The following is a 72,089-nucleotide window of genomic DNA, read 5'->3' on the forward strand; positions in this document are numbered from 1 at the left end:
TTTTTATGGCTTCTTTTAAGCTAGCCTTCCTTCTTCACCAAGCATTTCAGTACTTGAATGAAGAATAAGCACTCTACAGACTAGAAATTGCTATTTTTAGTGACAAATAGCACTAACAAAATAGGAAATCAGCTCATATGTCTATGAGTGGACACGAATATATTTAGGTAGTTACAATATATTTTTTGAGAACGTAAGTGTTGAGAATTATAACTCTAATTCTATCCTACCAAGATAAATCAATTTATAGAAAGAAAATAAGCAATCAAGAACATGTAATTATAAAGGTTCGCCCCCAATGTGAAATTACATCTTTTTTGCATTTTTTCTATCAGCAGTATACGATATCGTAATAAGTAATATAATAAACCTTTCAATCCAAATTATCATTCCATGAGGACTGTAATACTTTAATTTTTATTTCTAACTTCTATTTGACAAATGAAAATAAATATTTTTTTATTGTTGGATCTAAATATTATTAATAACTAGAATGTATCTAAATAGAACAAAATTTGAATTATGGTTTCAAATATAGAATGCATATTAGGGCTCACATTTTCATCAATTGATTACCTTTAATTCTTAAATCATGATTCATTAATCTAATTTAGTGTTCGATCAAATTCTCCTCTCATATTTAATTTACCCCTTTTGAGTTCTCATTGAATCTATTTAACTAATTCAATTCCATATTTCTATATGAATTAGGTTTAGTTAAATGCAATTATGAGTTAAGAATCCATTACCCCAATAATTAGCAAAAGTATATTTACGTTTTATATTACTTAATTATACTATGTAGTCTAAATCTAAAACTCGCATCTCATTTCATAATAGATTCCCGATATCTTTGAATTATTTTTCAAAGTAATTAAAGCTTTAAAATCGTGTATAAAATCAACACAGTTGCTTTGAATGACCTAAATTCTTGAACAAAAGAAATAAAAGGGATTCAAATAGATTAATTATTTACCCGAATAAAGGATGTTAGCTACTCATAATATGGAACGAAAAACAAAAAAATATTCATTGAGTACACCACTAAATTTGGAGTAAAGATGACGATAATTGGGTGAATCTTGCTCCAAGATGATCTTCTTGCCCCAGTCAATCTTCAAAACCTTGATTTGTTGATTTTTTCCTCCTTTGATTTGCTCTCCTAATTGTCGAGTTGTGTCGCTTGTTTCTTAATATGTGGAACCTCTTTCAAGTCTCTTTCCTCTTGTATTTATATTTTCTCCAATATTTTTCCGAGTTTAGAATCTTCCTAGGCTATTAACGGGCCAAAAATTCGCACCTCAGATGATAGCAAGCGGTGCCTAGGCTCCACAACATTGTGAAGGCATCATGGGCAGCACCTCGGCACCCAAGGGATGGTACCTTTTAGTTAAAATTTTGGCCCTTTTGGTAGATTTGCAGCGCTTGGGCACCACCGCCTCTCGGGAAAAATTCAACACTACACGTCCTTTAGTATTTTTATCATAAATTTCACTCCTGATACCCAATTGAGATGATTAAAATTGAGTTGTAGAGATAATTTAAAGGACTACAATTTTTACTTGAAATAGTTGTTTTCCAATTCGAATGTTTAATAGGTCAAAAATGATTCTCAATTCGGCTAAAAATCTTAAACAAGTGTTTAAAATTGATTTTTTAAACCTTTTTGAATTCTAATTGCATCCAATGGACCCTTACCATTCTCAAATCTTCATCGCGAAGTCTGAAAAAGCTTTTAAGTATCAACAATTTAGTTCTTAAACTTTAGATCTTTTCATTTTCGCTAATTTTCACGTCTTTCTTTCAATTCCACTTTCATTCAATGAGTTTCACCTAATAAAGAAAATATACAATAAATTAGATTATAATTGGCCAAAATAACTATTAAATATCTATATTTTTTAGGATAAAATAAGTATATAAAATATACTTATCAGTCATCTCCCATTGTTGTAGTAATTCACTATGATGAAAAAAGATTTACAAGAGAAAATATCAATCATATTTCCTTTGACCTCTCTTTCTCTATATTTGATGATAATATATAAAACATAATGGCTGCTCCGTGTTTATGAGATAAATTAGGGGAAAATCGAATTCTATAATGAATCCTATTCCTTTATTGAATTTTCTATGAATACAAATTTCTAAATAGTCATTAACTAAAATTTTTGTTTAGAAGGCTCTGCTCCCTCCCGACCCTCATAAAGTGGCAATAATTAGGCTTTATAACTTAACTATTTTCCACTTGGAGACTAATTTGCCATCAATAACTCTTCGATAGCAACAACCCATTCCTTAAAATAGAAGTCTCACTAAAGTTGCACATAACTTCAGTTTTTCAGTCAAAATAGTGTTCATCAACATGTGAACTGGGTTGTGACTACCTTGAATCTTATCAAGTGTTAAGATTCCCTCATCGAAAGTCAATGTGCTGAAATTATTACAAACTTGTATATGCTTTGTCCTTGCATGATAAAAAGGATTCTTTTCTAAGTGAATAAAGCTATACCTATAACTTGCAACACACTCTTCTCATACTTATGATCCAATTCCTCCAAAAAAAACTACAACAATATCGTGTCGTTGGTATCCTCAGTTACAATAACTTAGTCTCAATAGTAGAAAGATCAACTATCTTCTGCAATTTGGATACCCAACTAACTGGTATACCTCCCAAAGTGTATATATATCCAATAATGCTCTTCTGTCATCTATATCTCCTGCTATGTTACCATCTGCATAGCCCTGTTATCCCAAACTTGATTTTTTGAAACACAAGGCTGAACTTAGAGTATCTTTCAAGTATTTGAGAATCCACTTTATTGCTTCTCATTGATGTTTAACTGGAATGCTCATATATCTATTCACAACTCCCACTGCATGGCTACATCTAATCTTGTACACACCATGGCATACATAAGACTGTCAATAGCATGGGCATAAGGTACCTTGGCCATGTAGGCACGCTTGTGCTCTACAAAAATGGTTACTCATTTGATAGCCTAAAGTGACTAGACAAAGGAGTACTAACTATTTTGTATCATTTATACTAAACCTACTTAGCACCTTATTCATATGCTCTTCATATGATACTTTCAAGAAATCATTGTCTCTAACAATTCTCATCCCAAGGATTTGTTTTGTAATACTCAAATCCTTTAGTGCAAACTCCATAGATAACTCATTTTTTTAACTTACAAAGTTCTTGCTTGCAAACACCTATAATCACCATGTCATATGTAAGTGTTATGCCCTAAGACCAATCAATTTTGGTCATAAATATTTTTAATATATAGTGATGCATTTAAATTATGATAGATCTATTATTTAATTTAATTAATATTCTAAAAAATTAAATAATAGAATCCTTAGATTCAAGTTTTGGTAATTTATTAATCACGAGGAATTGTGATAGTGAAATACAAATTACATATGATTGAATTTTAAATCACTATGATCGTAAGTAATAGCAATATACTGATATCGTTATTATGGATAGACCATCACGCTTGACATTTCTTGTGAAGTAATTAGCTAATTTCACAAGTTAAAGTGTAGTGACACATAAATGAACACTTTGATATTTAGTTATAAAACAAAACATTGGAGACCCACAGGGGAGATTCTATATAGATAACTATCTAAGTATCAATGGTTAATCTCAAACGTTTGATAGTGAAATTGGTTCTTTGACTTGAGATCATCATAGTGCCTCATATGAGGACTGTTATACTTTGCTGATGTTAGATGTTATCCTGTCAATGGTCACTGATACGGCATCATTTAGGTATGTTAAGAATCATATGAAGGTTGTGAATAATCAATAGAGGATTCATCGCTCTTAGATAGTAAGAGATTATGATCTACATTTCACTCTGCTAATTTGATAATGAAATCCTTGGGCAAAGTATATCATAAGTCGAAAGGAGCTTTCTGACATATATTGACTTAATAGTGAGATGAAATATATAACTGATAATTGAGATTGATACATATTCGTATATCATAATTGATGTGATCATATTGACGAAAGGATTATAATTTGACTGTAAATGAATAAGTTTGATTTTGTCATACCATGAAATATTTTTCATCACATATCATAGCCAGACACATTACTAGATGTTAATATGGAACGACGGATGTGAATTGGTGATAAATTAAAAAAGGGACATTTTAATTTATCAATTTTGATTATATCAAAATAATAACTCACGTCGACCGACATCGTGATTTGGTACATGATGGGTAACACACAAAATGTGAACTAGAAGAATGAGATTTTAAAATTATTTAATTGACAAGTGTTGAAAAATTAATTGGGTTGCCTATTAATAGGCTCGAATTAATTAATTGGAATAATTAATTCATAGACTAAATTTAATTAATTGGATTAATTAAATATTGAATCAGGTTAACTTTAAGAGATGAGCCAAGTCCACTTGGACTTATATTAATAGGTTGCTAGGGTTTTGAAAAATCAGTAAAGAATATAATTTTAGATTCTTGCGAGCACAAGAAAGGAGAAACCTTAATTCTATTATTCTTGCTTCCTATGTGAATTTTCATTGAAGGTTGAATAATTGAATAGCTGTGGATTATAGATCATGATTGCTCATGTTCTGAGATCAACAAAGGAGTTTGCAGAATTTATCAAAAGTATTATTCTACCGCAATTTCTAGATAAACACAAAGAAGATTATTGGTAGGAATTGAAGTCTGTTTTGTTTTCCACTGTGCATGATTAAGTAAATTTCCAACAATGGTATTAAAGCCTACTTTGTGTTTGTTAGAAACTATTTTGTATGATAAAACTATTTTTCATGAATTGAGCAATTAAGAAAATTAAATTTCATTGTCGAAAATCTGTTTTTTAAAGGAAAATAATTTTTCGGTTGAAAACTGGATCGAACTAGCCACTGTAGCTAAAGTTGCCACGGCACTGACGTGCTTGCAGTAGGGAGCTGCCTAACACATTACTACGCATCTAGCGGTAGGGATAGATGTGGCAGCTATGCCACTGCTCAGATGGAAGAAGCAGCGTCGCAAATCTTCATGGTTTTAGGTGTTTCTATTTTTGAATTGTAGACAGGACCTCATATGTAATTTTTGAAATTTTAGGCCCTCAATTGCAATTATCATTTAGGGGGTTAGATTGCAATTTTAAAAGAGGGACTATTTCACAATTTGTGAAAGTGGGAGGCTCTATTTGTAGTTTTAGACCATGGGTCAATTTGCAATTTTCGAAAACAATTTTGAATTTAAAATTTTAAAATGGTTTTAAACTTGATTTTCAAATGATTTTGACCTAAAATTCAAACTTGACACAATTGAAACTTTATTTAAAATTGACGAGTTTTTATATTTTCGTTAAAATTAGATTTTAACTTAAATGTAAACTTTGACCGTAAATTGAATTTTATTTTGTTTAGCAGTTTTATGCTAAATTAAAATGTTAGTTCAATTAAATAAGAGTTGGACTCTAATTTATCATTTAATTAGATTTTGATTTAAAGTAAATTGTCTCGTCCTAAAACTTCAGAATTGGAGCTAGACGCTAATTTCATATTTAATTAAAATTTTATTTTAATTAAATAAGTTCTCCCTAATATCTTGGAATTAGAGCTGAGCTCTAATTTTGCTATTTAATTAAAATTTTAATTAAATTCAATAGCTTTAATTTTTGAAATTAGAGTTGGACTCTAATTTGATATTTAATTAAAATTTGATTTTAATTAAATGTACCCTCCAATTAAATAAATGATTAATATGATTAATTAATTATTTAATTGTTCTAATTCATTTTGTCTCAATTAGTTTAGATAATCTTAATTACTAAAAACTTGAAATATATATGCATAGAATATTAGATATTATATAGGAAGCATTTATATGATGAATTTTTTTTATTAGTGGATGATTATAGACTCGATCATGTGGATATATTGAATGATTAAGTTTATTTTGTTGTTTTATAGATCTACGAGCTCTTATTTATTTTGGACTTGTGAGTCTGTTGTAATTTTATGGATTGCATGTCTAATTATCTCAGCATGTGTGTCAACTAATATAAGATACAAGTTACAGCTGGACTAATTAAAGAAACAAGAAGAGCAGGAGCCATGGAGATGGAGTATTGTATGAGTCAATGCAATACCCCATAGGAACTGACCAACTAATCTTTCTTATGTCTCGAGAAGACTAGATGCGTGTTAAGCTAACATATAAGATTTGTGGAGACAAAAGAGTTGTCATCTTAATTATCTTGGAGTTGTATTGATATACAATTTGTTAGACATTATGTTGTCAAACGACCTCCCGGGCGATGATGAGAACCAATTTTATCAGTCGACATGAATGACTGAACGATAATTCAACATCGAATAATGGATGAACTGACCAAACGTTGCTTTACCTATTGGACGGCTAATACTCTTTGTGACTTGTTGATTCTTTCCATTGGAAGTTAACCCTAGTCGAGCCTACTTACCATATCCTTACTTACCTTATGTTGGCCACTTGACTTGCTATATATATATTGGTGTTTTCTCCCTAGTTAAACCTGTCCATTAGTTGAAGCCGTCCAATGAACCCGTGAGCTCCAAGAGAGACTGCCATGTTCTTCTGCCTTCATCTTCTTCGTGATTTCTTCTCCATGACAATTGCTTGAACCTTTGTGACTCTTACCTGTGTGGTATCCATCCTAAGTGTGTGGATTGAATCAACAAAGCAAGAGAGGAAAGCAACCATAGGAGAGGAGGCGCCGGCGAGTTGGTGACTTCGGTTTTGGTGTTGAATTCGATGTTTAATGGTTAACTGAGCCTGGAAATCACTTTGAGCAGCTTAAGGAAGATCCTAACATCTGGTATCAGAGCTTGGGTAGCAAAAAAGGCTCAAAATCGACTGATTTTCGCATCTTCAACCTAGAACCCGAATCTGAAAATCTGCAATTACTCACAAACCAAAGCTCGATTGGACAAACGGAGGCCATACCCATCATCAGCAGGTCGAGGGTGTAGTTGGTAGGAAGTTGTTGACTAGAAGTAGGTAGTAAGCTTTTGTAATATATATATAATGGCATCAGGTCATGGGGCTTAATGTACTGATATTTTTCCCAGAAAATTTTGTCTTTCTCTTCCTCTTTGCTTTACAAAACCATCAGCTCCATTCTGTTTCTAGCTAGTGTTCCTAAGAATGCTTGCTTCAGTTGCGGTTCCCAGCTGTTGTGCCATAGGCCTGTCCATCCAGTATTAAGTGGAAACTTTGGAACTTTAGTGTGGAGGTTGCCTTTTCACTTTCGTCTATGGTATATATTGAGATAGATGATGTATATGATCTCTTTACCATTATACTTCTCTACTATAGGACAAATAAAGTTGTTTGGAATTAGCACCTCCTTGATTTCCTTGGAAAACGATATGCACTCATCATCATCATCTATTTTATATGATCTATCCATATGATCTTCATACTCCTTCATTGGAAGAGTACTATAAGAAGTCTCATCATAATTTTTAGCTCTTTGATTTCCTTGATGATAATGTTGAGTCGATCTTCTATCACTTAATTCATCCATAAACTTTCTTCTTTATTCAATTACCACACATTTCTCTTAGTTTCTATCATATCATCATCAATTCTCGAAACCTGCAAACTGCTGCTTTTCTCGCAGAAGAAGCTAGAAGCATACTTTTCTCCATTCCTACCAGAATCACTCTGCCAATTTTCTCTCAAATTCTCAACTTTTACTCGCAAATACGCATTTTCCGTGGATAACACCTTTAGACTTTCAGCCATTTCCTGTATTTTTTTAGCAATGGATGCTTTTTTCCTCAAGCTGTAATGCTGAGCAGGAGAAATGTTAGTTTACAATTTTGCCAGTGTCCACTCCTGCTGTCATTTCGGGTTAGCATCAATATCCAAAGGCTCATCGCTACTATATAGTTTGATTTTGACCTTTGGTGATAACTTTCTTTTGGATTTTCCAAAGTCTGACTCATAAATTTAGATCTCAAGAATTTTAAACTTTTTCAGATATAATAAAATTTTACGGTCTACTTTGTTCAAGTTTTCCTGCCAATGGTGCCAGTAAGTTGACAATTGAAATCTAATCAATAAATTCTACTCACCTAACTATAATTTTCACTTCATAAATTCACTAGTTTGGATGACCAAACTGGAGTAAGAAGGGAAATAGCTATTTGACAGGGAGATTTGAATTGCATTCGCTTCTCTTCAAATGAGGAGGTATTTATAGATTTTCCTCCAAGTCTTGAGGCAATCTGGTCATCTTAGAAGAATGACAGATGGCGGCTCAATTTACTAGTAACTAATTCTGTTGCAACCGTCACGCTTTATGTGCATATTGACAGCTTGTGGCCTGCTGGGACGATGAACCAGTTTGCATTTACTTTACGCAAACCTTCCATGCCTCTATTACCTTTGCATATTCCTACATGCTTTGCAGGGATTCCCATAAGGTTCGTAGAGCGCGTTTTTTGAGATAACACATAGTCGAGTGTATCTTATTACTAAAGGAAGGTTTAGTGAGGTCTGTGCCCATTCTTTATAGGATTTTGAAACATCTATTCCCGGCAATTGAAATTGAAGGACAGATTTGAGTTCATGAGTGCCTTTAAGGACAGAATAGTGGAATAGCTACATACAAAAAAGTTCGACTTTCCTCAGAAGTATCGTCTTTAAAGGATTACTTTTCTATATATGTTGATCACAAGGTTTTGTTATTTGATAGATTTCATAAAGTTTGATTTACAATATCAGATAAATAAACACTCAAAACCAGATGAGTCATTACAATTTATTGCCCCCAAGAATCTGCATTATCTATTGGTGCAACGCTTATCGCAGTTTGATAACTATCCTTCAAAATCCAGGTGGAGGTCCATTATAGATCTGCTTGATTTTACAGGACCAGCTACACCTTTCAACTGAGGAGATCTTTCTGAAGAACCAACAGCATTTCGAATCCAACTTCTGCTTGTCTGCTCACTATTGATCGATGATATGGGAGAGAGCCTGTGCTTATATGGAGAATTAATCTCAGAACAAACATCTACATTTATTGGTCTTAATCTTGGAGAGCTCATTGATCTGACTTTTGCTTTGGCAGATTCAGTGGCTGCCATGTATGTAGGAGTGGCAGGAGAACCTGGAAACTCAATGCTTTCCCCAACTGATCGTTGTTTTCTGTGATAAAATGACTTTCTTGGCATAGAATCCTGATGTTCTGATTGATATTGTTTTTGCATATTTCTTAATTTGAGAAGTCTGTTCCCAAGTTCATCTCTGTTGTTTCTTGAATTAGTCGTGTCCAAGTTTACGAGATCATCTCTTTTAGCCAGTTGGGCATCTACCCATTGTTCTAACCAGTATCTTCGTCTTCCAGATACCTTGTCCCGTTCTGATTCTGCTGATCTCTGCAAATAATTTTTTTTCCTGTTATGGTAATAATTCATCGTTAGAAATGTTTTACGTTCAAGAAACTAACCCGATGGTGCAAGTAGTATTCCTTTATCCTTTCTCTCTTAATGGCCGCCTCTTTCTTGCTTAAGATCTGGACTTTTGCTTCTTCCTTTGTTAATGTACTGTCATCCCACCTTTTCTGGCTATTTGAATCTATCTGTAGTTTTGTAGACAATTTGTTAAATGAGGTAATTATGTGGACAAACAATGAGATAAATGCTTAAAAATTACATTTTATATTCTATATATACATTGGAAGCATTTTGTGTAAACTGGACTCGATGAGACTGGACAAGATTAACGAAGAGAGATATCAGATATGCAACAAATTTAGTCAGCTGACCTGTCGAATCCCGTCTAATCCAATAATAAACATGTTATAGAAGATGGAAGACTTATATATAATCTTGAGAATTTGAAACGAGTCTGCAACAAAGGATGTAGTTGATATTGAGGTGAAAAAAATTCACATTTGACAAATGATTAACTTATAGGATTCTATTACCATATAGTTAAATGTTGTTTCTTGAATTCACTGAACAATTTTTTTATCCAAATCAGAAAAGTAGCTTTCAAGCTTACTTTTATGTCCTTTTCTCCCAAATCTTGTGGCTTATATTCTTGAAAATGCTGGGTGCCTTTAACTCTTTCACACCTTTTTGCACAAACTTCTGACTGGATATTTACAATTGTCTGCAGACACTTGAGGGTGTTAATAGCTTGCTGCCGCACCCCCCACCCTCGAATCAGAGCTTGAAGTTTGACTACTCCTTTAAGTGCTCGTAGTGCTTTCCTTGCCTGCATAGCCCAGTATAAGAATATTTTTTTAACTTTTAAACCACTTCGTATAAAAGTTTAAGCTCAAAAATCGAGAATGTAATTATTTATTTAAATTTAAGCTTTAACATTTCTCTCATGTGTAGAGCGCATTATTTCTCAATATCAAGGGGTGACTAAAACCGAGGTTATTCATTCTCCAAAAAATAGATCTTACCAGGTAACCGCGGAAAACAGCTTGAATCTTGGTGGCAGCGAGATCTTGAACTCTACTGTCATACTGATTAGAAACTTGAAAAGAGATCGCATTAACGTTGATTTCAGATGATTTGTCAGTATCCTCCTGTTGATCAGCAGATTGAATGATGCTAATAGAATGATCAGTTTCTGCAACATTGGTGTTTACATCATAATGAATGCTCTGCTCTTCTGCTTCCTCAGGTGTACTTTCCCTTTGAGCTGAAACTAGTTTTTTCCTCTTAACAAAGAACGCCCATCTCTTACTTTTATCCTTCTGATAAACATTCGACGAAATTAAGTTTTATAATTTTCGAACAACATTAATTCTAAACAAAATATAAGCAAATTTGCTTACCTTTCCGAATCTCGAATACGTTTCCGAGATGAAAAATCTCTTAAATGCACTGAACCAGCTCTTCTTTGTTGCCATCAATGAACAAGAAAAGTGCAGAGCTCAAAGAAAACGTATACACAATGCATGTACAAAACTTCTAAAGTTCATATCAATGGGTTTATTTTTCTGTGTTTTAGGACTCAATAACTTAGATTTGTATGATGAGAGTCATGTGCTGGGAACATGGGCCTTGAGCACAAAGTGGGTGAAAAATAAGAGGGTCCTTCATATTTGTGGGGGAAAGATTTTATATCTCTTAAGTATTAAAGAATTAATAGCAATAGAACTCTAAATATTCAGTGCTTATGGGGCCTCTGGTGTGTCCCTGCCTACACTTTTTCTTTATAAATTATGGGGCGCATGTTCATGATCAGTAGGTGGATTATAAATTCGGAGACCACACTTGATCAGTTTGCCATTTATCCAACACATGCATGGTACCTATTATGATTTAAAAGTCACAAGAATTTGGTACCTTAGATTGAACTAATCTAGATGAGTTAATTAGAGAAGGGACCTTCTTTTTTTGCTAAATTAATATTTTAATCACTCACTTTCTTGCACAATTTCAATATTTGTTTTAATTAAAAGGCTTGACATTGTACATGAATTTTGATAGATATGTGACGATGATGGCAAGACTCTTGCTTTCTTTGATACCCATATACCAACCATTTCTAGGTGATCAGTTTGCCATTTACCCGACAGCATGCATGGACCATGGTAATCTATCACATACAATAGAAAATTTTATGAATAAATTGATATCTTCTTTTACCCTCGATTCTTCTCTTTCTTTACACCCCTTTCTCTTCTTAATCTTCAAATGTTCGTTCTCAAATATACGTTCATACGTCATTTACAAGTCTGAACTTTTTTACGTTTTCATTTTTATTTAAAGCTTGAAACATGCTTTAGTGCCACATGGACCCATTTACAATAATATTAATAAATTTTGCCTCATGTCTATGTTGCTTCTAATCCATTCAAGTTTATAATAGTCCAACCTGTCAAATATATCCTTAAGATCCTCTTTGTTATAAGGTTGATAATACAATGAATATATTTACTGCCCAGATGAAATTTTACTCTCTAAGAAGCTCAAAGTAAAGTTTGGATCTCGAAGGTTTGGAGAGCAATTTGAAAAAGAGAAAGTCACGAAGATGATAGGCTTGCCAGTCAAGGCACAGCTTGAGGCTAATTCGGTAAAATAAAATCTTACACGTAAAATTTCAAAGTAGCCGAGTATATAATACTACATAGCTAATTGACGAATTGAATGAAATTAATTTCAAATATTAAAATTTACTCAAAAAAGGAGTTCAATAAGTATATTGATGGACTATGATTGTACTGTATTTTGTACTGACAGCTCCACATCCTAAATCTTGCCTTTTAATAGAGTCCATATATTATTTGCTTACTTTACTCAGAAGGAATACAAATAGTTTAATGATCCAAGAGAGAGAGAATTCTATTATTGAAGGGAGGTGGGGAAGTCCCAATGTGCAATCAATAAGAGAATGTAAGAAAGTGTACAAAGCAGCCATTGGTGGTATCCAGGAGGACAGCCATTGAGAGGACCCTCAAGAATTGTCATCATTTGCAAAATCCAAACAAATTATAAAATAATAGATGGAAATTGGCTGAATATTTGAGTGAAAATGTTGGAGACAATTTGAAAGAGTTGTTATTTATGTTAGGTTTATGATTTGTGATCTCTTGTACATAGGCTAAAGTAAGCCCCTGTTCGGTAAAAATTAAAATATAGATTTTAATTTACGTCAAAATTAAAAATTAATTTTAATAATCTATTTTGTTGTATTAGTAACTTTTCAATCATATGTTTCATCAACTTTTATCAAAATATGCTAAAATTTTGATTTTAATTTCCACAAACAGGGCTTAATATAATGTTAAAAAAAAAAAAAAAAGGTTGAACCCCAACCTTAGGGGCCCCCACCGACCCTGCCCTGGGCCATCGTGGAGGAGGTAAATCGCAGGATGTGCCTCCCAGGAGCCAGGGTGGAGAGCACATGGATAGGCCAAGGCTGTTAACCCATATGGTAACTCTCGCTTGCAACAGAGCCAATTCCACCTTGCGGGGAATCGAACTCTGCACACTGCCGCGCTGAACCCTATCCGCCCTCCCCTTTATAATGTTGCTTTGTTAAGAAGCGGTTGTAGTTGATATTCGTTGGTAAATTTAGGAAATGTTTGATATCCGGCGATAAGAAACATGATAGAGATAAGATTTTTAAATTTTTTTTCATCATTTTTCTCTAATATTGTAGCATAGCGTACACATCATTGTTGTTTAATTTATACTAGTTTGTAGTTTTTACACTTTCACACAAAGTATCAAATATTAGTATAGGTGAAAGATGTGCTATGTCTCCACATGACAACAGCTTTAAGACTAATGTTATGGACATGTCTAGTACTTTGTGTTGGGTTTGAATCTAAGAGTGTGTTTGATTGGCATAAAAAATATTAACTAGAAAAGAAAATATTTTTCATCTTTTGTGGAAAATAAAAACCACATCTACCCAAGGAAAATGTTTTCCTTAAAAATAAGGAAAATTAGGCATATTTTCAAAAGTTGGAAAATGTTTTTCATAGAAAAAAAATAACAATCAAACACTCTAAGTATGAATTTGGGTGGAAAACTAATATTTTCCGTGGAAAATAAATGTAATCAAACACACCTTAAAAGTATCCTATGATATATGGAATAAAATAATAATAATAATAAATTTGATTGAACTTTGGGTCAAACTAAACTTATCATAAGAGTTGACAACAGTATTTTACATACTTATTTGTGTTCATAGACTTTTATATATATTGTGAATTGATCGAATTTCTACTTAATTTAGTCTAATATCATTGTAGGTAAAATTCGGACTTGGTTACTTGGAACAAAAAGATATTTGAGCTTGAATGAAATTGGCTCATATGAATTTGAAGATTAAATGGATTGCATTAGATTGACACAAAGCATGTAGATAGTAAACGAAGGAAAGTCAAAAGTTTCGAGAGTGAAATTTAACTTAAAAAAAGACTAAGTTTGTATAATTATGGAGATCTAGAACCAACATTGACTCTTATCGAAGTTACAGGGATCAATATTGACAATTAGGACAAATAAGGACCAACACCATAAGAAAAAAACGTGAATTAGGAACCAAAATGCAAAAACAAAATGAGCAAGAACAAATTTCAGAGGAAATACAAAAAAGGAGGAAAGAAAAGAAAATGGAGAGAAAATAGATAAATTGGGAAAAAAATTATCAACTTATTTCATTTAAAATTGTACTTATTACAATAAATAAGCCCATTTATATAGGACAAAAACTTAAAATCAAAATAGCTTCTAAAAAACTAGAACTTTATGAAAATATCAAAATCAATAAAATATAATCAAAACAAATAATTTGAATCAAACTTTACTTTAAAATTATATACAATATTATCTATATTCTTATTTTTATTTTTTTCAATATTTCTCTTTGACTAAAAGAACTCAACTCTAACGTGGTATACTACAACAGTACAAGTTCATTATCTAAGGAGATCGATCTTTTGGCTTGACCAAGTATAGGCAGTGAATTCTTGACAGCAACACATAGCTAAACTCGTTCCAAGGGAATTTTTCTTATCCACCAAATATGGATTGCAAACTCCACAAAGTAAAGTAAGGTGTAATCAATCCACAAAAATATCAATTGACTTCACATAATGAGCACAAGATTAATTCCTTAGATCGAACTGTACAAAAAAATGATTGCAATAGCTGAGGCTCGAGTGTATTGATAGGGAAACAATTCTCCCATATTGAAAATATAACTTTCATTCAATTGTAATGGCCAGTCAATAAGATTATCTTTATGCAATTGATCCAAAATCCTTTTCTTAATGTGTTTAGGAAATTGAGCCAAAGATTCACATAATAAAACATAACATTCACCCCTAAAGTGTTCAAGATTATATTACATATCAAAAGCAAGTTCATAAGTTTTATGATTAAAATGATCTGACTTCAATATTGGCATGAAAATAAGGAAAATTGACAATAGAGTATGGACTTAAAAAAGTATAACCATAATTAGTAGGCAAAAAGCCAACCTCGAAAGAAAAAATATGCAATCAAAAAATTACTTTGATAAAAATGTTGTAACCTAAGTGGTACAAGTCTGTTGAGGTAAAGTCGTATCAAAGTCAGCATTAAAGTGTCACAGAAGAATAGACAAATATAACTTCGATTGGAAGTCAAGACATGTTGACTATTTAGCTTAGCTGGCAACATACCCTGGGTAATTCATCAAATATGTCGTGGTCAAATATGTCGAAAATAGGCGTGAAAGGGGATACAAGATGATTCTCTAAAATCCCATACTCTCTATCGAAAGATTCAATAGGATCAACAATAAAACTTTATTTTTCTTCTTTCTGATGATAACTAACATAACCAGATATAGGAAGTGACTTCTGAGGCTTGGGTGTAGGCCTATGACATACTTGGCAAAGATAAAAGATTATACTCCATAGGTTGGACGGTAGATAAGCTTCATCTATTGAATGGGGTGCCAAAACGTTGTCACATTTGATTTTGGGATTCGAACTATCGATAAATCTAGATAATGTGAAATGGAGAGCTTCATGCGTTAAGATTGTGTAGTAGATTCGGTAAATGAGTGAATGAAATAAAGTTTACCATTGTTACGGCCTCTAATTGAATTCTTTTTTGATGTAATATAATTAATTGAGCTTTATTAATATTCACATAGAAATACAGTGAGATGACTCTTCTAGATATATGATTAATTTCAACCCAAAAAAGGTAAATTGATTTGACCAGTGAATTCGGCAAAGCACAACTTCAAGAATTGAATTTTGAATGCCATATTGAAGGAATAACTATGGTAAAATCATGAGTCGCAACATTTTAACCATCACATTGGATTAATAGATTTTTCCGTTAGTATTATAATTTTATTCAAAACATTGTCATCAACGTTTGTTTTATTTAAATAGGAGTTAAAATATTTAGATTAATCATTAAATAAAATAGTTCTGACGGGAATAGTTATACGGAATCTTAAGTCCATCTTATTATTCATTCAATTGACATTGTATACTTGTAATTTCACAAAACAAGAGTTTTCAGATAAATTTGATTCCCAGATCTGAACTTTCAGAAATTCTCATGGGAATGATAATCTAGACTCTGAAATCCATTTTATTACTTATTTAACTAACATTGTACAATTGCGACTTCACAACAAGAGCTTCCAGATAAATTTCATTCGCAGTTGGTGAACTTTCAGAAATTCTCACTTAGGTCACAAAACATTATTTTATCTTAATTTGGTCATTGAAGTTGAATTTAGGTTCAAAATGCACATCATATTTTGTCACATGATGTTTCCAAACTTACAAGAAATGGTTTGCTATCAGCCATACAATAATTAATTTTTCACATAACCGCCACACACAACCCTAAAAACAAAAATGATAAATGAAGGTTATGAAAATATCTTTAACTTAAAATGTTAAAATAAACATTTTTATTTTAACAATTTTATAATGTTTCTTGGTGGGAAGATGACATGTCATAACAATCACAGATCCACTGTAAAGCGACTGTAGGCACATTAAATTTATTGATGTCCTGGTTAATGAATAGCTCATGGCCATAACAGGATCGACACGATACTCATAATGTGACAAAGTAAATGATAGTCACATGTTGTAGTCCTTTAGATTGTTCAGATGTTGTCGGAAAAATGGGACTTTTCGACTAATTGCTTTTAGAAATTGAGTGCCTTATTATTATTATTATTATTATTTTTTAATTCAGGTATCCCAACTTACACTAGATTAAATCCTAGACCCCCAAGATCCTTGCCCCTGAAACCTTGGAAGGGGTAAATCGCGGGTTATGCCTCAATTGGATCACATGTTCCCCCCACTGCCTGTACTTCTGCGCACAAGAGATCCTCCTCCAAAGTGCCTTTTTCTTCCTTACTGTGCATTATGTAGGCAAAGCACGATTTCTTTGTGTAGGGTAACACAAATTTGTACTAGTAATTTTATCTTTAATGGTGCTTCTACATTTTCGGTGACTTCACTATTTAACATTAAAAGCTGTAAGAATTCTACTTTTTGTTTTATATTTTTAGATTTTTAATGTGTTATGAATTTTAATATTTTATTGACGTTGTTGAGAAAAGCAGTTCAAATTAGTGACTTTTTTAAAACAAGATGGTACTTGGCTCGTTTACAATGCTGGTTTTGAAATCTTCTTCATGAATCAAATTATTTATTTGAGTTTTTAAATTCTAACACATAATTGAGTCTTACAACTTTAACTTATAAAATCAACATTCTTAAGAGAAGTAGACAAATTTTAAACTCGTATAAGTTAATTATTGTTTTTATATTTAAATGACATGGGGTTGCTGTACCCTTAACAAAATATACCTCTATTGTTTTTATTTTTTTATTTTTTTGTCAAATTAACAGAATTTTGTATTATTAATTGAAAGCACAATTTCCCTACTTTGGCTATGGTTTCTTATATATATTAATTGATGCGATTTAAAAAATAAAAAATAATAATAATTACTGGAACTTATAAAATATATTCCAAATTTAATATATTTAAATCTAGTTGCTTAGTGTTCTTCAAGAGGCCAGTGTACTATAAGCGTGGAGCCAAATTGTGCCTTAACTATTAAGACTACTGCCTAGTGAAGGCAGAGTTAGAGTACATTAAACTAGGGTAATTAGCTAGTTAATGCTTATTGTACAGAAAAAAAAATCCCAAAATTCTTACAGATATGTCTGAGATGGGGTGAATTAAAATACTGTAAAAAATAATCCACCTACCCTGCATGTGTGTATTCTGTAAGAGTTATGTACAATAATTTCTGTACGACTACTATTGCTCTAATTAACTTGTGCCCGTGAATTGAAACATTTAGTAGGAGATGCATATGTATTTTTTGTTTATTAATTAAAGTGGTGTCTAGATCTTGTGAGTAGAATGTCACATACTTCATCGTTTGAAGTCGATATGCAATCCTTAGTTCAGAATTTAGGGTAAAGTAACTTGAAAGTTCGATTTGTCACTAGTGGCGGATCCAAAATGAAAGGTCAGCTAGGGCGGCAAGTCAAAGACCATGAAATGTCGTTTATTAATATTTAATTAAATAATATTAAAAATTCTTCAATTTATATGTAAATTAAAGGCTCAATAGCAGAAAACTCTATCTATTAGATATTGTGCGAAAAACTCCCTACCTATTGAAAATAGTAGAAAAGGTCCTTTTTCGAAACATTTAGTGCGGAATACAATCTTTTTGGTGCAAAAAATTTTCTTGCCATCCAATTCTGTTAGTTTAACCATTAAAAATAGTAAAAATTGTCAACATTAAAAAGGAATAATAGAAATTACGGTCCAAAACCTTTTATTTGTTTGGAAATTTTACCTAAATTTTTTATATGTATCACCCTCAATTTCAAACCTTTAAAATTTTATTTCTTCCCCACCCCAAAGCATTCATATGCAATTTCTACTTTTCTCTATTCAAAATATCCATCAATCTATTATAATCATAAGCACTAAAAAGAAACCCTATCAAGAAAATTTACAAGGCAAAAAGGGTCAAAACAACGAAAACGGTTTGGAAAACGGGACCTTGAATTTTACGTTCCATTTTATTATAAAATTTGAACTATATAGTCAATAATTACTCTTTCATAATGTCTTTTAGGACAGTGCTCTTGCCAGCACCCATTCCACCACCCATAAGGAGGAGCAACGAACTTCTTTCACTGTGAGCAACTGCATCTCAATAATCCTGGTTTATGGGCTATTGAATTTTGTTTCATTTTCAAAATTATTAAGGGACCCCCCCCTTTTTTTTTTTCCTTAAAAATGGCCGAAGTTTACTTATCTTCTTTCCCGTTTTGCCTTCGATCTTCTCTGTAACTTCACTAATTTGACCAAGAGGGCGGCCGCGCCTGTGAATTCCAATGGATCCAATATTCACGGTTGCACCCCCTCGCCAGGTGCTAAATCCGCCACTATTTATTACCATAAAAATATATGTAAATAGTGTGTAAGGCAATTATTAAATAAGAAAAATCTAAAGTAATAAGATATATGGCTCAGATAAAATATAAATAACAAAAAAAAGGATATTTACATTCCAGAGATAGTAGTAATAAGTTAGTAACAAGAAAATGAAGCCATTAAATGCGTAAATAAATCAGTCCCACTATGAACTTTAATTATTTATTATATCTCTTATTTTTAGTTATTTTCATATCCTATGAAAATAAATTAATTAAACTAACAAAATATAATATTAATGTTAAAATTTTTGTATGTAATAAAAAAAAAAGTTTCTTTCCAACGTTAATATTATAAGTGAAAATTAAAAGATATCTTAAGTTGTCTATAGTAATAAATAATAGTCACATGTTGTAGTCCCTTAAATTGTTCAGATGTCGGAAAAAGGGGATTTTCCGACTAAGGGTATGTTTGATTTCAAGTATGAAATTTGGGTGGATAGAAAATAAATTTCAAGAAATTGAATTGTCTAGAACTTGTTTTACTAGGAATTGTCAATTAAATATATTTAATTGGTATAATTTTCTAACTGAAAAATGTTGAAATTTTGTATCTTTTGATTTTCGTTTGTCTTTGTTTTTTTATGAAAATTATCAATTGGAAAAATATAATTTATTATAATTGTGGATAGAATTTGTTTCCATTGCCTAATAAAAAAATGGAAATCACTTTCCTGCCAAAATCAAAGGAAAAAATTTTCCTTGAAAATCAAGAAAAAGTGTCATGTGATAGGGTAAGGCGGAAACCAAATTCCATGGAAAATGTTGTCCAACATATAAAAGACAAAATGGGTGGAAAGTGGAATTTGAATTTCATTTTCCATTAAATTTGGTTGTATCTAACAGGCCTAATTGTTTTTAGAAATTGAGTGGCTTTTTATATGTACTTCTTCCTTACTGTGTATTATGTAGGCATAGCACGATTTCTTTGTGTAGGTAAAACAAATTCGTACTGGTAATTTTATCATTAATGGTGCTTCTACTTTTTCGGTGACTTCACTATTTAACATTAAAAGTTCTATTATTTATTTATGTAAGAATTCAACTTTTTGTTTAAGATCTTTAAATTTTAAATTGTTACGAATCTTAAAATTTTATCGACATTATTGAGAAAAGCAGCTCAAGTGCCTTTATGTTATTAATTATTATTTTAATATTTAAATTAGTGACCTTTTTTAACACGAGATGATGGCTCGTTTACAATGCTGGTTTTGAAATCTTCTTAATGAATCAAATTATTTATTTGAGCTTTTTAAACTCTTAACACATATTGAGTTTAAAGACTTTAACTTATAAAATCAACATTCTTAGGAGAAGTAGACAAATCATAAACTCGTATAAGTTGATTATTGTTTTTATATTTAAATGACAAGGAATTGTTGTACCCTTAACAAAATATACTTCTATTGTTTTTGTTTTTTTGTTTTTTTTTTTCAAATTAACAGAATTTTTTATTATTAATTGAAAACACAATTTCCCTACTTTGGCTATGGTTTCTTATATATATTAATTGATGAGATAAGAAAAAAAAATTACTGAAACTTGTAAAATATATTCCAAATTTAATATATTTAAATCTAGTTGCTAAGTGCTCTTCAAGAGGCCAGTGTACTATAAGATTGAGTTCAAGCGTGGAGCCAAATTGTGTATGTAAATAGTGGGTAAGGCAATTATTAAATAAGAAAATTCTCAAGTAATAAGATATATGGCTCAGATATAAAATATTAAAAAAAGGATGTTTACGTTCCCAAAGACAGTAATAAAAGGTAGTAACAAGAAAGTGAAGCCATTAAATAAGTAAATAAATCAGTCCAACTATGAGCTTTAATTATTTATTATATCTCTTATTTTTAGTTATTTTCAGATCCTATGAAAATAAATTAAATATTAATGTTAAAAATTTTGTCAGTAATGAAGTACTCGTTAGAAAAACGAAAAAAATAATAATTCCCATTCCAACGTTAATCTTATAACTAAAATTTAAAAGATATCTTAAGTTGTCGATAGAAAGCCGTAAGTAAACTTTTCAGAACTTCGAAAAATATAGAAAGAATAAATTCCGTCAATGACACCAACAACTTCTTTGTCAACTCTCATTGACCGTAACAGATTGTCGACAACATTTTCAACGACATTGCGTTCTTAGTCATAACTAATTATATCATTGACGGAGTAGGATGAAGCAAAAGCTTGAGTTTCTCTTTCAGATGTCATTTCCTTGCTTCATTTAAGTAGGCGAGAAAAGTCTATATAGGATGATGCGAAAGATATATAATTTGACATAAAATTCAAAATAATTTTCGAAATCTTAAATCAATGTCATATATAAATGATTTACTGTATTAATCTGTACTTACGAAGTGTCAAGTTGAGTTGATGCTTGTCCTTTAACTTCTTAAGACTCGAGCTGAGTTTAGGAGGAATGTGAGTACAACAAATTTCCCACAATTGGCTTGTGTCCATTGAATTGGCACATTTGGTAGGTGATGACCTTTTATCAGGGAGGTGTACAAATCAAGTGAGCATAATGACGTATTTGACCTTTTTAAATTGATGTGCTAGACTTAACTGTCACAACTTAGCTTATATTATTTTGAACAATCAATTTACGACATTAAATTGTCGGTAAATAGTGGGGAAGAACAAATTGAAGTACGAAGATTCATAATTAATGAGATGTGTGAATGTACCTTTTTGAGAGGTAAAAATTAATTGCATTTCCTTATTAATGTGATTATTTTTTCAACTTTAGCATGCAATCTCCATTTCATTCTAAAAGAGCACGTGAAATTAAACTCACTTTAGACATTTGGATCTCCAACTTAATTTCCGTGATAAATGAATCTCATCAAGAAATTTTCTTAGTTTTTAATACAAGTGAAAGGAAAATCGATGAGTTTGAAATCCGAATTCCTAATTTCTGATTTATGTAGCTTTGTGTCAAAAAAGGTTAATAATCAATTATTTATTATTTATTATTTTCTTTTATGTTTAGTAAATATCTCGAATGAATGTCAAATTTTTCACCAAATCCTGTTAAACCTTTTGTTTTGGAGCTTGTTGAGATACAAATATATATAAATTTAGATATAATTGTTGATCTTGATTTCTAGTTAGGCAACATGGTCAATAGATCCTAACTCCATTCTCATTTAAGTGTAAAGGTCATGCACACTATACAAATGTTAGCTGCACGTGACCTTCTTCGACAATAAGGGAGGTGGTTGCGGCACTTCGACGATCAAGTCAGTCAACTCATGTATTTAGATGTGGGATGAACAATGGATGTGTAAGATACCGAATTTGAATAGAATACCAAGAAAAGTTACTATTGAGAGTGTACTATTTCATAAATAATACTAAGTGTGAGTTTCTATAATAGAAAATGTGAGAAGGTTACATTGGATGGATGACTCGTGACCTCATCTCAATAATCGACCTATCTATCTCAAATGCACCACCTCTGCATTCCTAGTTTGAGGTGGCATTAAATGATATTAAAAGTGGCCACCCTAGGTGGCTACCATTTGGTCAATAATAAGAGCCTTATACAACAAGGCATAATTATAGTCCTCCAAGTCCATTAATGAATATTCATATACGGCGTACACGTTGGTATGATACTAAAGCAAACAATGTAAGAAGAGAAAAGGATCAAAGAATGCTTTTGAAGTTCAACTTAACTGAAGCAATACAATGGTCGATGTTCACTATCTGATGACTGTGCATGGAGAAGTGATGAAGTGATTGCGTGTGATTTTCTATTATTGGCGATATGTAAGATTGTGTGGCAGTGACACTCATTATGAGGTGACATCTAACGAATTAGATAGTTTTCTCGTAGTGACGAGTCGTGACAAGTTAGTCCCCAAGTCCAAGCATATATATATTTATATGTTATAGGGGCTTTGATTGCTATTGAGGACTGTGTGACAAGACAATGACTAATAGAGATAAATTCCTTCGCATTGATGGGAGCAAGAATATGAGCGAAGTCCCACTTTAGGATGAGGGATACATCGAAACATTTTGGTGAAATCAAAATTGAAGAAATTGAAAGTGACTGATTGATAGTTCATGGTGCAGTAGCCAGCTAAGTCCATAACCTTTTCACCATAAGTGATCCCCCGACACATGTGGGGGAAAAAAAAGAAAAATAATAATAATAATAATACATACATACATACATACATACATACATACATTAGGGGCAAATCCAGAGTCCAATGTCAACTAGGGCGGACCGTTGACCATAGGGCGGACTATTGACCATTTACATTTGACCGTTGCAAGTTTATTTATTAATATTTAATTAAATAATGTTAAAAATCCTTCAACTTTCATGTAAATGCATCAAAATGTAAAAATTATACATGCACTAAACAACAATTCTCCTATTTCCTTGCTAAAAGTTTCTTATTAGTCAAAGAAACATGTAATTAGAATAGAGCTTTGAGCTCAATATATAGTGCACATTAATTTTAACTTCACAGAATCACAATTTTTAGTTGGCTAATTAATCATAGAAAGCAGGTCTTGAGATTTCTATTAAACCTGTTTTTTTGAATGTTCTAGTCGTGTAGAACTTGAATTTACATCAATGTCATGCTTACTATCTACATATTTGGCTCTCAACTATAATTACAATTTTCTTTTCATAAAATTGTAATTTCTCCATCACTATATTATACAACTAAGTTTTCCAAATTCTACAACCAACATAAACGGTCAAAGAAATCAAGTTTATTTGACACATAGCCATATCTATCCTCTACCAATCAAGTACATAAAAAATTATAGACATAAATTAAAACAAAAAAGAAAGAAATTCCAACTAACCTCACCGAATTTGTTCCCACAAAAAAACCCAGGTATCACAAAGACAAAACCCATCATTTCCAGCACACATGGCTTTACAAGCTTTACAACATTCACTAGAAGAACTGAATTTGAAATATGTGCCCAAAAATAAAGCATGTAAACTTCACAAGAAATAAGGAAGAATAGTCCAAAAATTTATGAAAAAATAAAGGAAAAGACACAGAAAGTGCATCGGTAACTAGAAATAACGAAGAAAGCTTATCCATTTGTCAAATCCAGTCCAACTTAACATTTATCTTCGTAACCAATTCCAACCAACGACAACGACAACAGCAACTAGGTATAAGAAATGGAGAATGCAGAAGGGTTTGTTTGCCTGTTTGGGGTTGCTAGGTTATTTATCCATCTCCAAATTGGTTGGGCCAAACATTTTTTTTAATAGGCCCAACTCTCTATCCAAACAAAAGGGCCCAAAAACCCAAAATTCTCATTTATCTTCTTCTTTCTCAGTTACTCATCCCCAAATTCAATGCTCGCATCCACCAAATGTTGCCATTGTCGCCCTGCAACCATCCCATCTTCCATCAATGCCGTACCCCTTAAATCATTATCCAAAATCAATAATCAACAAAACAGGAAAACAAATCAATAATTCAACAAAAACAAGTGCGATTAGACAAAAAGCAACCTCTCAGATTTCCGCTGCAACTTCTACCCGACGGTCTCGATGACTATTGAAGGCTCCGGCGGATCCAGCACGAGCGGCTGCAATGGCTCGCCAGGTGCTGGATTCGCGCCTGCATCCATATATATGTGTGTGTACGCGTGCGCGCACACGATGGTAATCAAAAGGTTCACAAAAGAGGAAGGGTGAACCACTCCTCCCAATGGCTAGAAAAACTATTATTAAAATGTACATAGATAAATTGTCAGTTATCAATGCACTACTAAAAAACTGCCACCAGTTATCCTCTAGAATGACTAATTGTCCCCAAAGCCTTGAAGAAAATTTATAAATACTCCCACCTGAAAAGATAAAAACATGCAAATTCTAATCTCTCTCTCTCTCCTAAATAGTGAATTTAGGAGGAAAAAGTCCTAATTAGATGAGAGGAATTTGTTGATCATAATTTTATTGTCAACAATGAACTTGGCAACATAGCATCTTTTCCCAATATTATTTAGGCATTGTAAAGCATAATAATTACAGTCTTCGTTGAAAGCATGCTGGTTTTTCCACTAAACCATCAATCATAAAAGTTGAATAGTTACTCAAGTCCATTTTTAGAAAATACAAGCTGCTTGTCTGGATCGCAATGGCAGGCTTGGTTTTTTATGTTTTGTGCTTGCACACTTGCATGGGCATAACCGTCTAGTTTGGTTAATTTGATTTGTTAGCATATCTCAAACAAAAGAGAAAATTAAGTCTGGGTTTCATTGTTTTCAAACTAATTCGAGCCAATGAATTTCCCCATTTAACTTCTTCAATGGTAACACGTAGACTTTATTCAGTTGAGTGTAGTCGGACGGCTGAGTAAAATCACTATAAACTAAAAAAATACACGAACCCTATATATATATATATATATATATAAAGAAAAAAAAAGCCCTTTTCAAGTTTTAATGTTACGTTTACACGACTTGTCAATAAAGCTTCTAAGAAATAGACTTTAAAGAGGAGTTGGTGAGTTTTAACTAGTCAATCTAAAATTACGGTTCAAGTTAGGTTTGGTCCATCTTTTGGGTCGGACTGCACCATGAACCTGCCAATATTGATGGTTAGGCCGATTCAACTTATCAATTTAATTCTTCTTTTTGTTTTTTAAAGAATTTCATGCAATTAAATTCTAGAGAGAGAGAGAGAGAGAGAGAGAGTGATGTGTGAGATCGTATAGAAAAACATAGAAGAAAATTAAGGGATTGTTCTCTTCGTGTTTCAGTTTTGCAATTTTGAGTTTTGAATTCATTTTGAATTTTGTGTTTTCAGTGTCTGTTTTGATATTGTTGAAAAATATGTTCTTTTTGTCATTCTGCATAATCGTTTCTGAAAATATAAAAATGAAAAACCCATTTACTTTGAAATTTTGATAATGTTTTTTATGCTATTTTACTCAAGAAACCACCACAACACCACCACAAAGTCGTCGCCACGACCTCCAATCCACTGCCAACCAAAAACAACACAACCACCGTTGCCGCACCAATCACCATGGCCACTGACGAAAATCATCATCGTTGACCACCACCACCACCATCAACCACTGCCAAAATCAACACCACCACCATCACCATGAACTATCAACTAAGATCAACCACTGCCGCCACCAAAATCAACTCCACCACCATCATGAAACATCAACCACTACCATTACCAACACAAAAAACAAAGAAGAAAGAAGAACCACAGACGAAGAGTGAAGAAGACCGGGACACAGAGGAAGGAAGGAGACTTGCAGCAGTCGCAAATCAATTCACCAAAATCAACCACTGCCAAAATCAACATCATCCACTGCACCACATCACCATTATCGACCTCCACCTCCACAAACATACCACTACCGCCTGCCCACCACCATCACAATCAACACCCATTGTCGCTAGATAAAAAAAAACAAAAAGAAACCCCAAAAAGCTAGCGATCCAAAAGAGGGCAAATTGCAGCTTCGCGATGCTACGAACTTCACCTCTCCAAACCACAGCTAGTGTCGAAGAGAGAGGAGATGGAGTTGGCCCAAACCACAGCAGTGTTGCGATGAATGGATCGCGATGAACGCAGCATCGCCTCCCAAACCATAGCCAGAACCGGTGTGACTCCTTCGTCGTCGTTTACAGTGTTTGAATGGGTCACCGACATTGAGAAGAGAGAAGCCGACGAGAAGAGAAAAGGAAGAGACAGCAGGAACAAAGACGAAAGAAGGTAGAGAGACAGCCTGGATGATTCCTTTTTTGGCTTTTGCCTTGCCGTTTTCCGCATTTTGAAGGATTTTGGCATTTTGGGAAGAAAACGTTCAAAACGACGATTTTGCTGTTTTGCGTTTTTTGTACAAATTTTTTTTTTTGTTTTTGGAAATTTATTTTCGAAAACGGGAAAGAGAACGCATTTTCGCCGTTTTCGAAAATCGAAAACAAAAAATTGGTTCAAAACAGTAAAAAGAACAGGGCCTAAGTATTTATATTGTAAAATATGATTTTGAAAAAATATAAACTCGTTAAAGTTTAGAAACAACCATCGGGTTGGGAATGAAAGGGAGCTTTAGTGCTCTTTTAATTTACTTTCAGCTTTTAAGTTTTTAAGTATTCAAGCCAACTATGTCACTCCTCATCCTTATCCTGGTGGCCAACTTGTGAGTCTGGCCGAGCTATTTCTATTTAATATTCTGATCATATTACGTTGTCAGAAAATGATTGACATACAATCTGATCGATATTCATAATGGAGGGCCCCATTTTTTTGGGCTTTTTTATTTATGCAGAATTCACGCTCACGTGAGAGGATATCAATTAAATTGGCCAAAAAAATTCTAACAAACCAAACTAATTCTTAATATTTTAACCAGATGGGTCATACTGTACTTGAGTAATCTGACCAATTTTGATATCATTAGCAATCGGAACTAATTTAGGAGAAAAAGTAAATTTGGACTTACCATCAAAGGCGTTGATGTATGTGAGAATTTTAGATGTCCTTCATATCAAATAAGTCTCAAATTGTGCTGGGCATCACAGGCTTAAATTCAGCCCAATGTATACCCTTAAATTTGATATCCAATATGGGCCCAAAATAGGGAAGTTTAGACTCTAGGCAGAAACCCATGTTTGCAATTCAAATTTTCTGACCTTTCATTCTCATCTAGAGAGAGGACCTAGAACGGAAAACACGAAATGGGTACGAAGAAATGCGAAATAATATTCTTAATTTTTCATTTTATGTAAAACCCACAATTTATTTCAAATGAATTGACCTTCTTTGATGTGAGTTTTTATAGCTCGTATTAAAGTGCACGAGTTGAGGCAGAAGAACGAGGCGGATCTGTTGGCGCAGCTAAGGGATTTGAAGGCGGAATTAGCATTGTTTAGAGTAGCCAAAGCCATTGTTGGGCAGCCAACAAGCTGTCGAAGATTAAGGTGGTTAGGCTCTCCATTGTTCAGGTGTTGACTGTGAATTCTCAGAAGCTGAAGGCGGCTCTAAGGGAAGCGTACAAGAACAAGAAGTATTTGCCTCTTGATCTCCACCCTAATGTTATTGTTGCTGGGTTTGTGACTCAAATTAGAGTGAATTTTTCTGGAAATAAATTGTTTTCTTATTTTCATTTTCATGTGGGAAAAATTGTTTGATTTTTATGGAAACACATTATTTTGTTATTCCACATTATTTTTATCTTTATGATATGTCATATACCTATAAATAGTAGACTTCTTTTTTAGTTTTGTTCAAGCAAGAATTGTTGAGTTTTTATATTTCACTACATACTGTCGATTAATAAAACGTCTCTTTTTGTTAATTTCTTTACTTTTAAATCTTATTTCTCTTTGCGATCTTCGTTACTTCATATCGCATCTTTAATCTCATTCACTACAATCTTTTCGAGTCCAACAAGTTATATTGGAGTTTGGTTCTTGTTGTGGATTTGTTGAGGCTTTTCAAAGATGGCTGCTTTGAAATGTGATTTCTGCAATTAGATTGAAATACAAGGTTTTCTTTGTGGCAAGTAAATATGAGAGCTATTTTGGCGCTGTTAAATTTGAATGATGTGTTGTTGGGTTTTGAGAGAATGCCAGCTAATTGGACAACGGAGAGATCAAAAGGCTTTGTCGTTTATTCATCTTTATCTATCCAACAATATTCTGCAGAGTGTCCTGAAGGAGAAAATAGCAACTGCTTTGTGGTTGAAACTAGAGCAGTTATGTATGATCAAGAGTTTTACCAGTAAACTGGCTCTAAAGCAAAAGCTGTATTCCCATCGCATAGCGGAGGAAGGGTCGTTGGAAGACCATATTGCCGTGTTCAAGGAAATTGTTGCAGATTTGGAAACGTTGGAGGTTAAGTACAATGAAAAGAATCTTGCCTTGATCATGTTATGTTCATTACTTGCCTTATATGCATTGTTTCGAGAAACCATTTGTACAATCGAGATACTTTGATTATAGACGACTTCTATGATGCTTTGCACTCAAATGAAAAGTTGAAGCATTTAGTTGGAGCTACATCAAGGAATGAGGAAGCTCTTGTACTCATGGTGGTCGACGAAGGGGCAGATTGAGAGAGAACAACAATTTGTGTTGCTTCTATTACCAAAGGAGAGGACACGTAAAGAAGGATTGTGATACGTTGCAAGATAAAGGTAATTTAGCTACAAATTATAGAGGAAAATTATGTAATTCGGATGTGACTAATGTTGTCGAGAATTTTTCGGAAGGTGGAGATGTTATGTTGACCGTGGTTTTTGAGATGGAGTCTAAGTCTGACGAGGAGTGGATTTTCAATCAGCAAGTTCGTATTATATGTATTCCAATCGAAATTTGTTTAAGACGTATGTGACTGTTGAGTAAGGTGGAGTTGTAATGGGAAACAACCAGTCTTGCCATATTACTGGATCGGTTGAGTCAGAGTAAGGTTGCAGGATGGAAAGGTCAGAACAATTATGTAGGTTCGACATATTCCAAATCTGAAGAGGAATCTCATCTCGCTGAGAGCCTTGGATGAAGGGTATAAGTTCTCTAGTGAAGGTAGAGTCCTTAGGGTCCAAAGGGGTGTCCAGATTGTACTTGAGGGACGGAGAAGGTCTCAATTGTACATTTTGCAGGGGAGCACAGAGCCAATTAAGAGACATTTGGACAAGTTCAGTACCGTGGTGGATATACAGTTTGATATAGTACCTCTTATGGCGTGCTTTGAGTTGGTTAAGAACACTACTAGATGGAGCATTGATGATTCCACTTTGCCACCAATTTCAGCAAATACATTGTATTCAGTTGTTAGGATTGGATTCATGGAGCGTACACTACTAAAAAGCAGCTTTTCACCAACAAAAAATTACCAACGAATTGCATCTGTTGATAATTAAAATGGATTATCCGTTGGTAAAAGTTACTCACTTTTAATTACGATAATTAGCAACGAATATTTCATTGGTAACGATGATATCTTTTTATCAATAGATATTTCGTGCCTCATATAACTATTTAACATTTGGATATTTCACCAACGGAATATTCGTTGGTGATGTAACGATTATTTCCAACGGATTATCCATTGGTAAAAGTAATTCACTTTCAATTACAATAATTAGCATTGATAACGATAATATCTCTTTATCAAGGGATATCTCGTGCCTCATGTAATCGTTTAACATTTGGACATTTCACCTACGGATATTCCGCTGGTGATTAGAAATAGATTATCCATTGGTAAAAATAATTTACTTATCCCACATTGAAAGTTCACAATAAAGTCTTCGGAGTTGTCCTCTATAAATTAATTTGTGGTCCAATAAGTGGTTAAATAATATTTTGATCTTTCAATTCGGTTGCCTAAAAGTTAAAAAAATTAGAATTATTAAATAAATAATAATAACAATAATAAATAAATAAATAATTTTTTTTACCATGCCTCACATCTATGTGACTATTTACACCATTGATTTTTACTAATTGTAGTGGTAGATATTTACCAACGGAAAGTCGGTTGGTATTAGTTGATATTTTTACCAACGAAAATTTCGTTAGTAAAAGATTCACACTTTACCATCGAAAAATTCATTGGTAAAATGTTTACTCTTTATCTACAGCAGGATTAGTTGGTAACTATCAGTGACCCTCAAATTAGCAACGAATTTGCATTCCAAATATTCCTTTGGTAAAGAGTAATAGCAACGGATATCAAAGTTTTAGAAAGGGAAAATTCGTGCCTAAAGCCATATTTTTTAGTATGGTAAGTATGGTGGTGTTAGTAATGTCTATAATGCTTTCGGGTCGTTGAAGGTGACAATTCTAGTAAGGGACCTTTTGATCAAGCATTTGGTATGGTTTCTGCTATAGGGTGTGCTTCAACCCTATTTGGTCAACAGTAATTCCTTAGTGAAATTTCGGTAACCTGAGATTTGGGTTCAGGTATCACTTGTGGACGCCTTGTAGAGAACAACGATTTGGTTTGGAGAGTTTTGGTTACTGTGTTGAGGAAATTGGCTATTTCGCTACAGATGAATTTGAAATCTTGGAGTTTCGTTCGTTGCATCGAAATTTGGGTCAAAGTGGAGATTGTTGGGTTTGTGACCCAAATTAGGGTGGATTTTTTTAGAAATAAATTGTTTCCTTATTTTCATATGGAAAAAAATATTTTCTTATCTTTCACGTGATTTTTATGGAAACATATTATTTTCTTATCCCACATTAATTTCATCTTTATGCTATGTCATGTATCTATAAACAATGGTCTTCTCTTTCAATTTTGTTTAAGCAAGAATTGTTTAGTTCTTGTATTTTTCACCATATTGTCAATTAGTAAAACATCGTGCTTCTGCTATTAACTCTCTTTGTTAATTTTTTTTACTTTTAAATCTTGTTTCTCGTTGTGATCTTCATTAATTCATATCGCATCGTTAATCTCATTTACTACAATCCTTCCGGGTCCAATAATGGTTGAAACTCAATTTCTATAGAAGTCAACCAATAACAAGTAGCTATAAACACATTCATTTCCTTAATTGATGATTCTATTACCATGCAGGAAATTACAAGTAAAGGACATATATGAAAGAGATGAGCTATATCAGTTGAGAAGTAGAGACAGAGGAGTGAAGACAAATTCAGAAAAGAGCTTAGGAATTGTGACACCTAACCATGAAGAAGAAAAAAAGAACCATGGAAGTGGAGGTCAGAATCAGAGGAAAAAGAGAAGCAGATTCAGCAATGATGGAGGTAAAAAAGAGGGGCAGACATAGAAAAAGAGGAGAGGAGAAGAAATTCCAGACCTTGAAGAAAAAGGATAGAGAGATAAAGAGAAAGCTGAAAACAAGATGAGATATAGGGATATAGAGAGGAAATAGCAAAAGAAGAGTAGAAACAGTAGAAGAAGAGGAGGAGGAGAAGAAGAAACAGGAGAAACGGACAAGAAGAGGCGGAAACCAGAGGAAGAGGAGACGGATAGAGGAGAGTTAGCAGCAACAAGACTTGATTCAATTCAATTCATGCCCTTCATCATCTTCCAACAAAATTATATATAGAACAACCCTTAAAGTAAAGGACTTTGGGCTAGCCCACTAATAACACAAGCCCAACTAGATAAAATAAAAGATAAATGGTCCACTTGAGTGAAGTTAGCCATGACACCCAAGAAGACTCGTGCCATTCGCAGGTGCCTCACCAAGCATCAGGTATCTAGTTATTATTAGTTATTCTGGTGCGCATTTGTTCAATTTTTTCTATAATGTTGGGTTTCTTGTTTGTTCTTATGAGTTTTAAGTGTTTATTGTTATTAGCTTATCTGGTGGAGTACAGTTGGCATTATAGATCATGTGTCAATAGGAAATAAACAATTGAATATCCTGAAAATAACAGGTATTCTGTAATGTTTAGTTAGCCTAAACTCACCCTTTTCGGTGTTTAAGTGTTTATTATTACCTTAGCTGGTAGAGTATATTTGGCATTGCAAATCATGTAGCAAGAGGAAGTCAACGATTGAATATCCCAAAATTAACAGTTTCTCTAAAATTTAGTTGGCCTAAACTCGCCCATTTCTGTCCATTTGTATCTTCTCCTCCTTTCTAGTTTGCACTTTAAGTGTTTGTTGTTATTAGCTTAGCTGGTAGGAAAATGTATCTAGCATTGTAAATCATGTGTCAAAAGGAAATAAACAATTGAACTGTCTAAAATTAACAGTTTCGATCAAATTATTGGGATAATTGTAGGAGATTTAGATGATGGATATTCAAGCATGATTACTTATATACTGTTTTATGTCTCCATGAATCTAGGAACTTTTGCTTGAATTTTGTTATTTGCTCTCTCTCTCTCTCTCTCTCTCTCTTTCATATCATCCTTAGATCCCATAGGTTGGAACATTTACGATTTGAGTCGTCCTTATTTAGCCTATCCTCATCTTTCTCTGGTTTGCATTTTGCAGTGTGTGTAGCAACATAGCAGCTGAATTGAAGTGAATGAGTTTCTATCTCCAATAACTTTGTTACGTACTATAATCTATATTTGCTTGGTTTACTATGAAGTAAGAATCATTGTCCTTGTAAATTGTGAATATTGTAACTATAGTGGAGTGATTTATGGGAATACAAGAATGTGCATTTTAATCTTCTAATATAAAACCCTGGTAGTAAAATCTGATTGTACTTGTTTTATAGATGTTGGGTATGACTTTTGATGTGCTTCCAAATCCAAATCAGCTAACGTAGGTCTTATCTTCAAGTTATGAGCTATAGTATTTCAGTCTGCTCCCCAGTTCTTTTTTGATGTATTATTTATACTATTTTTGTTTGTGTTTGGGGTGGTGGTCGTGTGTGCAAACGGGAATCTATAAATGTGTATTGGGATTCAATATATCCTTGAATAATTCCATTATTGCAATGATGTTCACTTTTTTCTAGTTTCAACTGTAATACTGCAATTCCATGGACTTTTTTAACTGTAAATGAATGTCCAGAAATATCTTCAAAGGCTATTATTCATAGTTAGATACATGTTCATTGAGTTTAGCAACCGTTAGATTCAAAATGCAAGATCTCACTTGGTTTTCCTTATCCTCTCTAACACAACTATCGCATTGGCTCTTTTCAAACTATCACATTAAAACCTGTCTTTCGAGCATTGAGGCTACAGCATTCTGATTTGGATTTTTCCCCCTTTTCCATGCAAATGGTATACTAGGATCTAATTTTTTGTAATCAACGTTGTTAATTTTGACTTTTTGATCTTTTTTCTGTAGGCATCCTTCGGACTGAAAGGGAGAAAAAGAAATTGATGTACTTCCCTACGAGAAAATACGCAATCAAAGTTTAAGTTATTTTGGTACTATTTCTATTTAATCTTGGTGGATATTTGCATTGTTTCATAAGTTGTTAGCTGAAATTTTTTATATGATAACTTGAATTTGAGCATCATTAATCATTTTCATCTAATGATTAGCATACGGCACAGAATGGTTGTGTTTTATCTCTGTTCTGCGCTTTTGTACACCAAGCATCCTAAGTCACAAGCTTCGTAATAGAGGTGAAAACTTGTCATATGATCTAATAACACATATTTTGAGCGGGTGATGCTCAACTTCTTTTGGATTTAGGTTGAAATGGTTTGTTCTTTCAAACAATCTCAATTAGCCATTCCTTGTTCTTAACTTCGATCAATATCTTTTTTTTTTTCAGGTTTATGCAAAAATGGTTTCTTGTTTATTTCGAGATTTTGGGTTGTTGCGTATCATCATATGCTAAAATTGATTGGTGTTAGGTAAATTTACTCCTTTTAATTACTTTTGGTATGGTTTGATTTTGGTTTCATACTTGTAGCCAATGCACTTGTTGACACACTGAAAATGCGGCCCAAATCAAATAGTCCAGAGAGTGAAGTCCAATTGGGGAGTCCAGGATAAAGATCCAAACAGAATTATTGATAAATGCAGTGGAAGCCCACGACTACAGTGACATCATCGCCCAAGCTTATAAAACGCTCAGAATCTGAGCGAATGGAATGCCTTACGGTCGCCCAGAGCGATGGCCTCGTTCTCTCCCAAACCTTCAAATCGCTCAGGATCTTAGCAAACATAAAATATTATGATTATCCAGAATAGCAGTTATTAAAGCAGTTATTGAGTAATCTTATCACATTCCACGATTCAAGGAGCCCAGTTGAAGGTGGTTGAACGACAAAGAGTAATAGCATCAGTTAGAGACGGTAGTTCCACGACAAGTTAGCCAACATAAAGAAAGTGGGTAGTTATAAAACAATCAAGCAGTTTCCAAGCGGTTTGTCACGAGGAAGTCAGCAAGGGAATATAAAAAGGAAGAGAAGAATTAGAATAGAGGACCCCGAATCAAATACTCTCAAACAGAGAATATGTAATTTTAATTTCTTACCTTAAATTTAAACATTTCTTTTAATACTCGTATGCTTGCACTCATTGGAGGCATTCTGTTTATTTTCAATTGTAAATCATCGCCAATAAAATACCCCTTTTTGAGACTTTATTTCAAGAGGTCTATTCCTTACACAATCGTCTAACCCCTTTTTTAATTGTTAGCGACTACCCGCGCGAAACAATTTGGCATGCCCATTGGGACGTTGGTGTTTGGTGTTGAGGATATAAAAAGTGAAACAATATGCCTCACAAATCTAATAAGGAAGCAGTAAGTCAGGGAGAAGTACAGTTTGTGATCGAGCGATATGAGAAGCAGCAAAGCTCTCCACGAACAGAGGGACAACAGTCACAGTCGTTACGAACCAATGACAGAGTTGAGTCCTTGAACCATGCGTGCATTGCTTGGAGAACTCACATAAGATGTCGTTGAACAGGTAAATCTACGAAATATTTATAATATGGAAAGATTTACCCAGAATGGTAATGCACATTATGACAACATGGCCAAACAACTAAATACATTAAATGAAATAATTAATAAGTTAGTAGGCCAAATTTGTCAGCCAATTGTGCCTATTGCAAGTCATTTTCAAGTTAGGACAATTTTAGGACATAATTCCCCAGTCCTAAGTCCAAATCAAGGGATAGAACCACCTTTTGGTCTGTCTACTTCAAACCAGGGGGATGGTGTAATGCCAAATCAAAATAGTGGTAATGGTACATCTAACTTGGGGGGTAACCTAAATGTAAGAGACAATGTCCTAAATAATGGACATAACACCCCACGTGTTAATGATGGAATAAATATTCAGGCTGATGGTAACAATGACCCAAATCATGGCAACTTTGTTGCTAACTAAGGACCAAACATCATGCCTCAGGCAAATCAACCAATCAACCAACCTGTAGATTCCATATGACCCCAAAGTCATGCTGAGAAATCAAATTATAGAAATAGTACAGGATCAAATGGCTTTTGGGGTACGTCCCGTCATCAGGCCGACTTACAAAAATCCATATCCTGATTGGGTAGACCAAGCATATCCATGACCTAGAGGATATAAAGTGCTAGAATTCTCATTATTTATCGGTTTAGGAGAGATGTCTACTCTAGAACACATAGGGCGATTCACACTGCAAAGTGGTGAAGTAACCGACTACCATAAAATGAGGTTGTTCCCTAGTTCATTAACAGGAGTAGCTTTCTCCTGGTTCATCAATTTGCCAGCGAACTATGTCCAAACATGACAACAATTGGAGCAATTGTTCCATGCTCAGTTCTATAAGACTGAATCTGAAGTTATTTTGGCCGATTTGGCGAATCTATGTCAAATGCCAAACGAATGGGCAGAAGGTTTCCTTCAAAGGATCAAGATAGCAAGAAGTAAATGTTTTGTACCTTTACCCGAAAAGGAGTTTGTCAAAATCGCTCAAAGTTGTCTAAACTTTGATTTGAAAAAGAAATTCAAAGACGGAGAATTTCTTGATCTTTTCCAATTGAGCGCAAACGTGATTAGGTATGAACGATTAATAAGAGAAGAAGAGCAAATGAAAAATTCTAGTAAGGGAACTTATTATAGAGACCCAAATTTTGATGTTCATACTATTGATGACGAGTATTACGATCAAACCGAAATGTGTTTGGCCGAATTAATCAAAGGAGATGCTTATACTTGTCCTATAATGGTTAAGCCTAGATCGTCTGTCAAAGATGAGCTTATAAAAGATGAAAACAAAAAGGCTAGAACGTTCTCGTTCGATGTAACCAAAGCTGACCTTATATTTGATAAATTATATAAGGATAAGCAGATACAGCTGAGCGATAAACATAAGTTGCCAAGCACTGAACAAATCAAGGGTAAAAAATATTGTAAATGGCATAATGCATGGTCACATTTGACTAACAACTGTTTGGTTTTTCGCCATGTGTTGTAGGACGCCATTGAATCAGGACGAATTACGTTCGAAGATAAGAAGAAGATGGTAGTGGATGAAAATCCTTTTCCACAGCCACTTGGGGTGAACATGATGACGACTGGTTTCAAAAATAAGTTGCCAAAATTTAAATTGGTTATAGACGACGGAGAGGAGGACCATGGGCCACACCCTAGTGTCTTTGAACATATCAAAGGGAAAGAGTCTAAAAAGAATGAAGACGTCCTGTGTGCAAGATGTAAAGGAGAAGTACGTGCAAATACAGAGAAACCAGGGATATGGCAGCACCACCATCGCCCTAGTTTTTTCCCAAACGCTCAGCCTGTTAGAGGGTGAGGTACATCATTCTATAAGGGACCGCCTTTTGAGAGGCAGTTCAGGTCAATAAATAATGGGAGAACATTCAGGCTGCAACCTCGCCAACCAAATGTATGGCATTCATTCCAGTATAATGCAAGAAGAGTGATACCTTTCAACAAGATGACTAGAACCCAACAAAGGCGTTTTCAACGGAATTATGGACGAATGATGAGGCAACAACAGGGAGTGCCACGTCCTAAGGCGCCTAAATTACTCGAGGTAGCCAATCAAAATGTTCTCGAAGATAGTGAAGAGACTGTTACAGGTGAGTCGATGGAAGAATTGCCAGAGAGTTCTTCTGAGAGATCGAAGTTTGAGCGAGACAAAAGGAATGAAGAAGATCCAGATCAGTCCCTTACTATTCAATTCGGTACGTTACCTCCTGTCATGGCTAATAACTGTTTACTAGCCAATGAGTTCAAGAACAAAGAGAAAGAAGAAGAAAGGGAGGATAACGAAGAAAAAGCATGTATGCTGGAATGTGAAGAAGGCCAAACTTCTAGAGGGACCTACAATGATGAAGAGGATGATGGAATGATGGACATCAAAGAGGAAATTAATCTGGAAGCAGAAAGAAGAAAGAGAGGAGTATTATGCAATATTCTGTTGAAGCAACTACATAGAGAAGGTGTTTGAGAAGTGGATTTGCTGGGAGAACCATCTGGGCGTTCTTTCGATTATTATGTGTTGTATGGGACACCCAAGAGAAAAAGGAGAGTACCTCGTTCTGAAAAGTATAGGTCACCTCTAAGAATATTGCCTCATCCCACAGGTTGGGTAACCGAAGAAGAAGCATTAGAAAACAATAAAAAGGAAATTCAGGAAGTGGAAGCTCAGTGCAACATACTGTACGTTGACTTATCACAAAACGATAAGTCAACAGAGAACAAGCAGGAAGTGGAAATAGATGCTGCCGAAAAGGTAATTTTTAAGAGACCAACCATGAAGTTAACTAAACACTTGAGGTTATTGTACGTTAAGGCTTTAGTTAACGGTATACCTGTGGCGAAAGTACTTATCGACAATGGAGCAGCTATAAACACCATTCTATCTAGGATAATGAGGAAATTTGCAAAGACAGAAAGTGATATGATTCCAACAGAAGTCATCCTTACAAGTTTCAATAGAGGAGCAACTTCAGCTAAATGAGTTATGCTATTGGACATAACTGTGGGGCCAACTACTAGGACCACAGTCTTCTTCGTAATAAATGGTCCTACTAGTTACAATGTGTTATTAGGAAGGGATTGGATACACGGAAGTCGCTGCATACCCTCATCACTCCATCAATGCCTAATTTTTTGGAATGACAAGGGCAAAGCAGAAGTGATGCAAACAGATCATAGACCTTTTGTCACAGAAACAAACTCAGTGGAAAGGTTCATGTATGAAGAAAATTACGGACCTGTCAGAGTAGTCCAAGATGGAGAAGAAACTCAAATTGTCGCACAGAGCGAAGAATCGTTTTCAGTAGATGCACTCACTGAAATATTCAGTCAAATGAGGCCAAACATAGTGGCCCTAGAAGAGCTAGTAATTGGCAAAAAAGTAATCAAAGAGTTTTAAATGAATTGTAAACAACAAAGGTAAATGGCCGATGTTCAGGCCTTCAAAGCCAAATTAATGGCTTTCAATGAAGAATGTAAAGACAAGACGAAAGAAGAAGCAGCCTTGAAAGCATTGGGAGACAAATTGGCAGTGTTCAAGTTGGAACAAAGTATTGGCCGAGAAGTCAACAAGGTGGATTGTTTAGAAGAAGAAGTGCTTATAAGGGAAAGGGACGATGAAGTAATGAGGATCACCAAGCCTGGATACGCTCAAGCACAAGACCCTCAGATTAAAGTGAATATTGGCAATGAAGGGGAAGATCGCCCAACAGTCGTCAGTCAGATGCTCGATCAAGAGGTTACTGATAAATTAATCGCTTTACTAAAGGAATATAAGGATTGTTTTGCTTGGGAATATGAACATATGCCTGGTTTAGATAGAGCTTTGGTGGAACATAGATTGCCAACCAAGCCAAATTTTAAACCTCATAAGCAACCTCCTAGGCGCTTTGCTCCTAACGTACTTCCTGAGATTAAGAAAGAAATAGAGCGATTATTAAAAGCAGACTTTATCAGAACAGCCAGATATGTCGAGTGATTGTCCAATATCGTGTCGGTACTAAAAAAGAATGGTAAATTAAGGGTGTGCATAGACTTTAGGAACCTAAACATAGCAACACCCAAAGATGAATACCCAATGCCTGCGATAGATTCTTTAGTAGACTCGACTGTCGGACACGTAATGTATTCCTTCATGGATGGGTATTCAGGATACAATCAAATTTATATAGTTGAGGAAGATGTACACAAAACTGCCTTTTGATGCCCTCGATCTCTACGATGTTTTGAATGGGTAGTTATGCATTTCGATCTGAAAAATGCAGGAGCGACTTGTCAAAGGGAAATGAACTTGATTTTTCATGATATGATAGGCAAGTTTGTTAAGGTGTATATAGATGATATTGTGGTCAAATTCATTAAAAAAGAGGACCATTTTGAACAATTGAGATGTTCATTTGAGCGAATGAAGCAATATAAACTAAAATTGAATCCCTTGAAATGTGCATTTGGTGTTAATGCAGGAAATTTCCTTGGTTTCTTAGTACACAAAAGGAGGATTGAACTTGATAAAAATAAAGTGAAGGCCATTTTAAAGGCCAAACCACCTAGCAATAAAAAAGAATTGCAAAGGTTCTAGGTCAAGTAAACTTTCTAAGACACTTTATTTCTAACTGTGCAGGGTGAACTAAAGCTTTTTCGCCGCTTTTAAAGCTGAAAATCAGGATGAATTCGTCTGGAAAGAAGAGCATCAAAAGGCTTTTGAAAGCCTAGAGACATATTTATCAAGTCCACCAATGTTGGTGTCACCAATCCAAGGACGGCCAATGAAAGTGTATATATCGGCTAAACAAGAATCAATAGTTGGAATGGTCGCGCAAGAAGACCAATTTGGTGAAGAAAGGGCGATTTACTACTTGAGTAGACGGTTAACAAAATATGAATGTAATTATTCTGCCATTGAAAAATTGTGTCTTGCATTGTATTTCACATATACGAAATTAAGGGCTTATTTACGGTCCGTAACCGTTTATTTGATTTCTAGAGTAAATTTGGTTAAGTATATGTTCTCTCGCCCTATTATACACCAAAGGGTAAGCCTTTGGGCTTTAGCGTTATCAGAATTCGAAATACAATACATGCCACAAAAGGCAATAAAAAATTAGGCTTTGGCTAACTTTCTGGCCGATCATTCATGCCTTGACATGCCTGAAAAAATTGAATTAGAAATCAATTCATTCGAATTAAAACCTTGGGTTTTATGTTTCGATGGGTCAAAAACCTCTAAAGGTTCAGGAGTAGGAGTAGCATTGATAAATCCTTTAGACATTTGTTACAAGTTCGTATTCACTTTGGATAGGATGTGCACCAACAATCAAGCCGAATATGAAGCCTTAATCGTGGGATTAGAATTAATGATAGATATGGAGATAAAGAATGTGATTGTTAGAGGTGATTCTCAATTGGTAATTCACCAATTGATCGGTGATTTTAAGTACCAAAGTGATTCCATTATAAGTCAAGGATTGCCCAAGAATTGTTGGAAGAATTCGACCAAGTAGAGCTTCAATGTGTTAATAGGATATATAATGACATAGCAAATGAGTTGGCCTAGATGGCCTCAGGGTATTCAAAGGCTTTAAATTGAAAATCTACTTGTGAATATAGAGTAATATTGCCCGTAGTCCAAAGAAGGGCGAGAAGGATTGAAATTCATTACATACAAGATGGAGATGCAATAGATTGGAGGGTAGAGATTAAAAGGTTCCTTAAAGAACCTAATGAAGGAGGTAGTAGAAAAATGAAGTTGCGTTTGCTAAACTATATATTGATAGATGAAGAGTTGTTTAAGAAATGCCCTGATGGTATATTACTAAAATGTGTAAGTTTGCAAGAAGACAAAACAATTATGGCTGAAGTGCATGAAGGGATATGTGGAGCTCATCAAGCTGGCCAAAAGATGAGATGGTTAATTATTAGGAATGGATATTTTTGGCCCAAGATGGGAGAAAGCATGGTCTAATACAAAGGGCGCCAGCAAGAGAGATGACACCCATTATCAAACCCTGACCGTTCAAGGATTGGGCGATAGACCTGATAGGGAAGATTTATCCCCCATCGTCCAAGCAACATACCTTTGTTATAGTTGCAACTGATTTTTTCACTAAGTGGGTAGAAGCGATACCTTTAAAGGAGATCACCCAAAAGAGTGTCATAGAATTTATCCGTGATCATATTATTTATAGATTTGGGATTCCACAAACTTTGATGGTAGATCACGGAACTTCTTTGAATGAAGATCAAGTGAAGAAATTCTTGAGCGAGTTTGGAGTTAAGCTAGCGAACTCCACACCATATTACGCTCAATCCAACGGACAGGCAGAATCTTCTAATAAGATTCTAAAAAATATCATAAGAAAAATGATAGATGAAAATGGCAGAAATTGGCACGGATATCTAAACAAGGCCTTATGGGCTTATAGGACGTCACCTCGGTCAAGTACCAAAGTTACTCCTTTCCAACTTACTTATGGACAGGAGGCTGTTTTGCCTATGGAAATCAATGTGCAATCAATCAGAGTGTGGTTGCAACATAAGTTAAGTGATGGTGAGTATATCGAATCACTAGTTCAAAATTTATTAGAGTTGGACGAATTAAAGTTGGACGTCTTAGATAGATTGCAAGTTTAAAAACAAAGGATGGCTAAGTTTTATAATAAAAAAGTTATAGCCAAGTCATTTAGCCTGGGCTAATTGGTTTGGAAAACAATACTCCTTTTGGATAGCAAGGATCCAAAGTATGGCAAGTAGTCACCAAATTGGGAAGGGCCATATAAAGTAAATAGCGTGTTGCCTAATGGAGCCTATCATTTAGAAGATTTAGATGGCACCAAGCACATGAGGTTTATTAATGGTAAATATTTAAAAAAGTATGTTCCTTCCTTATGGGAAAGTGAACAAATAAAAGCGTAATCAATATAATTGCATTGAATGATCGTAGATAAATAAGGCAAGAACGAAATACGTTCAAATAAATTCCTTTGTTGTCAAATATTCATTACAAATTGTGAGATACAAAATACTAAATGCTCTATGAGCTACAATTGAGAGCAAACTAATTTCTCGATCGATCGCCAAGTAAGAGGGTGAACCGACCTTGATCGCCATCCTGATCGCACTACTGCAAGGGCAGGCAGAGAGGCCGAGAAGCACTCTTAACAAGCAAAAGGAAGAAGAGTACCCTCAAATCGCTTGCCTAATCACATTGCTACAATAAAGGGTAAGGAGACTGAAAAGCACTCTCAGCAAGCAAAGTGGCTTGAAAGGCATCCTAAAAAATCGCCTTCCATCATTGAACTCCTTATAAAGAACATGGAGACGATGGGAAGACCTTTGCTGGCCAAAGAATATTTCCTATATCTCCCATACCAAAGGTGACATCAAGATAGATAGCAAAATGGGTGGATCAAATGATCCATTTCTATGGAAGACGAAAATTTTGGATCAATTGTTGAGATGTGAAAGGATGGCAGCAAATTAGTTTTTGAAGAAAAGAATGGAAATGAAAATGAAAAGTGCGAAATACACGTGCATTTATAGAGGCATGAAGGTGAAAAGACAAAATATGAACGGCCACATTCGTGCCTAATAACTGAAATCAAATGGCCCAAAGTCTTGGAAAAAGAGACGGGAATACCCAGAAAGAATGTACATGAATATTAGCATAAAGTAATTAAATGCTTGGGGGTTGACGATTAAGGATAACGTCAATTAATATGCAAGTAGACAAAATAGTCGATCATTAATGACAATAGCTGCTGTTATATTCAAAATTAGCAATGGCAATTAGTGGGAAATTACAAAAGGAAAGTTAAGGCATTGGATGTCTTAATTACAATTCACCCCAGGCCGAACGTATTCTTTCCCTAAGTCTTCCCCAATCTTCGCTCTGTTGAGAAGAAACGACATTTAATTCAGTTACAAAATCGTCATCAACCTCCAGCTTTTTATACTCCTCAACCAAAGACTTGGTTCGTTCAATTCCTTGGGAAGCATTACACTTTTTAGCAGCCATACTCGCCCTACAGTCGTCCATCTCTGCTTGAAGTTCCTTCATCTCTGCAGCCAAGCTTACCATCAAAGAGCCTTCGATCATAACGTCGAAGAGATTTCCGACCCCCCAAATGTCGAATAAGAAGGTAATACATATTTTGATGTTTTACCTTTACTTGTGCTATTGATTTTGATTCGTTGCTTCTTGAATTATGCAGAGGCTTCCATGGGCCTGCCCGTTGTGGCAGAGTCTTCTCGCCCAGATAAGGGGAAGTCTCCACAGGTGGTGGAGCCAACTGGTGATATGCCTGAACTTCCCAAGATTGCTAATGAGGTAACATTTTGCCTCACTTTTATTTTGGCTTCATTTATTGTAGTGAAAGCCCTCAACGTTGGCATTTTTCTTTGCAAGGTGCTGATGACATTGTGCGTTCTATTCAAGACTTGTTCACTTCCTAGGGACAAGTCAAGACGTCTCGCCCAACTTCAACCAGTCATCCTTCTGCTTCATCTTCTGCTTTTTCGGAGGAAAATGTGAAGTTTCTCAAATAGTCGGTACTTGAGTATGTGTCTTTTATGGACATGGATATTGGCCAGGCTATAGCTACTAAGCATAAGGAAAAGTTTGAGCTATTGAGTGCGAAATTGGCGCAAGCACTTATACTTCCGTCGCTCAATGTTTCTACTGACTTTAAAGCGACATTGAAGGTTGTCCACTCTGACATCCTCTCCTTGCTAGCTAAGAATGTTGAATTGAAGGCTAAGAGTACTCAATATCTTCGTGCTGCATCTGAATGAGAGTCTTTGCTTCTAGAGATTAACAAAGCCAAGGATGAATTGGACGAAGTAGCTTTAGCAGAAGATGGTGAAGCAGGAGTTGCCAAAACCAAAGCCTTCGAAGGAGAGGCTGAACTTTTCTGAGAAATTCAGGTAAACCATTAGTACATAGAAAAGTATGTTTGTGAATAAACAAATTCAATTACCTTTCTCCTAAGGATGAGATGAGCGTCATCATCATCATCCTACAAAATGGGAGATGCTGAAGCTGGCCGTTTGCGGCTTAAGGCACCTTTAGCTGCAGTAGCCTTGGCAGGTGGAGAGGCAGATGGACGGATAGGACGTTTAGCGTGAGCAGGGGAGGGAGGATTCCTAATGGACACAGGGGTGACCAAAATAGGAGAAGTAGAGGAAGTGTCTGGCTGATCCAGTAAATGGAAGGCACGATTAGCATCAGTTACAAACAATCTGCGTTTTGCTGATGGTCAGAGCTGTTCAAAAAGATGATGGATGGCACAGCTAGAATTGAAAGGGGTTAATGAAAATTTGCTCGTCAAAATAATGTTGCGAGCATCTACAGCTTGTGTTTCTGCCTTATTAATAGTGTGAAAACGATTTGTCAAATTTTTGGAGGAACAGGCCAAGTTTGGCTAAAACCAAGTTAACGAGCAAAAAATTGGGGAGCATATATTTCAATCCCAGCCTTGGCATTGGTTCCAATTAAAATATCATGGAACAATTCCCTCCCAATCAAAAATCGAACCCAAACAAGCAGAGAGGCGCTCGAACTGTCCAGGGTGAATGGAGGTTGCACATAATCTGGAGTCAAGTGAGTAGGAAAAGGAAAGAAGGAAGAAATCGAATTTAAGGTATAAAAGAATGAAAAAATGTCCCTACTGGACATATTTACAGGTTTCAATGGGTCAATAGCTAGCCCATAGCAGCTAGCAGAACGAAGGAAAATGGATGGAGCACCAACTAGTGGAAAGTATGCTCTCAACCACAGTTGAGTGAACCAAAGGGGGCCATTGCCAATAGGAGATGCACCATTCTTCAATTGAGATTGAAGGGAAGCCATGTCTTTATAAAGGGCAACTAAAAAGAAGGAACATAAGTTCAAAGGCCTACCACGGGCTAATTCATGCGCTATGGGTAAGTAGGTCATAGAAGGTTTCATACTTGGCACGCAGAGAATATATTTATAGAGCCAAATTTGAAGAAAGACCACATGCTCAATGTGGGAAGGTTCAGCGCTTGAATGATTATAAAAGCCTTGCATGCTTGAATAGGAGTCAGTAAGTTTCTTGTCAAATTTCGGGCCAACACTGGAAATCAAGATACCAGGAAAGATGGTATTGCCCAAAGGCAGAAGATTTACTAGGGCTCCAATGTCCCTTAAAGTAATAGACATGGGACCAAGAGGGAAAACGAATGTATTATATTTTGAAGACTAAAAACTCAAAGTAATCGGAAAAAGCACTGGGTCGAAAATTGGGGGTTGAAGAGCAATTTTTAATAAGTTCGAAATCCTAGCACGACCAAAAATCGCCTTGGTAGGGCCATGATTTACAAGACGTGCATACCATCTAATAAAAATAACATCAGCTTTGGGCCAAGTGCGAATACCTTTTTCGCGAATCGGCCTCAATGGCAGAGAGTTCAGGAACGGAGGGTCTTGAGTGCAAGGGAACAGCTAGCCCACCGCCACTTGTCCAACGGGTTCGGCATTATCGAATGATGGACCCAGATAAAATTCATTGAGGTCAGCAATTGGCTGGTGCAAGGAAGTTTGGATTTACATACGGCCTAGTAAGGATTTTCTGGAAATCTTCAAAACCAAAGGAATCATCAGATTGAGTTTGTGAAGTCCCCATTAGGTGCAAAGTACAGTTTTGCTAAGATTTGCCTGAGAAACGTAACAGAGAAGCAAGAAGATGAACAGTAAAATAGCGAGGAGGAAGCGCGAAATATAGAGACGAGGTTTAGTGATGCGATGAAATGACGTGTCTTTTAGGTTTATAAGGGTTTGTAACGTTGCACCTTTTCAGGCTATAGAAGGAAATAATGATTGAAATTTTTGGGAATTTCAAATGTTGCTGGAGAATACAAAGTGAATATGGCAAAGATTAATAATTGGTATTAATTCTGCCATATTGGGGATAATTGTTGACATACTGAAAGTGCAGCCCAAATGAAATAGCTCAGAGAGTAAAACCCAATTGGGGAGTCCAAGATAAAGGTCCAAACATGATTATTGATAAATGCAGTGGAAGTCCACGAACACAGTGACATCATTGTCCAAGCTTGTAAGACGCCCAGAATCTGAGCGATTGGAGTGCCTTACGGTCGCCCAGAGCGATGATCCCGTTCTCGTCCAAACCTTCGAATCGCCCAAGATCTTAGCAAACATAAAATATTATGATCGTCCAGAATAGCAGTTATTAAAGCAGTTATTGAGTAATCTTATCACATTCCACGATTCAAAGAGCCCAGTTGAAGGCGGTTGAACGGCAAAGAGTAATGGCAACAGTTAGAGACGGCGGTTCCACGACAAGTTAGCTACCATAAAGAAGGTGGGTAGTTATAAAACAATCAAACAGTTTCCAAGCGGTTTGTCACGAGGAAGTCATTAAGGGAATATAAAAAGGAAGAGAAGACATAGAATAGAGGACCCCAAATCAAACACTCTCAAATAGAGAATATGTAATTTTAATTTCTTACCTTAAATTTAAACACTTCTTTTAATACTCGTGTGCTTGCGCCCTTTGAAGACATTCTGTTTATTTTCAATTGTAAATCATCGCCAATAAAACACCCCTTTTTGGAACTTTGTCTCAAGAGGTCTGTTCCTTACACAATCGTCCGATCCATTTTTTAATTGTTAGCGACTACTCATGCGAAACACTGCCTCTTCAGCAATTTTTAGTACCCTCGGAATTGGAATACTTAATTTTCAGCAATGTGACAAATTTTAAATGGGATTTTTTATTTTTTATTTTTATTTTTATATGTCAATAGTGTGGAGCAATCTTATCCTGTGCAAGTACTTAATTCAAGCTTGATAAAAGTTAGATTAGAGTCTTGATAATGGAGTACCGGATTTGAGGGAAAAGAACATTGGAAAGACCATCAAACATGCTGAAACAAGAGCTTCGGCCATATGAAAAATTGAAGTCAAAATCTTGTTCAGAATCATTTTTATTTTTGCAATAAGAACACCGTATCTGCCGTCGATTTCGCACGTATAATCTTTGAAAATAACGTCATGTCCCTTCTGAAGAATCTGCCCAACACTCAATAGTTCATGTTTAAGACTTGGAACATAGAACACATCGATGATTCACTTAACATCTTTCTTTGTCTGAACAAGAATATCGTATTTTCTTTTTACTTGAACTCACTTGTCATCTCCAATCTTGACTTCACTTTGAAGAGAATTATCCAAAATTGTAAAAATATCTTTATTGCCAGTCATGTGATTACTACAACCACTGTCAAGAAACTAGATTTCTTCATAGACCACTTCTTGTGTTCTACAGGTCAGAAAATGAACATCTCATCATTATTTTGTTCTTCGTGCATGAAATTTGAGTTGTTTTTGTCACCATCATTCTTCTTAAACCTGCAATATTCTTTAGTATCGCCAAAACGATTGTTGTAGCACAGAATATGAGAAAAATTACCACGACCACGACCACTGCCTTGGCCTCGTCCTCTACCTCTGCGTCTGCCTCTGCCTCTTACCTGACCTAAAAAGGAACTTGATTCTTCCTTACTTTCACTGTAGTTGTTCTGTGACTCGAAATTTCAACCACCTCCACGTCCACTTTTTCATCCTTTAAAACTTTGACTAAAAGAAGCTTAAAAGTGAAAGGATGTTCTAAAGGAATAGTATCAAGTTACTTCAATCTAAGCTCATAAGATTGGAGAGATCCCATCAAGCTATTTACTGATAAAGTAGTTCTCAAATTTTCTAGTCATGACCCTGAGAATTTTCTCAACACTTCTTTGATCTGAAATTCGTTCTCCATTTACTTTCAATTGATAAACAATCGAGAGAACACGATTAAAATATTCCTCCATCAACTCAGAATCTTTATTTTAAGTGTATAAATTCCGATCATAAAGCTTGCAATTTTACCATTTCAATTTGTCATCACCTTGATAAGTTGATTGCAGAGTGTCGCATGCCGCCTTTGCTGATGTTGCTGTGGAAATTCTTTCAAAATTTGCTCCATCAACGGCATAATAAATGAAAAATAAAGCCTTGTTGTCCTCCTTGAGATTCTCCATTAATTCTTTATTTTGTTGTTAACAACTTGGTCTTCTGGCTCAACAATTCATTTTGAGAAACTGTATAAAACATTCATTTTGACTCCATCGAGTATAATTCTTCCCACCAAAGCGAGGACATTGAGGCTGCAACATATTGTTGTTGTTGGATGCCATATTGTAACCCTGCTTTGATACCAATTTGTTGGACGGGTTTGATGTGTCTCAAATGAATTGAAGAAAATAAAATTTACGATAAAAATTTAAGAGAAGAAAATTGTTTTGTCAAAACTCAGCTTCTATAATTTAATATTTTTCAGTGACAATAAAATACTACAAGTGAGCAACTCTTTTTATACTACATTTGATACATAAGAATTAATTGCTAATACATGAAGCTTAAACGAACATTTAAAATTTCTAGATACATGAATAGAATTAGATTCATCGATAATAACTATAGATGTATGTAGATCACAATTCATTTAAGTCTAGATTAATGAACTAATAGTGGGTACCATGAAATGTACGAATGGAAAGCGAGTTTGAATATTTTATAAATTTGATACAAACGTAGGCTAAGTAAAAAGCCTAAAAAACACTAATAAATGAAATACAAAACTCTCTCGTAATGAGAAGTGTTTTATAAAGCATTGTCATTATGAATAGATGGCAACGAGTGGTCCATAAGTGTATATTACTAGTGAATCTTAGAGAATACTCTTAGAGAATCCACAGTGATGAAGAAACTAGTTTTGATCTTGAAACATTAAAATATACCCCTCTACATTAAAAGAGCAGGTTTTGAATGCAGTTCATGTTTTCACCCCCTCGTGTTTACACCTTGTAACATAATTATTCGGTTTGGCATATCGATTTTTTATTTTAATTTTTAGGTACACAAATAAGCCAAACGACATCTTAAAACCTTACTTTTAGTGGGATAACGAAGTTTTGTATTTTGCTTTTAACCTAAGCACATACACCCTCTTAGAATTTAAGAATTATTTATTTTGACCAACTCCTCTAATGAAATTCTGATCACCAACAAGAGAGAAGAAACCTAAGCTCTAATTGGCATCACACTCACAGTAGTCCGTAGCCGCCCCAGCATCGCATAAGCTCGCAATGGAAGCTTCCACCGCCTATACCGGGTTTAAGTATTTTTTTGGTGTTTCAATCTTCTCCACTTTTTCTTAGTCTAAATCTCTATTTTCTTGGATCTTGTTTCATCTGTTTCAGATTTTCCTCATCTTTCTCCACCTCTGCTTTATCTAATGAGTCTTTCAACACCTGGTCACCTACATATCTCTAAAATTATTTTCTATTTTGGGGATTTCGTATTAAAGCATGTGCTTTAAATTCTAGGTAGAAATGGAGCTGGTAATGGCATTGGGTGATTTGCATATTAGCACAACCCAACAGCTCGGCATGATTTGTGGGAATCAACTGAGTGATAAAGGTGTTCCAAAACTGTCAAAAAGAAAAGGCTGGTACGTATACATCAATACATTTAATAACCTCTTCTGATTATCATAGCATGTATTCAACAATAACGAAGAGAAATCATACCTCCAATAGCTTGTGATTGATTTTCCATAGTCTTTAGGCTACAAAAGATGAAAGAACTTATGCTATGGAGAGAACTACTACCTACCCTATTGAAACCGATACCCTTCATCAAAATTAAGCGGAGAAAGGGCCCAAAAAAATGCATATATAGGACTCAATGGACCAATTCTATATTAGGTAGGGTGAGAGCAGGGCCTCCATATGTGTTTACGAAAAAAGGGTCCATCCCATTATGGGCTAAAAAATGACTAAATGAAATACTAGTCCATTTAATAATGTAACAATCTCCCACTTGGACATCATTACATTTAATCACAATATAAACGCAAAAAAGCGTCTCAAAACCAAAAGGCATTAATCAATATGTGCCTTCGAGTTCAAGCCAGTGAATGATATACCAATAGGGCATACAACACAACCAATAGTCAGGCCAATGAAATGCAAAAGCAGTATGAAAAGATTAAAAGGGTGATAAACACCTGTTTCCATAAGAAGTGCTAGAGACACATTTGAATGTCATAAAACGATAAGCCTTAATCCATAATACACGTGACTCAGGCACGAGACCAACCATAAATGTCTCAATATATATAAACATTGCCTTGTCCAAAATGCGCGTGACTCAGGTACGAGACTGATCAAAATACCTCAATACATAAAATACACATTGTCCAAAATTCATTTAACTCAGACATTCATCAACATTGCTATATTTTAATGGCAAAACAGAATATGAGCATAAATAATATAGTAAAATAGTAACGATTATAGAACTCCCACTAACTAATTACTACAAAAGACTCTAACAATCCCAAATGAGTCACATGCTCTTGAAACAATTTTGGAGCTGAACCATTAGTTAGCTGGTCAGCTAACATATGATCTGTTGAAATATGCTCAATACAAATATAAGATTTGGTTATTTTTCTCTCTAACAAGCAAATACTTAATATCAATATGTTTGGAGCATGAAGATGTAACACATGAAAATTTAAAAAATAATAAAATTTATTGCTATACTTTAAAAAAAGGGACAAATGAAATATATTTTAAATTCCTATCTTATCTAGAGTCAAATAATTAGATTTTGATAAAAAAAAAAGATTAATTATATATTGATATTGGATAGGGGTGGTAGTTATTTTAGATTGAATAAAACAACGATAAATACAATTTTTGTTTTATGATACACGCTACCTTGGATTTGACTCCATCAAATAAATTTACTCTAACCTACACCTGTATATAGGTATGATGGAAGAGTTTTACATATACAAATCCTAATATTCCCTTACGGCAGAGAGAGAGAGAGAGAGAGAGAGAGAGAATATTGTTGGAAATCTAAAAAAGTTTGCATACATCATTGTCAATCAATACACTTTCACCAAAGCAGAGAGGTTGAGAAAATAATTTGGGCACGAGCAATTATATTTCATTTTATTTACCAACGTAAGATACTTATATGCAAGTGTTTTCGTTTCCATATGCTTTTATATTCAATTAAATATATATAGATTGCCAGTGGATCTTTGGGTTCTTTAAAAAGAGAGATGAAATCATACGAGATTATAAGAGGATCTAAGATTGGTGTATCGTTTGGCCACTGATATATTCCATAAGAATAAAGTGGTATGAAGTGTAAATTTTATTTGTTCTATAATTGTGTATGGAAACTGCATGGATCTTATTAGATGTTTTCGAATACTCACTCTTACAAATTTTTATAGGTTAGTTCAGGTCAATTGGGTTTGTAGTAGGCTGATGACGTGGGCTGCCAAGAGGATAAAAGCAAAGGAAAAATTATACCTTAAGTTTTATGTCTTTAAATTCTTTGTTAATTTAAATTTATTCAAAAAAAAACATATTTTTAAATTAATTAGATGTTCATGTTTATTTTTTTATTTTTTATTTTCATGTTTAACTTAAGTTTATGGATATTTAGCATTTTATTTTTAAATAAATTATGTTTTATCGTTCCATATTTAAACCAAACAAAAGCGATTTTTTGGTAACACTTTAAAATTTACGAAAATTTTGGAGCTACAGAATAGCTCCTAGTGTTTTGAGAGAAAACAACTACTACGAAATTGTCACAAAATATCTTAAGCAATTGAGAAATGTTCTTCACATTACCTAGCCCCAAGATACCGCATCATAATCCAATTACTCGAGAATGTTAGATTGTCGACATGTGAGCATTAGATCTTTAGTGCCTTGCAAGTACTTAAGTATTTTCATTGCAGCATTCCAGTAAGCCAAACCATGGTCACACAAGTATCTCCTAAGTGCACCAACAACATAAGCAATGTCAAACTGTGTACATACTTGAGCATACATCAAACTACCCACAACTGAAGAATAGGAAATTGTTTGCATTTGAGTCCTCTCATTATCATCCTTAAGACATGGAGACTTAAAAAATTTATCAACTTTCACAATAGGATCTTTTCCAGGAAAACAAGAATGCACATTAAACCTCCTCAAAGCTCGATCAATGTAGGTTTTCTAAGGTAATCCAAGAACACCTTTAGATCTCTCAAGAGAAATTTGTATCCCCAAAACATATGAGACCTCACCAAGATCCTTCATATCAAAATGAGATTACAACATGCGCTTTGTCTCAAACAAAAACTCAATGTCATTCCTAGCGAGTAATATATCGTCACCATAAAGAACAAGAAAAATATACTGACTCCCAGTGACCCTCAAATATATGCATTGATCAACAACATTCTCCTTGAAATCGAAAGAGGTGACAATCTCATCAAATTTTAGGTATCATTGTCTCATTGCCTCCTTACACCCATAAATAGACTTCTTAAACTTACACACCATGTGTTCATTTTCCATCTACTTGGAAACCACCTGGTTACATTATGTATACATCCTCAAATAAATGTCCACTAAGAAAATCTATCTTGACATCCATTTGATGCAACTCGAGATCAAAATGAGCCACCAATACCATAATAATCTGAAACGAATCCTTAAAAACAGGCGAGAAAGTATCCTTATAATCAATGCCTTCTTTTTTATTAAACCCCTTAACAACGAGTCTAGCTTTATACCTTTCTTCCTGACCAGCAAAATTATACTTGGTCTTGAAAACCCATTTTGTAGCCAGTTAGCCTATAGCCACAAGATAGTTCAACTAAGTCCCATACTCCATTTTGACACATTGATACCATCTCATCATGCATAGTATCCATCCAGAAATGAAGATTTAGGACTATCAATGACCTCCGTAAAAGAGATTGGATCAACAGACATACTAACATCAAACCCATGCTCCTACAAATAGATAATTTAATCATTAAAAATTGTTGGTCTACAAATTCTCTATGATCTCCTCAAAATAATATCGTCAATCCCCATATCAACATCAACTTCAATGTCAACAATAGGGTCTTGGACAATAGTATTGGTTTCCTCTATTAATGGTGGTACAACCACTGATGAAGGGATAACCTGAAACAAGTATAACAACATGCTCCTCCCTAAACACAACTTCACATGGCCCAGAGTTCCCACCATAACTAACATCCTCAAAGAAAATGACTCGATCAGATGCAACAATTCTATTAACATTAGAAGAGCAATAAAATCTAGAGCCTCTTGATCCCAGACAACAGCCAACATAATATAGAGTGATGGTCTTGGGATCAAGTTTCTTCTACTGAGGATTATAAGAGCCCTAAACACAGAAATGACGCAAACTAGGCCTTTTACTTTACCAAAACTCTTAAAGGGTTTTAAGAGCTGATTTACTTGGTACTTGATTCAGAATGTAGGGATTGATTTTCAATGCCTGGCCTCACAAACAACCAGGCAAAGTGGAATGGTTAAGCATATACCGTACCATGTCCATAAGAGTACGATTTCTTTATTATGCAATACCATTCTGTTCAGGAGTTTCGATCATTGTGTACGAAGCCTCAATACCACATGCCTCGAGAAAACTAGCAAAAGTTCTAGGATTTCTACTTATTTCATCATATCTCCCATAAAACTCATCTCCTGCATCTGATCTTACTGCTTTGATTTTCTTATTTTTTCTGAAGCTCCAACACAGCCTTAAAAGTTTCCAATGAATCTAATTTTCTCGAATGGGCTGAATGTAACAATAACAAGAATAATGATCAATAAGGTTAATGAAGTATTTATAATATCCTATAGCGACATGTGAAATAGATCGCAAACATCAGTATGAATTAAATCCAGAATTTCTACACTTTTGCTAATCTTTTGTTTTTTGTTTTTTGCTGGAAGCTTTCCATTGATACAAGCAACACAAGTTTCAAAATCAAAAAAATCCAAGTTTGCTAGTATACCATCTTTAATTAACCTTTTCATTCTTTCTTTAGAAATATGACCCAACCTTTTATACCACAACACGGAATAGTTTTCATTTGATCTAGTATGTTTAGAACCAACTACAGCATTCACAACAGAGGTACTAGAAGAAGTAGAATCCAAAATAGGAAATAAGTCAATTCTATATAAACCATCTTATAAAGTAGCAGTACTACCCACAACAGAATTATAATATAATGTAGCTTTTCCATTTTCAAAATGAAAGCCATATCCATATTTATCCAAAATAGAAACAAAGATAAGATTTCTTCTGATAGAAGGTATAAAACCAATATCAAACAAGTTCAAAACATGCTTGAAGACAAAATAGGTCTAATTGTTCCAATATGCTCAACTTTAACCTTCACCCCATTGCCCGTATTTACTACTGACTCTATATCAATTGGTCTTTTGTAGTTTCTTAATTCTTGCAAAAGCATTTGTAGTGTGAATGGTTGCATCGGTATCTAGCCACCAAGTATCGAAAGGCACATCAACCAGATTTGACTCAAAACACATTACTAGCGAATGTGTATCTTTTTTATCTAACCAATCCTTAAACTTTCTATAACCAACCTTCTTGTGCCCAAAGATATGACAGAAGCTACACTTGCCATTGAAACCTTCCTTCTTAGGCCTACCTAGAACACTCACAGTAGCTTGCTAAGAAGTCTTCCAGATTTCTTCATCTTACTGGAGTTACTACTATTACCTTTGAAAAGTTTCTTCTTCCCTTTATTAGCAGTTACCATGAAAGCAACAAGAGTCTCAATCTTTTTCAACATATTTTCTTCTTGAGTTACAATAGTAGTCATTTCACTCAAGTCTAATTCTTCTTTCTAAGCATTATAAGTAGCCTTAAGTACATCAAATTGAGGTGGCAACGACTCAAGTACTTGCTACACAAGAAAACTATCTGCTAACTTAACTTTCATTCCTTTCATCTTGTTAAAGAAATGAGTAAACTTCATAATGTGCTCTCTAACTCCACTAACCTCATCATAGGTTGTAGTCGTAAGAAGTTTCGTCAAAGTTCCCTTTTCTACCTTGTCAAACTTAGTAAATTTCTTCTTAACATCCTCAAGATACTCTTTGGCATTTTTAGTATCAGATATGCTCCGCCTAATAGACTTGTCAATAGTATACTTCATAAGTATAAGACAACTCCTATTACAATGCACCCACAGTTCATAAAAAGTCTTTTCAGCTGTAGTACTTTCACTAGTGGGTTTGGTAGGTGCATCAACTCTCAAAGCCAAATACAAATTCATGATAGCCAAATTAAAATCCTCATAGTTGGTTCCTGTTAGACTCTTGATGATAGACAGAGAGAGAGAGAGAGACAAAGTTGCATTGCCATAAGCTGAGGAAAATACAATGAAAATTTATTAAACATATAGAATGATAAACATGCACCCATAAATATATCCATTAGGCAACTTTATATCCATGCTAGAGTTTTATTCAATATAAACTCTTACGCACTATGCTAAACCCCAAGACACACAAAAGGCTCTTATTCATGACAAAACAAAAAAATTCTTAAGATGACCCACTACCGAGATGATATAATTAGGCCACCAAGTGACAAGCACTTAACTATTATCTTTGTTGTCTTAAGTACCCTACCAAATAATGATTTACCGATAGGGCAAATTACTATTCGAATGGATCTTAGTATAATGTCATTAAGCGGATGAATGAATAATGCAACAATCTCGATAATTTATCATGACTAGTTCTACGAGAAGTGAGTACATAGCCACTCCATACGATTGGTATAACAACAAGATGATATAACCCACATGGAAAAAATATTTATTCTTCTCGAAAAAGATTATCCATTAATATAAATAGATTCCTGACTTCCAAAAAATAAATAGAGAGAAAGTTGTATAAAAACAAATTGTAATATGTTTATTGATAACATGAAGATTTTGATTAAAGTACTTCACGTTTAGTTAAAAAAAAAGAAAAAAAAATTACCCTACAAGTGAAGAATGCCCAAAAATAAAAAAATAAACAAAACTTCACACATTTATCAATGAAACAATTCTAAGTTGAAACAATCTACAAATTTTGGGAACGGGCAGGTATCAAAGCCAGGTTTACATGACAGGGACCGCCCGTTTGGCCATTGAGGTTGCAGGATACCCTAAGACAGCCTTTCCCACACATACGATCTTCAAGTTAAGATATGCAACATAGTACAATATAAGGACATAGAAAGCTTGCCATCATACCTGAATAAGGGACATCGTTAGTGCACTTCCGAAAAATATATCAATAAACACACGATAAGCAATCTTACCATGCCACATGGATAGGGGAGTTCTCTAGGTCCGTGACTCACTCCCTCTTCAATCCGCTAATGCCATTGTAACGGACGTGTGTTTTGCCTCATCGTGCATTGGATGCTCCCTCCAAGTTAGTAGGTCAAAAAATTTCTCCAAATTGGGGTATCATCCCCATGATGTACGAGCGCCTGCAGTGCCCCATGCACCTCTTTTCGCAATACCTTGTACAACCACCTTCGATACTGCCTTTACCCTATGCACCTCTGCATTAGTCCTTGAGCGAACGACTCTTCTAGCCCTGCATCACCACGCATGTCATAGTATATCCACAAATACCCCCACTATTCAATTTCCACCACAATGCCTTTATCGTGTACTTACGAAACAACGTTCATGCAGCCGACAAAACTACATAATGTATGCCCCCAGCATCTATCATTCTTGAAGCTTTCCATCCTTGATTCTACTTATTTGCCAATCGCTTTGCCACATGTTGGCAGTCCCAAAATCTTCTCTGCAGGAACATAGGCCGTTAGTCTCAAGTAAACTAACAATGCAATGTTCAAAGCGGACCTGCTTTGATACCAAATGTCACAGACCACCCATTCAGCCCTTGAGGTTACTGGATACCCTATGGTAGCCTTCTCTACTCATGCGGCCGGTAAGCTAAGATATGTAACATAGCACAATATAAAGGCATAGAAAGCTTGCCATCATACCTGAATAAAGGACATCGTTAGTGCACTTCCGAAGAATATAGCAATAGACCCATGATGAGCAATCTTGCCATGCCACATGGGTAGGGGAGTTCTCTAGGTCCGTGACTTGATGCTCTCAAAGAAGTACAAACTCAATAACTGAGTCTTAGAGATGATAATTCTAGAGATATATCACAAGAAGATTTGAATACATATTTTTTTGTGAAATGTTTTGAAACTTATGAAATTAAATGTTTATCTGCGCTATTGAATCTTTAGAAGAATTAATGGCAAGGTAGTGGAATAACCTATTTTAGGTTTTTTCTATTTTCAGTAGTAGAATAGATATTTTCTAGAATAACATATTACATTGATTAACAAATTAGTTCGTCATATTTATTTAGATGTCGTTAAATTAATTGTTGTCCAGTAATGTTGTGTTACCTAATTTTTTTTAGCTGTGAGATTGTAACAATTATGAATATGAATGATTTCACATTCTTTGAGCTTAAACAATCCAAATTATTAGCTATCTTATTGAAAATTATTGCATTTATTGGTGATATCATTACGAATAACTGATAATTTGTCCACTCGCCTATTATGGGCATATATTGTATCTCAATCATTTTGTTGAGCTTATATACCATAACTGTATGTAGGAGCGGAGCCCAGTTAGGTTCAGTGTGGGCAGATGCTGCACTGAACTTTTGGGCCCAACTCCACATGCCTATAATTTTTTTTTTTAGCTCATTCCCAGTCTTCTAGCTCAAAGAAAAGCTCAATGCCCACGACCCATTTACTGACCCAGTGACCTTGACCCATTCCCCTCAAAAATCAATTAACCTGTCACCCATTCATAATTCATCCATTTGAAAATTGAAATCAAAACCCTTCGTGCCTCTCGTGAGTTCATTTGGACTGGTTGCCACATTCTTCTCTGTCGATGTCGATCATTGCCACTTGCCAGCCGTTCCAGTCCGATCTCTGTTGCTAGTAGCAGGCCCACATCCCGCATCTACTAGATTAAGCGCTCTAATCTCCGACTGCAGTCACTCCACATCGATCCGCCTCCGCTCCTTAGATCGCCAACAGAAATCGACTATTCTTCTAGCAATCGAAGGCAACCAACCTAGCAAAAGAAGAAGCTAGAAGAAGGTGAAGTCCCAATTTCAATTTTCCAGTAGTGTTCAGAGTGATTTTAAATTTTTTCCCTTATTTGGTGTTATTTCAATTTGTGTAAATTGAAATGATATATTCTTTTTGTTTAACATGTGAAATGAAATTAGCCTTTGATTGCTCAAAGAGGCACAGTCACATAGAAAGCAGACTTCCAGGCGTAGGCTTCCAATGGACTGTGAAATTGTAAGTTCAAGTTGCTTAAAATTTGGAAATAGTATAAATGAATTGTGAAATTGCGAATTGGACAGTGAACTGATAATGTGAAATTGTGAATTGGAATATTGGGCTATGAATTGATTATGTGAAATGTGAATTGCACTGGATTGATAGTATATATTGGTATTGTACTGTGAATTCATTATATGAAATTGTGAATTGGACAGTGAATTGAAATTGTGAAATGTGAATTGCACTGGATTTTTTAAGTTGCTTCTACTCTTTGTGATCCTTTTGTCATTATGAATTACTCTCACTCACTCCCAATAATAATTGGATATCAAATGTTTAAATCTAGATATCAAATGAATAGACACTTTCATAGAAAAAGGAATGTTGAAGATGGGATATCGAATAATTTGGAATTTGATGTCACAAAACTTCCAACTGATCCTGGTCTAAGGATCCCCATTTTGGATTACAATGCTAACATCCGAAATCAAGTTCGAAGAGCATATATGTTAAAGGGTTCTTGTCAACCCCAACAACATTTCCAAAACGACAATTTGAAGTAACAGCTAGATGATTCAATCCTTTCTGGTTTAAAGAGTTCAGTACTTGGTTAAATTATAGTGTAGAAAAGAATGTTGCTTATTGTTTGTATTGTTATCTTTTCAGAATAAGTTCTGGAAAGCATGGTGAAGGTGAGTCTTTTGTTGGCGAAGGTTTTACATATTGGGAAAATAAAAAAAAGGCTTCATACTCATGTTAGACTTCATGATAGTGCACATAATAAAGCTCGCATTAAGTGTAAAGTGTTGATGAATCAAGAGCAACACATTCAATCAGCTTTGTACAAACAGTCAGAGCAAGCAAGAAGTACATATGTTACCCTTCTTAATGCATCCATTGATTATGCTCGAATTCTTTTGCGATAAGGGCACTCATTTTGGGGTCATGATGAATCTAAGGTTTCTCTCAATCCAGGTAATTTCTTAGTCCAATTGGAATTTTTGGCTACTCATAATGAAGTTATTAATGCTGTCACATTGGGAAATGCTCCTCAAAATTGCAAATTGACATCACCTGATGTTCAAAAGGATATAGTAAGTACTTGTGCTGTTGAAACGATCAATGTTATTATCAAAGATGTTGGCGATTCACTATTTTCTATTCTAGTTGATGAATTTCGTGATGTGTTAATGAAGGAGCAAATGTCTATTGTTTTACGTTATGTAGACAATAGTGGACATGTCAATGAATGCTTCATAGAGATTAAACATGTTACAAGTACCATGGCTCTATCACTTAAGGCTACAATTGATAAGGTATTTTCTAGATATAACTTGAGCATGTCTAGATTGAAAGAACAAGGTTATGATCGAGTAAGTAATATGCAAGGTAAGTTTAATGGTCTGAAAGCACTCCTTTTGAAGGAGAGTCCATGTGTCTTTTACATTCATTGTTTTGCTCATCAACTCTAACAATGCGCTAGTGGCTGCGGCAAAGAAGAACATCCCTATTACTAACTTCTTTTGTGTGGTTGGTGACATGGTAAATACTATTGGAGCATCTTTCATACGTTGTGATCTTATTCGAGAAAAACAATCGAACTTTATTGTTGAGGCATTAGAAAAATGTGAGATTTTAAGTGGATGAGGACTTAATCAAGAAACGACCCTTCAGCGCTATGTTGATACATGATGGAGTTCACATTATAATTCTTTGGTCAACTTGCTTGCCATGTTCTCTTCTGTTTTAGATGTACTTGCAATGATTGTTGAAGATGAATCTTGTTCTTGTGATCAAAGATTTGATGCAACAAATTTATTGGAGCGATACAAAAATTAGATTTTGCATTTAATCTAGAGTTATGAGAATTATCTTAGGGATGTCAAATGAACTGTCAAAGGCATTGCAAAGGAAAGATCAAGATATCATGAATGCAATACAATTGGTGAGATTGTGCAAACGACGACTCCAAATAATGAGAGATGAAGGGTGGGACTCCTTTTTGGAAGAATTGTGTTCTTTCCGTCAACAACATTACCTTGATGTATCCAACATGGATGATATGCTTGTATGTCTTGCACTTCGTAGTTGCCCTCAGCATTATCCTCCAAAAATTTCAAATTTCTATAATTATCGAGTATATTTGTTATAGTCTGTCATCGATTTACAACTTCAAGAATTGAATGATTGTTTCGTGGAGGTAAATATAGAGTTACTCCTTTGTATAGCTTGTGTATGTCCACAAGATTCGTTTTCTTCTTTCAACACGAAAAGCTTGATTCGACTTGCTGAGCTTTATTCATTAGATTTCTTTGCAGTAGATGTCATTGTACTTAACGATCCACTTGAAACTTATATATTTGACATGTGCTCAAACAAAGATTGAAGGTTTGAATGACCTTGGTGATCTTGCGGAGAAGTTAGTATTGACAAAGAAATATAAGGTATATCTATTGGTTTAGAACTTTTGACTTTAGCATTGATTTTACCGGTTGCAATCGCTACTGCGGAGAGAGTCTTTTTTGCAATGAGCACCATAAAGGATAGATTGCGCAATTGGATGGGTAATCAGTGGATGAATGATAGCACAATTATTTATGTAAGATATATTTTTGAAACTCGATAATGAAATTATTGTACAACGATATCAAAATATGAAAACTCTTAAGAAACAAGTTTAATATATAAACTATGTCATTTTTAGTATTGTAGTAATATTGTTTTATTCTTTGATCATCATTAAATCCATGACCAAAACCTCAATGTTCATCTCGCCCTCGTCCCATCCGCGAAGTGGAGGCGGGCTTTCCCGCGGGGTTTGAGCTAACCATGATGGATGGAGTCGGTGTCAAAAAATGTTGCCCGCACTGAACTAAAATCCTGTCTTCGCCCCTAACTGTATGAAGAAGATATGGATGAACAATGAAACATAAAATTAATCTAATGTCAAGTTACACATATGATTGAAGACTCCAAAAGAACCAATATTGTAAGATATAGAAGACAAACTTTGGTATTTCAAGTAATTTTTCTCCACTAAAATAAAAGTGAACCTACTTGATTCTAAAATGTGTGTTATTATTGGTATGAAACCAATATTACTAGAACTGGAGCATGTATTATATTAAATAAAAAGTTTAAATAGAGAAAAAATTAAAATTTATTTTTTAGGATTATTGATGAGATCATCACACATTAGTAAAAGCATCTCCAAAAGACTCTCTATTTATAAAGACCATCTTATATATAATAAAGAGTATCTTTAAATTTAGAAAATAATTTTTTTGACACACTCTAATAAGCTCTCTATTTTGATTCTTTATTTTATTTTTTCCAATAAACATTTAATAATTTCTTCACATATTTTATTTAAATATAATTTTTTATATATTAATGATCAATCAATTCAAATGTAATTTGAAAATTTTAAATTATAGAGTATTGAAATTTGTAATGTATTAAATGCAATCATTCTACATTAAGAATAGATAGTGTGTTTGACTCTTTAAATTTGGAGAGTCAAACACATTCTATACTTTAAAAAGTTAAATTAGATAATATTTTGAAACTCATTTTTAAGTATTGACTCTCTAAAATAAAGAATATTTTATATTTAAGGAGTCTCTTGAGATGCTCTATTGGTGCCAAAATTCTTGAGAATTTGAATAGACATTCATTGGAGAGATGGAAGATTCTTCAATTTCATGAAATATTATGTATTAGTACTTGTTCTCGAGACAAATTGATTAGTAAACTATCCTTACCAAAAGTTGGGATTGAATTCCCAACAATATCTGGAATGAATTTAGGATGAAATTTGTGATTTCTCTTATCCTAGTTAGATGACCTAAAAATTTTATGGTATTAATTAGATGGCAGCATGTGTGTTAATTGCACCACTCATAACACGAGTAGCGAGATTATTTGCTCAAATATTCAATTACGATCAAAATTTCCAAATTTATAAACTAAAGAAAATTTTGTGTTTATAATGATAGTGAACTTACATCCTAAATTTGACCCCCCCCCCCCCTCTTTTTTATATAGTTGCTAGTTGGGATAACGGTTTAACATTCTATTGCCCAAGATTTGGCTAATAATGTAAATGTATCAAATCAAATTCAAAATCATTACTCTTAAGAACAAAACAATTTTTATTTTTTGCTTGGGGATTGCTATTTTCACATGTAGAAGCATTGCTATGCATTGTGCTAACATCATAGTCATTCATATTATAGTTAGCTTGTGGGCACGAGCCTATTATTTTCCATCTAAGCGTGCTTGGTATTGTTGCGTTGCAATGCAATAAGACGACACTCAAAGAATGACGGCTAACTTCCTTAATGAATTTTATATTCTCGAAGCATATAGTTCTATTATCCAACAAATTTATTTGATCAAAGTACAAATATAAGCAGTATGATCATTTTAATGATCAAAGTACATATATGTATGTATGTATGTTAAGGAAAATATCAATCAGCAGCCCCAGTCTTCTCAAGCATACTTCTTGGAATTAGCAGATTACTTGCCTCAATCCTCTCCAGCAGATTACTTGCCTCAATAATTTCCAACAGATTACTTGCCTGATTGCAAGGAATTCCAACAGGAGCAGCCTAAAATAACGTCTAATTGTTGACTGTAAATCTTAAATTTAGGGAATCAGTTACTGCTAAACATGTATATATACATAAGTGCTGTAGTGTAAATCATCAAACTGAAAATATAGTTTTTTTTTTTCTCCAGCATTACCTCTTTCAATATTTATTCTCCTACCACCTTTTCTTTCTTGGTATCAGAGCATCTCAGGCTCACGCCAATTCTCGATCCAACACCTCCTTCATGGCCATTTCAACCACTACTGTTGACATCAACATCGTATCTTCGTCTGCCACTTCCTCCCCCACATTTACCTATCCAAATGTTACCCAATTGGTCTCTATTAAACTAGATGAAACCAATTACTTGCTATGGATATCTCAATTTCTACCCATCCTCCGTAGCCATGATTTATTGGGCATCGTTGACGGATCTGTGTTGTACCCTCCTCAATATATTTCTACTGCCCCTAGTGCACCCGCTACCACTCTTAATCCAGATTTTGTAATCTAGACTAAGAAAGACCAGTATCTCCTCAACTGGATCAACGCTACTCTGTCAAGGTGCTTTCCACTGTTTATGGTTTGGACACCTCTATGAAAGTGTGGGCTTATCTTACATCCCGCTTTGCATCCTAATCTCCCTCACGTATGACAGTTGAAAAGACAATTACAAACCCTTCAACAAGGCTCGAAGACATGCTCTGAGTATCTTGAGTCAGCCAAGGCTCTTGCTGACCAGTTGGCCGTTGTTGGGAAACCTTTGGATGATTTTGATCTTATTTCATTCATCTTGAGTGGTCTCAACCCATCCTTCACTTCATTTATCATGGCATTCTCCTTAGCACAATGTGATAAGAATTTTACCTTCAAAGATTTTCAAGCTGAGCTACTTGGCCATGAATTGCTGCTTCTCCATAAACAGAAATTCACTCCTCCTTCTGAGGCTGACGGCTTTGCTCTTTATGTTGACAAACCTCGTCATTCCACGCCTCACTGGCAGCAAGGGTATCCTCAAGGCTCTCGTGGCTGACATACTTGCAAGCCAAAATTTTCTAACCTGAATTTACTTCATGGTTCACCATCTCAACAGCAACCTGCCTTCTTTATCCAGCCAACTACAGGACTACGGCTTCCTTCCCTTCTCAACAAACCAAAATCCACATGCCAGATTTGTGGTCGTAACAACCATGAAGCTTTAGATTGCTTTCATCGGATGGACTACGCCTATCAAGGGCGTCATCCTCCTAATCAGTTGGCCGCTCTTGTTGCTTAGTCCAATGCCATGATTGAAGAACAAACTTGGTATGCAGATAGTGGGGCAAACAACCACATCACTCCCACGGTCGAGAACCTAACCAAGCATCAACATTTCCATGGATATGACTCAGTTGTTGTCGGTAATGGAGAGGGGCTCCAGATTGCAAACACTGGTTCAACATTCTTTTCTCACCCAACATCAAATCTTTGTTTATCTAATGTTTTACATTGCCCATCTCCATCTACCAATTTATTATCTATTCAACGTTTTTGTCAAGATAATGATTGATATTTTGTACTCATTGCTCTCATTTTTATGTGAAGGAATCACGGACGGGGGCACTACTGCTTGAAGGGCATAGTGAGAATGGTCTATATCCAGTCAAACTCCAAAGATCAGCACCAGTAGCTCTCCTTAGAGTAAAAACTAGCTTTTTCGGATGGCATTCTAGACTAGGACACCTTTCAAATCCCATTGTGTCATCTATAATAAACTCACACTCTTTACCTATTTTATTAATTGAGAAGAATAAATTGACTGGAATTTGCGAATCATGTCAGCTTGGCAAAAGCAAGAAATTACCCTTTCCCCACTCATCCCATCAAAGCACTTATCCTTCGGAAATAATTCACTCAGATGTTTGGACTGCACCAATTACTTCTCTAAATGGTTGCAATTATTTTGTTGCCTTCATAGATGATTTCTCCCGATTTACGTGGATCTATCCACTTGCTCGAAAATCTGATTTGTTATTCTTTCATTAAATTTAAATGTGTGGCAGAAAATCTTGTCTTTCATAAGATTAAACAATTTCAATCTGATGGGGGTGGAGAATTTAATTCCACACCTTTTCATTTGTTTTTATCCCAACATGGCATTTTACATAGAAAATCATGCCCTCATACCTCAGTACAGAATGGTATCGCTGAGAGAAAATTGAGACATCCTAGAAATTGGCATTATACTACTTACTCATTCTCGGCTCCCTAAAGAACTTTGGGTCAATGCTTTTACCACGGCGGTTTATCTCATTAATCGCTTTCCCACACCAGTTCTTGAAAATATCTCTCCTTACCAAAAGTTGTTCAATCAAGCCCCAGATTATTCATTTCTCAAAAGCTTTGGTTGTCGATGTTATCCACTTCTTAGACCATACACTAAACATAAACTAGAACGTTGCACATGTTTTGAACCTTTCTTTAGAAAATTCTACATCTCCGGCCATGTGATCTTTGATGAATCTCTCTTCCCAGGACTGGATAAAGCATTGCCCACTACCTCTTCACAGCACAAGGCTCATCTGCAATGGAGGTGAGTTTCCCTGGTTTACCTCATTTATCTGTTATATCTAATTTTTCCACAGTTGACCCTACCACACCCATCTCTCCAACAACATCATCACCTCATTACTCCAATCAAGATCTCTCCCACTCACCTACAATATTCTCTCCCACCAAAACAAACAATGATATTTCTCCCTTTTCCAAAATAAATTCAACCAAAATATCATCTCCTCCATCAATACAATCCAGTGAAGCAATGCCTATCGTGCCTTTCGTCTCTGTCCATCCCATGCAAACTAGATCACAGACATGATTACTTAAACCAAAAACATTTCCAGAGTTTACCCTCTATCACTCTACTTGACATCCCATAATGGCATTTTCATCTATTTTGCAGAACTATGGAGCCCTCAAATTACAATAGTGCTGCCAAAGATCCTAAGTGGCAAGACGCCATGAAGCAAGAATCTGATGCGCTAATTTCTAATAACACATGGACTCTTTGTCCTAGACCACCTCATTGCAACATTTTTTTAGTCAAAATGGGTATATAAAATAAAACAGAAGGCTGATGGCACCAATAATCGATTTAAGGCTCGACTTGTAGCTAAAGGTTTTCAACAACAGAGCCGGGTAGACTATCACGAAACCTTTAGTCCTATGATCAAGCCCACAACTATCAGATTATTATTAGCATTAGCTACTCAATTTGACTGGCCTATTCGTCAACTTGATGTATCTAATGCTTTTCTTCATGGAACTCTTGCAGAGAAAGTGTTTATGGAACAACCACAAGGATTTGTGGATCCTACCTATCTAGATTATGTAATGATCTCTGAACAAGGCAATCTGTGGTCTTAAGCAAGCACCAAGGGCGAGGTTCTCTCGCCTATCAAATGTTCTCGCCGACTACTTTGGTTTCCTTGGCTCTAAAATGGACTCGTCATTATTTATTTGTCATGCCTCTGATATACACATTTATATTCTTATCTATGTGGATGATATTCTTGTTACAGGCACTCATGCTCATTATTTAGGAAGTTATTCTCGCATTACAAAAGATCTTCCCAGTTAAAGATCTTGGTCCTCTTGCATTTTTCCTTGGCGTTCAAGCATCTCGAGATTCCTCTGGACTTCATTTGTGTCTGCCAAATATATTATTGATGTTCTTACCTGAGTTGAAATGATTGGCGCCAAGCCTTAGTCGACTCCATTTGTTGCTGGCTCTCAATTGTCCAAAACAGCTGGGAAAGCACTTACTGATCCGACTCAGTACAGACATATAGGAGGTGCCCTCCAATATTGTACCATTACACAACCTGAAATTCCTTCTCTGTGAATTAACTGTGCCATCATCTTGCCTCACCATCCATAGCTCACTGGATTGCGGCTAAGAGAGTTCTTTGCTACTTAAAAGGGATGGTTGACCATGGTGTCTTCTATAAAAAAGGGAACATTCATCTTGTGATGCGGATTGGGCAGGTAATCTCGATGATAGAAAATCAACAACTGGATTTGGTATATTTTTGGGCTCATGCTTAATCTCTTGGGATGCTAAAAAGCAACATGTGGTCTCTCGTTCAAGCACCGAGGTTGAATGTAGGGCAATGGCCATTACTACTGCGGAGTTATATTGGTTAAGAATGTTACTATGTGAGTTACAAGTTCCACTTCCTTCTCCTCCAACATTGTGGTGTGATAATGCTAGTGCCTTAACGTTGGCCTCGAATCCCGCATTTCATGCTCATACAAAACACATTGAGATTGATTATCACTTTGTACGTGACAAAGTTGTTAATGGAGATATTTTAATTAAATTTGTTCCTACTGAGCACCAAGTAGCAGATCTTTTCACCAAGGGCCATAGCGCACCACGATTTTTACATCTTCGGTCCAAGCTGACCTCCCATTTGTTGGATATTGGTTAAATAAATCGAGAATTGAAAAAACTTCGGCCAAATACTCAAAAACTCGACTCAATCCGTTTAGGCAAAATTGTTTGCCACTTCGTCGCTTCGGGGCGCACAAACGGGGATCGACCTGCCCGGTCAGGTCGCGGGGGTCGAGGGGGCAGCGCCCCCGAAAGAGAATTTTGATTTCTCTGCATGTATTGAAGGGTATATTTGGCATTTCGAAAACCAATATCAGATGAATGAGAAATTACGAAAAAGGACGAAAATCAGTGAATAGACACCTTTTCATAAAGGTGCATTATTTGGAAAGGGTGCATGGTTTGGCCTCAACCATTTCGTCCACACCCTTTCATGGTCTATAAATAGGACCCTTTGGGTGTCCTATTCCACACAATTTTGATATGCAAAACGTCTCTCATCCTCTCTTCTATCCAAAATCAAAATCATTTCATTTATTTTGATTTTCTTTCACTTCATTCTTGGAGTACATAAGCCTAAATTTGGTTCGTTGTACTTGTGTTTTGGAGTGCTACAAACACAAGTGTAGCCGTTGTATCTTGGAAGTCGATTGCCGAAATCCGTAGGCACCGTTGCGGGGCAAATTCGATTTAAGGACAAAGAGTCCAACTCTTGCCTCGGCTTTGTCACCATCATTATACTTATTTTGGCGTCACTATACACAAAATTCATCCAACACCATCAGCTTGCGAGCAGGTGTTAAGGAAAATATTAATCAGCAGCCCCAATCTTCTCAAGCAGATTACTTGCCTCAATCCTCTCCAGCAGATTACTTATCTCAATCATCTCCAACAGATTACTTGCTTGATTGCAAGGAATTCCAACAGAAGAGCGGCCTAGAATCACGTTCAATTGTTGATTGTAAATCTTAAATTTAGGGACTCATTTACTGCTAACACATGTATATATACATATGTGCTGTAGTGTAAATCATCAAACTGAAATTATAATTTTTTGCTCCAGCATTACTTCTTTCAATATTTATTCTCCTGCCACCTTTTCTTTTATATATATATATATACAACTTGCATGAAAAGTCTTCTAAAAAAAAAAAAATTGACACATCAATTTGATATCCAGTTGTTATTTGTTTAATTGAAGTGAAAAGAGGACATTTTTCGTCCACGAGATAATACCACATAATTTACTTGTCATAAGTACCATATTTTAGTGCAATAAATGCACCACCGATCCGACTAATAGTTCATGATTCTGGAGTAAACGTCATCAACCCAATTAAAATTTATAGGTGGCTATCATGACGGATTATGTTGTAGATATGTTCTTGAATGTATTCTCTTCTAGAAGACTAGAGAAGTTGATAAATATTATAAATAGATATCAAGTGATATTATCATGAGTGGAGTAGTAGATAAATATTATTTATGAATTATTATTATACCTTTACAACTCTAATTATACCCTATATATATATGGGATCATGCTAGATGTACCTAATTTTTTTTATCTAATGCTTTACATACACTTACAATAGGGGTGTGGGGACCACATGTTGGGATTATTTTATTCACGCGAGGTCCACGTGCTTGAGAGAGTAGGTAAACCATTTGATAAATCAAATTATGTACACTTAGAATTATATACATATATGGGGCATTGGTTCTAAACAAAATTTACAGGACTTTTGACTCCTCTCAATTCTCTTATATTATTTTATTGTAAATTTTATACTTTTTAAAAAGTAATTATTCACTTGAAAGTACGAGAAAAGTAAGTTATGAGTGCATATTTGAAGAATAATGTTAATTAAGGGCAACATTAAACTTTTTAGCTATTTACTTAATTTTTTATTTTTGTATTTATAGGTATTAGGCAAAACGTAATATTTTAACAAGTCACCAACCACCATAATCCGTCTTATTACATTGCATTTTGATCCTCTACAATGTTGTGGTGGTTGAATTTTTTTGATATAACGGTTGACCGACACTCACAATAGGAGGGAATCCACTTTTTTTTAGATATTTTTATTCACGTGGGACTCACCTATATGTAAGAGGATGTCAACTATTATGTCAAAAAAATTTGGGCTAAGTAGTTTAATTCTTGTGATCCTATCCCTTCTTTGATTGTCCCCAAATCCAATATGATGTATCAATTACACCTATGCGTTTTTTTATTTTTATTTTTTTCAATTTCTGATGAAAACTTTAAAGAACAACTTATTTGCTGGTTGAGATGATATTATCTAAAAATTTCAAAAGTGTGAGTACGCCAAATATACGTGGTACAATTTATAAACTTTCCAATTTTACAAGATGGTCAAATTTCATTCTCACTTATTTCGCGCTTTCAATAGATTTCCACTTTTAAAATTATTTAAAAAGAAGCCTTAAATAAGATTCAATATAATTGGTATAACTATATTTAGTTCCATTTTTAAAAGTCGTAATTGGTGGGTAAAAGCAAATCCTTAAATTTGAAATTTTTTTTTGTAAAAAACAAAACATTTGGTTTTAAAGTCACGAACAGACATAAGTTATCAATTGGTAAGCTTACAATTGTGGCCAATCGGCAACAAACGATTTAAATCATTTGTATCCTCATTAAAATGTCTCCCAAGCAGTGTAGAAACGTGTTTTACTTTTAAATTTGAAATATTAATTCGAGTTGGTAAAAAAAACTAAGATTTATAAAAGTTGGACATGTGAGACGAGACGAATTGTGCACATATTTCAAAACCTTACACTTGCAAATAAGATTATTAGACATTATGCGTCAATTCAACTAAAAACATAAACTCAAATTCATTGAACATTATCAAATCTTCAAATGAAGATTTTTATGTAGTTTGTGCATTTTAGTTACACAATACTTATTGGACTGAACCAACAAACAAGATATTAACCCTTTTTTCCTTGTTGAATAATCATGTCTCGTTATATTCAATTCTCCTGTCAGACATCTAGCTCTTGTTTAGCAGGGATTAAAATAAGATTTTTAATAAATTTTAATAAAAGTTGTTGAAATGTGTTGTTGAAAAGTTGTGGATCCCATAAAATGTATGGTCAAAATTACTTGTTAATTTTGATTTAAATTAAAATCTGGATTTTAATTTGTGTAAAAAAGGGTCTAACGATGAAATGAATCGGAATAAATTTTAAATTGTAGTCTAACGATGAAATGAATCGGAATAAATTTTAAATTGTAGCACCTAACCACTTAGCCCCTGTTTGGTCCCCATTAATTTTCATTTCATTACATTTCATTTTTCTATCTCCTATTTTCAACCACACAATCTTCCATAAAATAATATTACACGTAAATCGAAAATTTTACCTTTTTTGTCAACTACTCATTTTTCAAAAAAACACTATGCCACCCATTTTCATTTCTCTAAAATGGGGCCAAACAGGGGGATAATATATTTATTCTTCTGCAGTAAAATAATTTCTTGTTTTTCATGCAAGAAATTTTAATGTTAGTAGACACGGCGTATAGAATTCAGAGAATCTTGTTGCATTAAAAATATTAAGTAGACTGCACATATTAATAGAAATAAAAACTGACACTAACCCTAGATTCTTGGATTTCTTCGAAGCTTAGGAGGTGGAAGACGAGTTGCTGGGAATTTTGTGATCAGCAGGGGAATTCAGGCCACGACTAGCGGCTGCAGCAGCTGCCCGTCGACGGTTTAGCTCATTGAGAAATGCCTCATTCTCCTCTTTGAGAAGCTTAGTCAGCTTCTTTAACTCCTTATTCAACTTCATCAAATAGCAGTTCTCTAAGTATAACCTTGAGTTTTCCTGTTCCATTTATCTGAAACAAAATCGTGCTAATTAATCAAATAAAAACCAGTAAAAATTATCAAAAAAAGGGGGAAACAATTATATGCTAAAAGGATATAAACGGTTTTATATTTATTTTGCTCATCCCAGAAAGAATAAAATAAATTGTGAAACAAGACCAGAAATATTTTCCTTGTAACATGTATAACTGAGACATTAAGACAAAAAATTTTGGAGACTCAAGAATTGACAACAAGAAAATTGAAAACCCTGTAATTGAAGGCTTAAATCTAGCATTGGTGAAAAATAGTAGAGGAAGAAGACCTTTTGAGAGTTGGTAAGAATGGCAGAGAAGGGTGTCTGGAAAAAGTTGTGACAAATGGAATAGCATGCAACTATTTATAGCAAAATAAATAAATGAATAAATAATAAAATAAAATTAGAGAGATTATTTTGGGAGAGGAAAACATGCTCTCTGTGTTTCTTATCCATAAAAATCACGCAAGTATATGCATTAAATACGTTATTTTACATGATTGTCATAATCTATTCTGG

At 34.7% G+C, this 72,089-nt stretch overlaps 2 protein-coding genes and 1 long non-coding RNA gene across 7 annotated transcripts; 2 read left to right on the plus strand and 1 right to left on the minus strand.

Annotated features, from left to right (window-relative positions):
• Positions 1-8,698: 8,698 nt before the first annotated feature.
• Positions 8,699-11,155, minus strand: LOC111386282 (protein IQ-DOMAIN 14). The gene is made up of 5 exons (XM_023010748.1): positions 10,859-11,155; positions 10,481-10,777; positions 10,069-10,284; positions 9,512-9,643; positions 8,699-9,440 (listed from the first exon to the last, which is right to left on the minus strand). Exons 1-5 carry the CDS (start codon positions 10,931-10,933, stop codon positions 8,880-8,882), a joined length of 1,281 nt encoding a protein of 426 aa, XP_022866516.1. The 5' UTR covers positions 10,934-11,155; the 3' UTR covers positions 8,699-8,879.
• A 16,527-nt stretch (positions 11,156-27,682) lies between these two features.
• LOC111386294 lies at positions 27,683-34,677 on the plus strand. 5 transcript variants are annotated; one of them, XR_002701198.1, is made up of 5 exons: positions 27,683-27,746; positions 27,847-28,071; positions 31,587-32,232; positions 33,795-33,877; positions 34,231-34,677. It is a non-coding gene; the product is annotated as an uncharacterized LOC111386294 (long non-coding RNA). The 5 variants fall into 5 exon arrangements; XR_002701196.1 differs by adding an exon at positions 32,982-33,080 and having other exon boundaries at positions 27,696-28,071; XR_002701199.1 differs by having other exon boundaries at positions 27,696-28,113.
• Positions 34,678-60,591: 25,914 nt separating this feature from the next.
• Positions 60,592-63,279, plus strand: LOC111378476. The gene is made up of 4 exons (XM_023001687.1): positions 60,592-60,780; positions 60,865-60,945; positions 61,034-61,156; positions 63,181-63,279. The coding sequence occupies exons 1-4, from the start codon at positions 60,592-60,594 to the stop codon at positions 63,277-63,279; spliced, it is 492 nt and encodes a 163-aa protein (XP_022857455.1).
• The last annotated feature ends 8,810 nt before the right edge of the window (positions 63,280-72,089 follow it).

This window comes from Olea europaea, chromosome 3 (assembly GCF_002742605.1).
Source record: "Olea europaea var. sylvestris chromosome 3, O_europaea_v1, whole genome shotgun sequence".
In the NCBI taxonomy this organism is placed as follows: Eukaryota; Viridiplantae; Streptophyta; class Magnoliopsida; order Lamiales; family Oleaceae; genus Olea; species Olea europaea.

Excerpts from the sequence above, each read along its gene's own strand:
- LOC111378476 (XM_023001687.1), top strand. The coding sequence starts at position 60,592 with ATGTCAAATGAACTGTCAAAGGCATTGCAAAGGAAAGATCAAGATATC. Across the intron at positions 60,781-60,864 it reads CCAACATGGATGATATGCTT|TCTGTCATCGATTTACAACT; the intron begins GTATGTCTTGCA and ends TATTTGTTATAG. Across the intron at positions 60,946-61,033 it reads TACTCCTTTGTATAGCTTGT|ATGTCATTGTACTTAACGAT; the intron begins GTATGTCCACAA and ends TCTTTGCAGTAG.
- LOC111386282 (XM_023010748.1), bottom strand. The coding sequence starts at position 10,933 with ATGGCAACAAAGAAGAGCTGGTTCAGTGCATTTAAGAGATTTTTCATC. Across the intron at positions 10,285-10,480 it reads CTGTTTTCCGCGGTTACCTG|GCAAGGAAAGCACTACGAGC; the intron begins GTAAGATCTATT and ends TGGGCTATGCAG. Across the intron at positions 9,441-9,511 it reads AATACTACTTGCACCATCGG|AGATCAGCAGAATCAGAACG; the intron begins GTTAGTTTCTTG and ends AATTATTTGCAG.